The sequence below is a fragment of the Nycticebus coucang genome, chromosome 12 (assembly GCF_027406575.1).
Source record: "Nycticebus coucang isolate mNycCou1 chromosome 12, mNycCou1.pri, whole genome shotgun sequence".
In the NCBI taxonomy this organism is placed as follows: domain Eukaryota; kingdom Metazoa; phylum Chordata; class Mammalia; order Primates; family Lorisidae; genus Nycticebus; species Nycticebus coucang.
The window spans coordinates 14,146,592-14,214,470 of record NC_069791.1 but is presented as its reverse complement, the minus strand read 5'-3'; the positions used below and the strand labels follow the sequence as shown (position 1 = coordinate 14,214,470).

General features: G+C 53.2%; 3 protein-coding genes across 8 annotated transcripts; all 3 read left to right on the top strand.

The window, feature by feature from the left end:
- Positions 1-16,742: 16,742 nt before the first annotated feature.
- NR4A1 (nuclear receptor subfamily 4 group A member 1) lies at positions 16,743-39,586 on the top strand. Of its 3 annotated transcripts, XM_053555809.1 has the most exons (8): positions 16,743-16,983; positions 21,174-21,295; positions 34,443-35,320; positions 36,101-36,230; positions 36,542-36,693; positions 37,077-37,279; positions 37,370-37,548; positions 38,767-39,586. In XM_053555809.1, the coding sequence occupies exons 3-8, from the start codon at positions 34,445-34,447 to the stop codon at positions 39,021-39,023; spliced, it is 1,797 nt and encodes a 598-aa protein (XP_053411784.1). In that variant the 5' UTR covers positions 16,743-16,983; positions 21,174-21,295; positions 34,443-34,444; the 3' UTR covers positions 39,024-39,586. The 3 variants fall into 3 exon arrangements, with proteins under 3 accessions (XP_053411784.1, XP_053411785.1, XP_053411782.1); XM_053555810.1 differs by lacking the exons at positions 16,743-16,983; positions 21,174-21,295 and adding an exon at positions 22,548-23,295; XM_053555807.1 differs by lacking the exons at positions 16,743-16,983; positions 21,174-21,295 and adding an exon at positions 29,521-31,670.
- Positions 39,587-48,370: 8,784 nt separating this feature from the next.
- ATG101 (autophagy related 101) lies at positions 48,371-54,978 on the top strand. Of its 3 annotated transcripts, none has more exons than XM_053557954.1 (4): positions 48,371-48,421; positions 48,719-48,841; positions 51,586-51,913; positions 54,293-54,978. In XM_053557954.1, the coding sequence occupies exons 3-4, from the start codon at positions 51,662-51,664 to the stop codon at positions 54,695-54,697; spliced, it is 657 nt and encodes a 218-aa protein (XP_053413929.1). In that variant the 5' UTR covers positions 48,371-48,421; positions 48,719-48,841; positions 51,586-51,661; the 3' UTR covers positions 54,698-54,978. The 3 variants fall into 3 exon arrangements, with proteins under 3 accessions (XP_053413929.1, XP_053413927.1, XP_053413928.1); XM_053557952.1 differs by lacking the exon at positions 48,371-48,421 and adding an exon at positions 48,428-48,622; XM_053557953.1 differs by lacking the exon at positions 48,371-48,421 and adding an exon at positions 48,498-48,517.
- Positions 54,979-55,666: 688 nt separating this feature from the next.
- On the top strand, positions 55,667-61,240 carry SMIM41 (small integral membrane protein 41). Of its 2 annotated transcripts, XM_053557960.1 has the most exons (3): positions 55,667-57,513; positions 57,610-57,699; positions 60,180-60,201. In XM_053557960.1, exon 1 carries the CDS (start codon positions 57,151-57,153, stop codon positions 57,412-57,414), a length of 264 nt encoding a protein of 87 aa, XP_053413935.1. In that variant the 5' UTR covers positions 55,667-57,150; the 3' UTR covers positions 57,415-57,513; positions 57,610-57,699; positions 60,180-60,201. The 2 variants fall into 2 exon arrangements, 1 of the variants encoding a protein (XP_053413935.1); XR_008373484.1 differs by lacking the exons at positions 55,667-57,513; positions 57,610-57,699 and adding an exon at positions 57,722-58,165 and having other exon boundaries at positions 60,180-61,240.
- The last annotated feature ends 6,639 nt before the right edge of the window (positions 61,241-67,879 follow it).

The following is a 67,879-nucleotide window of genomic DNA, read 5'->3' as shown; positions in this document are numbered from 1 at the left end:
TGACCTCGGGCGTGTGCACTATCTGGGGTCATACAGCAAGCTACTGGGATAGGTGGCCCTGGGATTGAGACTCATGTTCTAGTGCTCTACCTGCATATACTGGGTGGCTTAAGAGAAGTCTAAGTGGACCCTCTCCCAGATATGCCACCTCTCCACCTCCATCCTTCCTGTACAACTGTACTTGCCTCCTGGGTGGATTCCCTATTTCCTCTCTTTCCCCCAGACGATCCCTTTTCTACACAGAAGTCAGAGCAGAGCTTTCAAAAAGAAAAATTGATCACAACCCTCCTCTGCTTAAACTCCTTATGGCTTCTCCTGGGATAAAAGAATAAAGTTCAAACTCTTTACTATGGGCTTGTCCTTAACACATTGTCTCTCGGGGCAGACAAATCACAAAAAGGCATCCCTTTCTCTTGAGTTGATAGCAGACACAAAGGCCCAGCAATTTAGCACCTGGGAGCCTTTGTGCAGTACCTCGCCTCTACAACTATATTGGAATGCCCTCATGAGACCCTCTGGGATCTGGTCCCTGTCTCTCTGCAATCTCAAGTTGTTTCTCTCTCCCTGTCACTTATTATATCTAAACCATACTATTCTTTCTGTTCCTATTAAGCCAAGCCCCTTCCTGCCTCTGGCCTTTGACATGCTCTTCTCTTTGCCTGGAATATTCTTCTCTGCAAGACCGATTACTCCATCATCACAGCTTAAATATCACCTCAGAGAGCTTCCCCTGATCTGATCTGGAGTAGTTCTCTGTCCCCATTATTCTCTACCTAGAGATCACTATTTTTTTCTTTTTGACATCTTCCAATCGATAATTATGCTGGCAACTCTTGATTCTATATCCTGCCTTTGTGAGGACAGGAAACAACCTCCCAACCTTCCTTAAAGCTGCACCTCAGGGCATAATGCGGAGCCTGGCAGCAGGAGGAATACATGCTGAATGAGCGATGCCTCCTTGGGGCCACCCACATAGGAGTAACTGCCACCTTCCACCTCAGCCCCTCCTCTGCTCTGTCTGTAGCCAGCAGCTGTGGGCCCTTCTCACAAAATCCCTCTGGGACTAGGTGGTGGCTCCAGGGCACCTGCACCTGGCTGCCCTGCCCTCCCCAGTCCTGGGAAGGAGGATATTTGATTAAGAAAATGGAGCTTCCCTGAGCTCCCTGTTTGAACAGCTGCTATGCTGCAATGACAAACATCAGCTCCCATGGGCTCAGGTCCGGGGGAGGGGCCCTCACACCGTTGTTCTCAGAGACCTGGGCTACCAGGAGACCAACTACCTGGGCATAGACTACCACCTTACTGGGTGGGGGTGGGGTTTTCCTGAATTTTTCTTCCCAGAATAAATTTCCAAACCTTCTCCCACCAGTCTGCCCCACATGCTGCCATGCAGCTAATCTTGGGGGTGATGTCAATGCTTCCTCAATGGGGGCTCCTGGCTGACCTGGTGCACCCAGGGGGAGGGTTACCCAGGGTGGGGCTAGATCCCACCTCTCAGCTGATGAGATGACGGCACCAGCACAGCAGCCTCCTGCCGTGTAGGTGGGTGACAGGGAGTGACTAATGTGCGAGCTGCGATGCTAAAAATTAACCCAGGGATCGTGTTTGGTGGAGGGGGTGGGGGTGGATGGGAAGAGGAGCAGGGACTCAGAATATTGTGTGGTCGGTATTCCCTGTACCCTGCCTCCCCTCCGTTGCCTCCCACCAGCCTGCTGCTCCTCTCAAAGACTCAGGGGACTTTGAGGGGTTCCTTCCTCCAGCCCAGGACAGAAGGGGTCCCCAACAATTCCAGGGGAGGAGAATAGACTCCACTCCAGGTCTTGTGCATAGTGAGATAAGAACATGGCCCCACACAGGGGGTTCTGGTCTGAGGTCCCCATAGACCCGAGGAAAGAGGAATGGGTGTGAGGACAAGGTCAAAGAGTTGGAGAGGAATCCATTGAGTCTGCGAGGCTGCGGGACTCACCTGTGGGAGAAGAGGTGGGAGTGTGGGGAGGGGGGTTATGTGAAAGAGCAGCATCAGAGTTCTGCCAGAGAGCAAAGTGAGGAGGGGGTGATGCAGAGAGATCAGAGTTCAGTGTGTGTGGGTGCTGTCCTGGAGTGCAGCGAGAACATCCCTCAGAGTGGGGGAAAGGGGAAGGCTCGTGGGATTTGGTTTGGGCCATAGTAGAGGCTTGGTCTTAGAGAGCTTTACTGGCACATGTGAGAAAACCTGTTTGAAGGAGTGAACCCATGGACACTCCCATATACCCTAGAGACCAAACCAGAGAGCTGGAGCTGCTGGCAGAAGAAAAAGAGGTGAGGCAGCAGGCGGCACTTTCTACCCTCCAGCCAGACACCCACAAAGCTGGGGAAATGAGGGAGGCTGTGGGATTCCCCAGGTCAAGAGAGACGTCAGGTTGTCTGGTTGGGATGTTTCCTGGTTCTGCATTGACGGATGAAATGACCTTAAGGAGGGGGGCGATAGGCTCAGGGACGTGATAGAGAAAGGAACACGAGGCTGCAGCCAGGGCAGAGACCACGGAGGGCTCCTGGGTGGAGTACAATAACCCAGAGACGTAGCTCTGCGGAGTAGGGCCGTGCGCTGACCCCTGGTGGTGACCACGAGCACTGCACCTCTCTGAACCTCGAGAAGAGAGGGCAGGAGCGGGGTTCTCCCATCAGCCAATCTGTGAATGTCTTCCCCTCCTGCCCTCCTTACAGCCACTTCAGCCCTTTCTTAGCCCTGCTCCACACTCTTACAAAGTGGAGCCTCCTCTAAACGCCACAACCCTTTCTGTGAAGTGTTCTGACACCCTTCCATCCTATCTGCTCCCCATTGCCTCTGCTCATCCCCCACGGTGGGCTCCGGAAGGCATGAGCCCTATCCCATTCGCTTCTGTGTCCTGACCTGTGGTTGGCACTGAGTGGGTGGGTATTCGGGCAGCATGGATTTCACGAAGACCCGCATGTATGAAGGAATGAATAACAGAGTTCGGAACATCCAACTTAACTGATTTCAACCAACACATCTCCTCTGCCCTGTTGTCTGAAAGCTAGAGGAGGGGCAGGAGGAAGCAAACTTGCTAAACTGCAAGGCACAGAATTTATTTATTTATTTACTTATTTATTTAAGAGGTGGGGTTTTGAGTGTTGTCAATACGGTGACCTCCCAGGAGCAGGGAGACCACCAGGTTGCCTAGCAGAAGAATTTTTGTGTAAAGGAGATCTCTTAAACCTTGGTAATTTCCCTTTCTGGAGTTTGGCCTTTCAGAAGAAAACGCACAAATTTATGCAAAAAGTAAAAACCATGCAAATACTGCCCCTTTGTCTCTTTCCCCACGGCCAGTCTACAACATTATTTAACAGCCTTCCTCACATCTGGTCTGGTCTGTTCAGCAGCCCCCAGAGTGACAGACTGTCCAGGCCCCCGGACATGTAGCACGGTCTTTAGGAGCCCTCCAAATCTCACTGGATCGAAAGTGGGGATCTAGCTGTGCTCTCTCTGAGGAGGGTGGTCTCTGGCAGAACATAGGCAAGACGATTGTTTTCCAACTGCAGCAGCGAATCTCCCCGTGGAAGTTTAACACCGAGTAGGGACCAAGCCCCACCCTCAAGATTTTGATCCAATAGTTCTGGGGTGGGCAGGGCCATTGGTATTATCAAAAGCACCTGAGTTGCTCCAAAAGGGTTTATTGAAAGGAAGTTGAATGATGATTCTAGAGACCTCAGCTCCCTCCCACACAAAACCTTGGAACTGAAAATACTGACAGAATTTGGCCTCCCACCTCCTGAGGTGGTTTCTCCTGGGGGAGCTGAGGACCTGTGCCTCCTTCTAGTCCAGAACCACTTTCTGCTTCAAGGCATAAGCTTTGGTATGGATGATGCCCATCTTCCCTATAAACCAGGAGCTACTGTAGAACGACCCAGCAGGTGGATGCATGGGTGTCTCCACTTTGGTTGGGGGAGGGGGGAGGGGCGGGACCCTACACAGGATCCCCGACCTGGGGCTGACCTGGGGCTAGTCGGTGCAGGGGCTGAGGGGAGGGCAGAGGGGCTGAATTACACGGTCAGGGCTTAAGGACTCGGATCGAGACCAGTAGTTGTGGGTCAGCATAGAGATCAGACTGGTGGTGGTGCTGGCGAATGGAGCTCCACGCGTGGCCGAAAAGGCTGCATGGCTGACCTTCAAGTTGTGGACTTGGTTGAAGTGGTATGGGGGTAAGAAGTGTCACGCTAGTGCAGTCAGCTGGGCACCATCCTCTCCACCACCCTGAGGTTGAGGGGCTGAGGGCTGAACGGCAGAGGCAGGCTCCAGCCTGGGAACGCAGCCGCCATGAGCTGAGCGGGAGCGGAGATGAGGACTTGGGTTGTGTTTTCCTGGGAGCTGGGAGGGAAGCAGGTGGCAGTGCCAGAGTGAGTAACCGCCTCCAAGCAGCAAATCCCGCCGCCTCAGAAAGTCCCAGACACGCTGTGCACCGCGCCCCCAGCACACGCCGGGACCTTCTCGCACACGCCCACCTCGCTCTGTTCCTCCGGCTCGCGCGCCCGGCCGCAGACGCGCGGCGCCCCCGCACTCCTGACCCGGTCCCAGACGCCAACACCTTCCTCTGTGGCTCCCCGCTTCTTTTCTGGGCCCGGCCCTCCACTTTCCCCTGTCCCCCGCCTCTCAAACCGCAGCCTCGCGGCTCTGCTCCCTACTCCCTGAGTCTCCCCACTCCCCCGCTGGGAGGGTCCCGGCAGGGGGCGTGGCCCAGGCAGGCTTGCGGACTTGCGGAGTGGCGTCGCCCTCTGGCGGGCAGACTAGCGAACTGCCACACCTCGCCGCCCCGGCCCCGGGCCTCCTGGTCTCACACCTCCCTTGATCTCTCAGCTATCCCCTTCCCTTCCTTGAGGTGAGGACACGGAATATGTCGATGTTGGTCCTGGCTCCAGCTATACAAAGGCTTGAAGTTCTGCACAGTCGTGAAGAAATGAAACGCAGGGCGTTCTCTCCTGCCTAGGGGCAGGGTGGGAGAAGGGTTCATCTTTCTCCCCTCCCAGGCTCCACAGTGAAAGGAGACAAGCATAATTCACCCCCTAGAGACCACTAGGAGTGGTGTATTAGGCTTTTTCCTGAATATACATACATTTCTAATACAATCGTGGCTATCTTTTACGTGTGGCTTTGGGTCCTGCTTTTATTATTTTTTTTCTCCCCAAGTGCATAGCTTATAGTTAAAATCCTGGATTCTAGAGTCAGAGAAATCTGAATTCAAGTCTCTATACTGTAACTTTATATTTCTGTTCTTGAGCAAACCACATACTCTCTATCTTCCTCTGCCTCAGTCTCCTTAACTGCAAAATGGTGGTAACCAGGAGCGCCTGCTTCAAAGGCTGTGGGAGAGCCTGCACAGTACTCTGCCTTCTCCATGAGCCATAGTGGTCAGAAAGGAGTGGGAGGACACGGTCTCTTTGGCCTCACTCTCTGCCCAGCGCTGCTCGGGAGGCCTCTGCCTCTCTGGTCTTGCTCTCTGTCCAGCGCCGCTGGGGACCACGGGGGCCTCAGTGGCCTCCAGTGCACCCAGAATCTCCCCATCTCAGCACTTTCCCACTCTTCCTGGGTCTTAATGGCCTTTCCTCATGTAAAGGTCTTTCTTTCACATCCCTCGTGTCCCGGCTACATTGCCGCTACCTCCTAGAAGCCTTCCCCTGACTGTCTTTGTCACTAGCACCTCAGTCATTCCCCAGGCACCTGCCCTGCTATTTTTCTTCATAGCTCTTCTCATTGTGTAACATTATCCATATTTTTACCTATATCCCTTCTCTAGAATGTACCTCATTGGAGATAGGAACTTTTTGAGTGTCTCCTTCACTCCGTGGTTTCTAGGCGGGTGCTTGGTCCATAGTAGGCCCTGGATAGATTTTTGTGTATATATAGAGTCTCCCATCCCCCTTTCTCTTTTATAAGAGGCTGCAATGCCGATTATATCCAGTAGAGGACACCACCGCACAAAACTTTGGGCGCTCCTGTGGCTGATGCTAGGATGTAAGGTCTTTATAAAGTCCACAGGACTCTCTCCTCCCATTCTATGGGCACTCCAACGGCTAGGACCGGAAGCAGGAGGGCCCCCTGCGCTAATCCGCCCATGGCAGTGCAGAGTTAGCATGCCCTGGCTGCATCATCCGGCGTGCTCTGGTGCCCAAGGTTGGAATACCCTAACTGGTGGCTTGGACACAACCCTTAGCAGCTGATGCTTCTGAACAGGTCACACCCTGTGCCGGGCTCTCAAAATGAGGGCAATGACATGAACTGCACTGCTTACTCACGAGTTCGATGTGAAGTCCAGACAGAAGTGCATGGGAAATGTTTTGTGAATATAAACATAGGACAAATATAATTTATATACAACATTATTGGTAGTGGCAGCAGATTGGCAACGAAAGAGGAGAGATTAGAGGATACTTAAAGGGAATTACAAGGCTAAATGAAGATGGGTTTATAAAGGAGATTAAGATTGTGAAGGAGAAGGAAGAAGTTAAAAATAACAACTATCTTTCATCAACAGCTTATTAGAAGCCAAGGCTGAGGAAAGTGATCTCCAAACATTGTCTAATTATAGCCAACATTTACATGGCGCTGACCTTGTGCCAGGAACTGTTTAAATGTTTTATGCATGAAACCTGACTGGGTCCTCATACCCACCCAGGGAGGCAGGTGGTATCACTGTCCTCATTCTATACATGTGGAAACTGAGGCACAGAGCGCTTGAGTAACTGGCTCAAGGCCATACAGACGGCTGGGATTCATACCTGAGCCATTTACCTCCTGGAGTGTGTTCTTAAGCCCTCATGGTTACAATGACACCACAAAAGAGATATTCTCATTCCATTTCCCAGACGGGAAACTGAGACTCAGCAAACTTCCAAAGCACGCCTAAACCCACTCTGTGAATAAGTGTACTTGAGCCCAGCCTAACTATCCACCAAGTTATCCTTCCCAGTGCTGGCAAGAGTGGGTAAGAGGCTGCCGAGAGGGGCACCGTGTTCCATGAAGGGGGCAGCAGCAGGCACATTTACTTCTTCTTCCAAGGGTGGAGGGGAGGGAGAGAGCACAGAGGCTGGGCAAGGCTGAGGGGGTGAGGGAGAGGATGCTAAGAGGCCTCAGCTTAATGGAAGGATGGGGACCAGGCCATCTTCTGGGCCAGGAAGTGAAAAGTGTGCTGACAGGCACTGGTGCTGTCCACAGTGATCCCACCCAGGACTCAGGGCTCTCCCCAGGTCTCCATGGGTACAGCAGGGGCTCTGAGGGGCTGACCTGACAGTGGGAAGCAGAAGCTCCATCTCTGCCACAGATGCCCTCAGCCGAGCCCTGGCCTCTAGCCTGTTACATAAGCTGCTCCATACCCAGGACTGGAAATAGCCGTGGCTGTGTCTGGCTGGGCTGGAGGCATGATGGATGATCACAGAGCATCAGCTGATCACCCTGTGCTCCTGAAGTGACCTGAGGGCCTGCCAGCAACTCAGGTTACCCAGCTCTCCCTGGGAGGTGGCCCTGGCTGGCCTGTAGAGGACAGTTCCAAAGTGATTCTGTATCTGGACATTTATGGTGTGAGCGCCTGCGGGATGGTCCCTCTCACAAGCCTCACAGCCACATTGGGCCACTGGCAGCCTCTGGAGGCTGGGAGCCGGGTTCTTGCCCAGAGCAAGCACTGAGATCTCTGCAGCCAGCTGGGAGCCCCACTCCCCTGGGTTCTCTGCTAAGGGCTCCCAAGCAGAGAAGAGGACCTGAGAATTTAGGGGTGGGAGACAGGCACCCTTATTCTAGAGCTGTATTCCACTTACATCCCGTTACCTCCCATTATCATCAGCCCACTCTTTACTCTGTCACTTCTCTTGTGGCCCTGGGACACGAGGCACCCCAACACCCTGTTGCCCGCTGGACACAGCAGACCACATGCCCCCTCCAGGGGCCAGGCACACACACCTCTACTCCTGAGAGAGCACCTTGGCTAGCCTGCTACAGACTACGTAGGTGTGGGAGGTGTTCTCCTAGTATGTGGCAATTGTGTACTAAGAATTACAATTCTGCCTGCTCCAATTCTGTGCCTTTAAGATACCTACGCCTCAAAAAATCAAAAAACCTCTTTATAAAAATATTAATGTTTTAAATTAAATAACCTAAATATTCTTCCCCAAATCCTTTAGTGGAATAGGCACTCCTAAGGATTTGGGACCTGTTTACTCTGTGATTTCAGGACCCTCTAACAGGTAGGAAGTCCCCACCTGGAGAAGTGTGGGCCATTTTCTAACAGAGCAATGGAAGGTGTGTGAGTTGCCCCACTTTCCTGACCACAGATCCTCTTCCCTGCCCAGTGATGGCATGGATGCATGCACACACTTCATCGCTCTCCTTGGTGCTCAGGTGTGGGGCAGGGCTCCCCTCCAAACTCCTCAGCAGCACACTCTGGAAGACTCTTCCTGTGTCCAGGTCCTGCCCAGGCCCCTGAACTCTCCTGTGTGCCTGCGGGTTCTGAAGTTCTGAGCCCCTGGCAAAGGCTGTGAAATGCATGTGTCCACCCCCTGCCTGGGAAGGGCTTGGCCTCCTCCAGTGCCCTCCTGCCTGCCTCATGTCTCTCCAGGCGCTCTCCTCCAGGGGTTGTCACTGGTAACCAGAGCTGGCTGTGCTGGTGAGAGCAGGAGCAGTGTCGCCTGGCAACAGGGACAGCACACAAGATCCAGCTAATCCAGGCTGTCCCAGTGGGCCAAGCCTCCCACAGCCTCCCCGGCAGCTGCCTGATGGCCAGCAGCACCCCCCAGAGATGGTGCTTGACAACTTCTACCTGTTTCCACCCCCAGTGAACCCTAAGCTAGATTCTAGGCAAGAAGGACCCTTTCCTTTCCTACCCTCCTGGTCCCTCTCCCCTTTCTTGAGCCCTGACTCCCTTCACAGTACAGTGACATGTGCAGAGTGAAAATCTGCAGACCTCTCTGTGGGTCCCAGCTCTGTGGCAAGCCATGAAATGCAGGGAAAATCACTTTACCTCTCTGAACCTCTGGTTCCTCTCTAAGAGACATGAGAGACTCTGAGGCCACACTGGTCTGGATATAAATCCCTGCTCTGCTACTTCTCAGCTGTGTGACACTGGGCATGTTAATTAACCTTTTGGAAACTGGATACTAAAATAGTGCACATCTTAGAGGGTGTTGAAAGAAGAAAGTAGAAACAAAGTGAGGAAAGTAGTCAGCACAGTGCCTGTCTAGAGGCCATGCATAACTGGGTTGGGGAGTTTCCCCTTTGTCATTGGGCTTCAGGCACCTGCCTCTTGGTGCTGCTCTAATGAGCCAGGCTCTTCCCTACTTCTGGGCCTTCCCACATACTGTTTCCCCTCCCTGGAACTTGCCCCTTTCCCCCACTCTCCACCTGATTAATTCCCTTCAGTCTAAAAACCACTTTCTTGAAGAAACATTCTCTTATCCACTTCCCACCTAAATCACAGTTACCCCTTAAATATCTCATTGACATTCTGCATTTCATTTTCTCTTTATAGTTGTGATGGTTAATTTTATGTGTCAATTTGACTGGGTTAAGGGATGCCTGATGGTTGGCAAAACGTTATCATTTCTATGTGTGTCTGTCAGGGTGTTTCTGGAAGACCTCAGTATTGGAATCAGTAGATTGAATCAGTGTGGGCAGAGAGCAGGGGGTGGCGCCTGTGGGTCCAAGGAGCTGGCCCCATATACTGGAGGTGGCCCCGGGCAAAAAATGCAAAAAAAAAAAACCACAAAGGGCGAATTTGCTCTCTCTATATGAGCTGAGACATTCATCTTTTCCTGCCCTCAAGTATGAATGGTTCTTAAACCTGCAGACGCAGACTGGAACAGCACCTCTGATTTTCCTGAGCCTTCAGCTTTCCAAGATCTGACGATTAAATTCTTGAACTCATCCTAGAAAAAGTGCTGCATTTCACTGCATTCACCTTGGCCATCTGGTGACTGTAGCGATACTCAACAATGAGGTATGTAGCATTTCTTCTGAGTTCAAGAACTTAATTGTCATACCTATTTAATAAACATACACACAGTATGTATATATACATACATATATATGTGTGTGTATGTGTACATATCTATCTTCTATTGGGTTCTGTCTCCCTGAGAACTCTGACTAATACAATGGCACTTATTACTTATTTTTAAGATTATTTAACATTAATTTATCCTGCTGTGCTGTAAATATGGGTACAGGCTACGTCTCTTTTGTTCTCTACTTGTCCCAAGCAAGAGGGTAGGCCTAGGTGTTCTCTGAAGTACGTTCCAGTTTTCTGTATTTCTTTATTTCTTATTTCTTCCTTCCCCTGATTTCCAAGTTGACCTAAGTAGTTTTTGCAGCCCTTCTTAGGATCACAGAGTCTCCAAGCAACGGGGTTTAACTGAAAGACAACTCAAGAATTAAGGACTGTTCGCCCCTAATTACACTCCACTCTCCTTAGGACTGGCTAAAACTGATTTGATATTGTAATCCCCCAAACTAGCACTCTACATATTTCGGGTCCCCCCTTACCCCTCTCATCTCCCGGCATCCACCCTCCTCGCAATGACGTCTATTTGCATACACCAGACCACAGGAAGCTTTGGCTCAATGGCTTATTTGCCTACTCTCGTGCTATTGGTTGGAGGGGAAGCACGCTAGCCAATGGTTTGCAGCGGTGTTTTCGGAGCCGGGGCTCCGCTGAGAGCCGCCGGGTGATGTAATGGAATCCTGGCTGGACCCGGCGCGGCTCCCTGTGGACGGCCTCCTGACGTACCGGCTTCCCCCGGCCCCACCCGGGGCAGCCAGGCCTGGCGCGGGGCAGCGCGGCCGCCCCCGGGAGCGCGGTGTGGGGCTCGGCCGAGGCCACCGCGGGGCTGCGGTGGGGCCCGGCCCTGTTCCTTCCGGCCCGGCGTTCCCGTCGCAGGCCTCTCAGGGAGGGCCTGCTGGGCCAGATCCGATCTCTGGCGAAGTTGAGAGAAATCTGGAGGCAGAAGCCAGAGGATTACCAAACTCTGGTTCCTCTGGGAGTGGCGCGGGCTTCTCACTCAGTAAATCATGCGGTTCTGTAACGTCTGCATTTGTTTACAACGAGCAAGTTTGATGTTGTAATTTAAAAAATAGGCTTACAGAGGATTTGTATTTGTTTTTTTATGGGAACTCTTGAATTAATTCCAGTTCTACCATTTCCAGTCTGGTGACCTTGGCCCCTTTTTCCTGTTGGCCCTGCTGGCCTCCCATGCTAAGCAGAGAATGTCAGTGAGCTTCGAAAAGCACCAAGCAGGGTCTCCTCAACCTTACGTAATTTGGAGCATGAAACCCTACTGGGTGATATCCCTAGAGGCCCCCGATCTTTGGGGCAGCCCCGGGAAGGCCTTGTCTTTGTGTCCCCGTTTTTTTGTCCTTGAATTGCTTTAAAACCTGGAGGGGGGATACTCCAGCCAGGTAGTCCCTGAACCTCAAGATGAGGAGGGAAACCTAAAGGGAATCCCCTGCACAGTCCCTCTCCTTACTCATGGACAGAGCCTGAGCAGGGAAGCCCCTGCTGGGCCCCAGTGGGCTAGGGAACTCCCTTGACATCCTTTACCCCTCCCCCTAGTGCTCTAAGGAAAAAGGTGGAATGGAATCGAGGGTCTCTGCTAGTTTTTCTTTTCTTTTCTTTTTTTTGAGACAGAGTCTCACTTCATGACCCTCCGTAGAGTGCTGTGGCGTCACAGCTCACAGCAAACTCCAACTCTTGGGCTTAAGCAATTCTCTTGCCTCAGCCTCCCAAGTAGCTGGGACTACAGGCACCTGCCACCACGCCCGGCTATTTTTTTTTTTTTTTTGTAGAGACAGAGTTTCACTTTATGGCCCTCGGTAGAGTGCTGTGGCATCACCCAGCTCACAGCAACCTCCAACTCCTGGGCTTAAGCAATTCTCTTGCCTCAGCCTCGCGAGTAGCTGGGACTACAGGCGCCCACCACAACGCCTGGCTATTTTTTGGTTGCAGTTTGGCCGGGGCCGGGTTTGAACCCGCCACCCTCGGTATATGGGGCCGGCACCCTATTTTTTTTTTTTTTTAATAGTTGTCATTGTCGTTTGACAGGCCTGGGCTGGATTCAAACCTGCAGCTCCAGTGTATGTGGCTGGTACCCCAGCCGCTGAGCTACAGGTGCCAATCTCTGCTTATTTGGGATGGTGGGGAAGACTACCAAGAAGAGTCTGTCTGAGCATCCAGGATCCTTTGGCTCGCCTTGCTTACTGCTGTCTACCCTCAGCACCTCAGCTGGTCCCTGCCATACCTATGAGCTCTCCTCCATAGGCCACACTCCCTTCTCTGTACCTGCCTGGTCCTGTCTCTCACACTGGACCCCACGTTCTCTTCCTCCAGGGAGACCTCTGAGATTAGCCTTCTAGATTCTACTCCACTGCCAAATCCATGCCTCTTGGATCTTCTAACAATTTTCATACCTATTCTTGTGTCATGCCTCCCCATCAGGCTAGGAATCAGCTTTCTACTGCAGGACCATGTCCTCTATGGAATTTTACAAAATGTGGGACAGCACTGGCCAGGGTACCAATTTTCCCTCTACTCCTAGCCCCTGAGCCACGCAAGTAGCTCTCTTTCTTGCTCCTCTGCAATAGGGGCTGTGAAGTAGTTCCTGGGATTTGTATCGAAAGAGGAAGGGCTGGGTATGAAGGAGTAAGATTGTGGGTAGAAAGAGCACTGGTCTGGCAGTCAGAAGACCAGGGCTGTGGTTCTGGCTTGGCCACTGACTAGCTGAGTGACCTGGCGAAGAGAGCAATAGGGCTGAGATTTACTAAACATTTGTAATAGCACTAAGAGGTGACATTGCCCATATGTGTGTAGCACCCCCAGCCCGCCAAATAAACATACCAGCTGGACAAAGCTAGAGTAAACATCTTAGACGTGCAGCTTGAAGACAAAGTCCTAGACCTGGCTCTCCCACAAGTCCCCCGATAGGGCAAAGGCAGATCTGACACTATGTGCCACACTCCTTGCTTACTGCTTTGTCTCTACTATCAAAGATGCGGGGTTTTTTTGAGACAGAATCTTACTTTGTCACCCTCAGTAGAGTGCTATGGCATCACAGCTCACAGCAACCTCAAACTCTTGGGCTTAAGAGATTCTTTTGCCTCAGCCTCTCAAGTAGCTGGAACTACAGGTGCCCACCACAACGTCTAGGCTACTTTTTTGGGGGACAAGGTGTCGCTCTGGTTCAGGCTGGTCTCGAACTCCTGAGCTCAGGCAATCCACCCGCCTCAGTGTCCCAGAGTGCTAACATTACAGGTGTGAGCCACCGTATCCATGCCAGATCATGCAAGATGCACTCTTTTTTCTTTTGTTCTTTTTTTTTTTGGAGACAGAGTCTCACTTTGTCACCCTTGGTACAGTCCCGTGGTGTCACAGCTCATGGCAACCTCAAACTCTTGGGCTTAAGCAATTCTCTTGCCTCAGCCTCCTAAGTAGCTGGGACTACAGGCACTTGCCACAATACCTATTTTTGTCATTACTGTTGTAGTTGTCATTGTTGTTGGGCAGGCCCGGCCAGGTTCGAACCGGACAGCTTCGTGTATGCATTTGACACCCTAACCACTGAGATACAGGTGCTGTGCCAGATGCACTCTTTTTAAAAAATTTTTTTCACTCTGGGAGGCTGAGGTAGGTGGATTACTTGAGCTCAGGAATTTGAGACCAGCCTGAGCAAGAGCAACGCCCATCTCTAAACAACAGGCAGGGTTTGTGCCTGTAGTTCCAGTTACTCAGGAGGCTGAGGCAAGAAGATCCCCTGAGCCCAGGAGTTTGAGGTTGCTGTGAGCAGCACACTATGTGAGCCATCACACTATGGCATTCTAGGTTGGGGCAACAAAGAGAGACTGTGTCTCAAAAAATAAAAATAAACCCTTTAAAAAAAATTAGGTGTACGGTGGCGCCTGTGGCTCAAAGGGGTAGGGCGCCGGCCCCATATGCCGGAGGTGGTGGGTTCAAACCCAGCCCCGGCCAAAAACTGAAAAAAAAAAAAATTAGGTGTACAGAGTGGACAAAAAGTTTGTGTGTAATTTAAAATGTTTTAACATAGTAAATTGCACACGAACTTTGTGTCCACCCTGTATATACATTTCACTTTGTTGCCCAGGGCAGAGGGCCATGGGGTGAGTCTAGCTCACAGCAACCTCAAACTCCTGGGCTCAAGCAATCCTTTTGCCTCAGCTTCATAAGTAGCTGGGACTTCAGGTGTGTGCCACACACTTGGCTAGTGTTTTTTTTTTGTATAATTTTAGTAATTTTTCTTTGTATAATTTTTTTTTGTATAAGTTTAGTAAAGGTGGGTCTCTGACTCCTGGGCTCAAGGGATCCTCCTGTCTCCATCTGTGAGTGTTATGATTACAGGCATAAGCCACTGCACCCAGCCCACTGCACTTTCAATGTGGTAGGTATATTATCGTCTTCATGTTTCAAATGAAGAAATTAAGCCCAGAGAGGGCAAATAACTTTTCTGAAGTCACACAGCTGGTAAGAGTTGGAATCTTTTGTGGATTGGAGAAGTCAGACTCCTAGAGGAAAGCAAGGAGGAAAACTACCTCTGAGTGCCTGCTGTGTAAAAGGCACCTCCACAGTCCTCTCCTCCCTACAACCACCATCAAACCCAGGCCTCTTGAGGCCGTGTTTCTCCCACCATGTCCTGCTGCCCCCACAAGCCACCCAAAGTGTGTGTGTTTTAGAATAATACATTTAAATATATATTTTATTTGATTCTAAACAGGAGAGTGTATAATATAAAGACAAGTTGTGCTAAAAGTATTTATGGAAAGGAGAGACCTCTGTGGGCTGGAAGCCTTCATGGAAAAACTGGTAACTGAGCCTTTTTTTCCCTTCCTGTCTAAATAAATGTATTTCTCCTACACAGGCAAATATTTTAAAATGTATTTCAAAAGTTAGACTTATGGAACAAGAAAGAAAAAGAGGAGGTGGGGTAGTTGCTTCTTTAAGAAGCCCATTCGAAAGGAGCTGCTGGGGTAGAGAGGAGGGAGGTAGTGGGGAAAGAGAAGAAAAGCTGGTCCCTTACCCTCAACCCCACACCCTGCCATTTTTGAAGCCTCAGTTTCTTTATCTGTAAATTGACCTAATACTTGAATCTGGGAGAGAAATGTGCAAGTTCTGAGAAGGTGATTTTGAGGGAAAAAAGGAGGTTGGGATCATTATGAAGAAGGAGAGAAAGGCAGTTCTTAGTTGCACCAGAAATTTAGGATAGGTCCAGAAAAGGATTTCTGAGGGTGGGCAGGGGAGTGGGGAGAGGAATTTGGCCCCTGGAATGAGGGCTCAGTGGGGGTGTGGGGACTCTTTTGGAGAATTTTGAATGCAGGAGATTCTTTGCTGCGTGGGGCCTGGCCTGGGTGCTGGGGATTGTATAGCATGCTCAAAATTTAAGGTGGCTCCAAAACTAAGTAGACACTAGTGACTGGTGCAGCAGGGCACAGGACTGGATCCTGCCTAATGGTGTTCCCCACTGGCCTTGTCTGGGAGGGCAGGAACAGATATGATAGCCCCCAACCCCACCCAGCCAGACTCCAGCTCCATTGCTCCAACCTTGGCCTGGCCTTACTGAATAGTGGCTTCCTGACCAGTCACTCCTGAGTGGGCAGCCTTTGGGGGAGCAGGATTTGCTCAGGACAAGATGGTTCTCTCATTTCCAAAGAGGGCTCCAGTCACATGGGAAGGAGAAATTTTCCAAGTACCCCTAGTCCCAGGAAAGGTCTCATTGGGGAGGCCTGTGCTTAGAGAGTCTGGTCAGAGGATGGTGGGCCTCCCGGGGCTTCCTGGTCTCTGTGGTGAGCCTCTAAGTATTTCCTGCACTGGGCACTCCTTTGGAGTCAGAATCCTAGGAGAAAGCAAGGAAGAGCACTAACTCTGAGTGACTACTATGTACAAGGCACCTTCACAGCTGTTCCATTGCCCTGATCGCCAGAAAAGGTGGATGGTATTACCATCCTCATTTTGTAGGTGAGGAAACGGAGCCTCAGAGAGGTTAAGTGACTTGTCCTAGGTCACACAGTAGTATGGGAGCAGCCAGATCAGTGAATCCATCACCTGGACTTTGCCTCTGCCTGCACCCCTGGCTCTGGGAGTGCTTCTCTTCAGGAGAAATTTCACCCTCTAGAGAAGTTCTCTTTCTCTGTAAACTGCCTTCTTGTGTGGAAGCTGGCTTGCTCTGCTACCTGGATCCCTTGCCTTTAGGGTGGCATGCAGGCCAAGCAATGCTGAAGGAGGCGGAGAAGCACGGTGACCACAGGCTCAGAGGCCCGGGACTCTGTCCTCATTAGCGGCATAATCGCTGTGTGACTTTGGGCCCGGCGTCGAGCCTCTCCGGGCCTCACTCTTTCCACTTCTTGCTCAGGGGAAGCCCCGGGTAAATTTATAACGGAGTTCTGGTTTGCTGCCTCCGGGAGGTGTTAGCGAGGCCTCGGAACTCTCACCTGAAAACTAGCTCCTCCTGCCTGGCCGCAGCGGGGCGGGTTATGTAACAGGGTGCGCAGCGGGTGCGCCGGGCGTTGGGAGGGGGGACGCGGGGCGGGGCGCTCCCGGCTATTCCCGGCGCCGCTATTTTTAGCCCCATTGATGAGGCTGCGTCGGCCGCCGCCGCCGGGATTCCGGAGACGTCAATGGGCGCGCGTCACGGACCCCGCCCGCCCGCCGGGGGAGGCGCGCCCGGGCCGCGACGGCGCGCGGGCGGCCGCGGGGGCGGGGGGCGCGGCCGCGGCCGGAACCGCGGGCCTGGGGGTTCCCGGGGTCGGGGGGCGCCGAGCCGTGGCGGCGCGGCTGCAGGATAGCGAGGTGGCGGCGGCGGCGGGATTGGTTGGCCCCCCGCGCGGCGCCCGTGACCCCTGGCCTCCCGGCATGGGCGCCCCTGCTGCGTGGAGCGGCTCCGGGCCGGCTGGTGCGGGGCCCCGGAAAGCGTGGGTGGAGAGGCGAGCCGAGCCGGCCGGGCCAGGTGAGGGGGCTGTCGGGGGAGGGCGTGAGGGGGTCCCCCGGAGAGGCCGGGGAGTCGCAGTGGATCCCTTGGGACGGGCGTGGGGCCACGCGGGAATCCTGCTTGGAAACTGGGGAGCTGGGGGAGGGACTGGATTTCCAGCGGAACCCGCTGGCTGCGAGTCAGCCCCCGAGTGCGACGGCCAACGCTGTCTCTCCCCAGCCCGCCAAGGGTGGGGTTTGGCCCGCGAGGGGCGCTGGAGGTGGCCAGGCCAGAGAAATTCCTTCCATTTCCCCGCCGGCTGTGAGGAACAGGTTCCAGGACCTCCTTAGGCTCAGCTGCCAGGAGACTCAGCCGGAAGGGTTAGGCATTGCGCGACGCATCCCCTTCATGGAACTGAGTCGATAAACCGAAGCTGAAGAGGGTCTCAGCGTGGAGCTGGGATTCGGACTCGAGTCCTGGTCTCCCAGGCGTGTTTGCAGCCGCAGCGTCTTCTGTCTTGATAGTGGCCTTGTCTTCGGGGGAGAGCGGAGGGCATAGTTCTTGACATTGGGACATCTCCTTTTTACGTCTCCATTTTGGATAGGTGACGTGGGGGACCAGCGAAAGGCTGCAGAGGTGGTTCAGAGACAATCATTAATTTGGGTTTGGGGCTAGTACGCTGAGAAAACGCAGGCTGCAAGGAGGTAGGTACGTTCACAACAGTTACACCCGAAGTGTTGATGGATTAGGAGCTGCTGTGGCCTGGCCTTGGGCCCCTTGTAGTGGTGGCTACAAGGGTTGATCCTAGACATTAGTCTAAGTGAACATTTAGATCAGCTACTTGGACGAAGACTGGAAAGGAAAGCCAGCTGACCCTTTGTAGTGATCCAGCACTGAGAGGAATGACAAGTGTACAAAATGATACAATCAAGATTCTAAAAGAAGACAACAGTGCAGAAGGATGGGCCAAGACTAACAAGATGAACATGACTGATGATAAATACCAAGGCCTGTGCTGCAGTGAAGATCAGCTCCAGAGTTAGACCCTGTGACTGGCTCAAACACCCAGCAATCCAGACCACCAGCTTCTCACCTTGCTCCCTGGGTGGGGGCAGTCAGACTCCTCTGTGCAATCGGAGGCCTCTATCCACTACATAGTTCCAAGGAGGTTTGGGGAGGATGCCTGGTCCTGGGCTCTCTGGTTGAGCTCCCTGGGTTCTGATCCCAGCTTTGCCAATTCCTAGCTGTGTGACCTTGGACAGATTGCTTAACATTTCTGGGCCTTAGTTTCCTCATTGGTAAAATATGCATAATAATAATTACTTCTCATAGCATTGTGAGGCTGAGATGAGAAAATGCATGTAAAATGATTAGTATTGTATCTAGCACATGTTCAACAAATATTAGCTGCTGTTGGTATTGCTAATAATAGTAACATGCCCATTTCTTGGTGGAGACATTGGCCAATGTAGAGTTTGTGTCCAGGAAGCCACCAGGGTTGCAGAGAGTCTGTCAGCCATGTCCTGTTGCAAGAAGTTTGGTTACAAGAAGACTCAATACTTGATAGGAAGGAATAGAAGGAGGTTTCTGGTGGGCCAATGAAGGGGACAGCTGGAGTCAGGATTGTGAATCACCGTAAGGAAAAACCTCTGACTCTTCAGTGCCCCCAAATGGAAGGGATAGTCCCTCAGCTGGAATGCTCTCTCCACCTAGCTGACCCTCCTCTCAGCCCAGCCCCAATGCAGGCATGTGTGGGTCCCCCTGCCCCACATTCTACACACAGTTACTGAGCACCTGCTTGTGCTGAGCAGGGTTGGAGACTGAAGACTGAAGGGATTGAGACAGACATGTTCTAGTTGGGTAGACAGGTGATAAACAAGTGAACACGTGAGTAGCATTAGGCCTATGGAGAGGATTAACATGAGCTAATGTGGTGTGCGGGTGCAGGTTGTTTGAGGAAATGACATTGGAATCACAATCTGATTGCTGAGGAGGAGCCAGCCATCCAGAGGTAGGGCAGTGACGTTCCAGGTAGAGGAACAGCCAGTGCAAAGGCTGTGAGTGGGGAATGAAGGCCTGTGAGGCTGGAGCACTATGAGTGGGGGAGTGAGGTGAGGAGGGGAACAGGAGCAGGGTCTTGTTGTCTGGCCTGATGCTCCATCCCATTGGGGAAAGTGGGGGACCACTTTCTCCTCCTCCAAGTCTACTTAGCCCTCAGTTTGCCCTCTGTGCTGTGCTGACTGTAGTAGCTGATTGTGGGCCATTTTCCCACCATGAGAGCTCCTGCGGCCTTGGGACCTTGGTGGGCTCATTCTTTGCTCTCCCTGTTCATGGGACACTGCCCAGCCCCTGGAGGGTCTTTAGTAAGTGCTTGTAGTGTGACTGTTGAGGGGGTAATTTTGATCTGGGACAAGAGAGGGTATCGTATCCTTATTCTAAGATGTTAGGGATCATTTTGTGGCACCATGCCGGAGCCAGACACAGATGGGGAGGTCTGGGTACTCAGGTTGGCCTGACTGTGGCAGGTAGAATTTGGCCCTCTCTTCTCTTCCTCCTCATCTGTGGGCTGGTAGGGAGAAAAGGGAAGGCTGGGTGTACCTATAGACCCATTTCCGGGACTTGAGAGGATGGCACTGTCATTCCAAGAAGCAGGTGTAGTCTGTGGGCTGGGGCAGGTCGTTTTGCTTTCCTTTTGGAGTTGGAAGTGCTCCAGATGTTCCAATCTGCCCTTCTTCCCTCCTTTTCTCCTGTGGCCTTCACTTCCTGCTCCCCGTGATAGCCACAGGAACATGAGAGGTGCTGAGAGAATCTGGGTACCATGGGTCAGAGGAGCTCCTATTGGTCTTTCTCTGGAGCAGAGGTCGAGAGGATGAGAAGGTGAGGCTGCCCATTGCCCACCCTCTCGGGCCCTGCTTCTTGCCCCCAGCTCCCAACATGGAAACATCCGCTTCTTTCCCAGACCTCATCTCAGCACGAGGCAGTCCAGTAAACAGTGAGGGCCAAGGCTTGGCTGGTCCTGCCCTCCCTCTGAGTGCAGTTGAGAGAAGAGCACTGGATGAGGTGGGAAAAGAGAAGGGGAGATGTGGGTCCGGGTGCCCTGGCTGAAGGTGGCATTGGCCCCAGTGGGGCAGGGAGAGCTGAAGAGGCTGAGGGTGGAGTGGACACACAATTGGCTTCCATCCAGGAGAGGCTTGGTGCCCAGAAGTGGTTTAGATGAGCAAGGACAGTTTGGGGTTAGCTTTTGTGTGTCCTCATATAATTTCTCCTAATAATGGGTCGGTAGCAGGTAGGTATATCCAGCACTATTCTAAGTCCTTTATACTTTAAATCGTTTTAAGCCTGATGATAACCCGATGATTGTTTTGTTTTATTTTTTTCTTTCTTTCTTTCTTTTTCTCGTTTGAGACAGGGTCTGACTTTGTTGTTCCCCAGACTGAAGTGCAGTGGTGTTATCATAGCTCACTGTAACCTTGAACTCCTGGTCTCAAGCGTTCCTCCTGCCTCAGCCTTCTAAGTACCTGGGACTACAGGCGTGAGCCACCATACCTGGCCCCCTGTAATTGTTAAGTTTAGAGATTACATCATTTGTACAGACAAGGAATGTGAGACACAACGAGATTATGTTATTTGCTCAAGGTGATAATTGAGGGAGCCAGGATGTGAACCCAGACAGTTCGAGCTCCTGACTGCTCTATTCTTAAGTTGGGCCTTCCCATTTAGGGACTGGAGTTCACCACAGAGATTTCTGAGAGTCCCCTGTGCTCTTGTTAGAAGGCTGGACTGCCTGAGACAGGGCATGGAGCCCCTGCCCTTTCAGGGCCTCTGAGAAAGACTTCAGGGGCTGAGCAGGAGCCCCTTAACAAGAGAGGGATGTTCTGCTCTGTGCTCACAGTAGCTCCCTTTTCTCTGCCTGCAAAATGCTCTTTTGTGTACATCAAGGGCTGAGAGCTGGGAGGGGAATGAAGCAGAGGGGCCAGGGGCTGGTATTTGTCTCTGGGGCTCTGGGATGCCCAGATGCTGCCTGCAGCTCCTGACCACACCCACCACCCTCAGAGCTGATTGCCTGAGGCATGGGCCCCAGGCTCAGACTCCCAGCCTAGAGAGGTCCCTGGACTGGCTTGTCCCCCTCTTGAGGCCTAGGCCCTGCTCCTGCTGTGTTTCCTGGCTGTACTGACTCCAGGGAATGTCTCTGCTGGCTGGTTTCTCTCACACTGACTCTCCCTCTGTAGGCCTCCACCATGGACAGAGGCCAGTTCCTGCCCCTCCCTGGTATCCTGGCTTCTTCTGCCGGGCCCTGAACGCTGAGGGGTAGTGTGAGTGCTGACCAAGGCCTGTTGGCCCATCCAGAGAGGTAAGTGCTTTGCTGTCGTCCTTTGAACACCCCTGAGGCCTCTGAACAGGTGGGGTTTGGGACAGATGTGGGTGTGGAGCTGCATGAAGCGGATGTGGTTTGGGGGATGGAGGGGGAAGCCCTGCAGAGGTGGCAGGCACAGTTCTGCTCAGCATGGGAAGATCTGATTTCTTCAGAGGTGGGAGTAATGTGGAGGGGGGTATGGGGGAAGCCTCATTTTTTGAGCAGGATGAGCTAGAGGTCTCTGGGCCCGGATGACAAGGGCTAGTGGGGGGAAAGAAGATGACAATTGTTCCCAAGGCAGCATGTGCCTGGTTCCAGGAAGCCGGTGACATGGTGTAAGGTCACTGGGGGGCTGGGCAAGGAATATAGTGGGACAGACATGGCAAGGGGCAGCTGGCCTGGGTCCAGATGTAAACACTGCATAGCAGAGTGCACAAAGGGAAGGCTTGGGCCAGCCCTCCCTCTCTGAAAGGGTGGTGGCCATCCCTCCTCATCATGACAAGGCTGTAGGTTCTATGGGGTCTGTGGTATGGCGGGGAGCCCTCTATGAATGGAAAGACAGAGACAGACTTCCATTGTCCATCTAACATCCTTGAGATGGAACCTGACTTGTGACCACAGGGACTGTTGGTCATCTAGCATATCTCCACCTCTTACAATGAGGAAATGGAGCTACAGAGGGGAGAAGTGACTTTTCAAGGATCCTGCAACGAGCCTAGGATCCAGGTCTCCTGGGCTCTGACCAGCCCAGAAGCCTGGTCTCAGGGTGGAGGACATGCCTTCCTTGTCTGAGGGTGCGTCTAGAAAAGGCACAAGTGGATCTGTGGTGCGGGGTAGAGGGTAGGAATGGCGTTTCTGTCTGGCCTTCCCCAGGGCACCTGTCATATTGGGATGGGGCTAAGGACACTGTAGTCCTGGTTACCATGCCTGAGGAGGGAGAGCTCATACTGGCACACGGAGAGGGGCCGTGTGATTCCCTTCCTCCTTCACCACAACAGCAGGCCATCTCTGAGCAACAGCCCCCTCAGGCCTTGAGAGATCCCGGAGGAAACAGGACCTGGCTCAGTGTCTCCACTCTGGGCTCATGTAGGGTTAGTGCTCAGGGCTCAGAGAGTCCTAGAGGACTGGGACAGGAAGGACGAGTTTCCATTCCATGCCTACATGGAAGGGGAAGCTCTTGGAAGCAGGGCCTCCTGTTCTGGGGATTGGGCTGTGTGTGCACCTGGCCTCCTGCTGGCTCTGTGCCACCAGCCTTAGGCTGGGGACAGGGAGAGGAATTACTGTAAGTGGGCGAAGCAGGTGTTCTCTAGTCAGCCGGAAATCTGGACTTGGGAAGCACGTGAGTGAAGATGACAGCTGTGGCCAGGTGTCCTTCCCTTTGCTCAGCCTTTACCACTACCTGCAGCCCAGTCCCAGCTTCTGTGTGCCCCAGCTTTCCCTCTGTGTACAGAGCAGCCATGGTGGGCAGAATTCCTCATGTTTATCCCGTTGTCTGGGTGATGGTGGTGATTGGGTGGAACTCCTATGCCAGATACACTGCCAAGGCCACCCTGAGGGCCTGCCAGCCGAGCCCCATGAGTGCTAGGGCTGCTGGTCTTGTGACGTGGGCACCTGTCTGCCAGGCCTGGGCATGGGCCCAGGGTCACGCTCATGCCGGGGCTCCCGTCAGCTGACTATTTTGGGTTCTTGCTGACCTGGGCCAAAGTCAGGACCAGCCAAGAAGGCCTGAAGCAGCTTCCCCCATCCCCAGAGGCCAGCTCTGGTTTCTGCTATATAAACAGAGGAGGACACGCTGCCTTGGAGGCAGCTCAATATCCGGAGCCTGCTCAGCTGGTGCACAGCCTCAGCCTCAAGGATAGGCTGACGAGTCCATCACGTCGTACCCCACAGGGCTCCCTGAAACCGCCAGGAAGAGCCCCTGACCAACCCTGGGGTTCTCCCTTCATGAGGTTGTACAGGATCCCTGAGGGTCAAAGCAGATTGTGAGGCGGAAGCTGGTGAGTTTTGGGGTGAGGACACGGAGGCACGGGACTGGGCTGTTTGGATTTTTCCCTACTGTGACCATCATACCACACCGTATGACCTCAAGGAGGAGGGGGAAAGGAGGAAGCAAGTGTGGCTGACCATCCTGAGGAATGAGAGTATAGCCTGACTACAGTGGGTGATGGGAGTTGAACTTGGGAATACTGTGATTGAGAGCTGCAGAGGCAGAAACAGACAGGTGATGCCGTCTCAGTCCTTCCTCAGAGGTTTCCTATAGGCTCTTGATCTTCCTGTCCAGTCAGGCTGGCCTGGATGAGGCACTGGTCTGTTCAGGCAGGAGAGGGATGCTGCAGTAAGCAGTGACTTTGGTGTCCATCAGGGTCCCTAAGGATTGGCCTCTGAATGGGGTCTCTAACCCCTTCACTGGTTGGGACTAGGTGGCTTGCCAGAGCTTTGGTGTCCTGCTGAGCCCTCAGTCCTTTGCCTGCTCTCTGTGCCAGGCCTCCTAGCTGTTTTTGGTGCCTAAGGAGCAGGACTGGAGTGAGGTCTGGCAAGTCTGCCAGCGAGCTTGCCACAAACACGCTCCCAGGATCTGGGCCAGGGGCTTTGGCCCGGCATGGAATAAGTGGCAGCTCCTTATGTGGGAGGCTCTTGTGCTCTCCTTCCCAGTTCTCAAAAAAATTTTTTTCCCTTTCTGAACGTGAGTCTCTAAATGAATCCAGAGCCTGTGCTAAAAATACCATAACAATAGGAAAGTGCATCAGTCTTTCCGGCTGGGGCTTGTTATCAGACGTTTTTATTTTGGAATTTGAAATTTGGCTTGTGGTAGCTGGGTGGAGACCTTGGGCAGGGACAGGGGCAGGGGGGAATTTGGTGGGTGTTAGTGTTCTGCAAGGTGGTGAGACCGTCCAGGGTGGGAGGAGAGAGGAGCTGGCCAGGAGCTCAACAGACCAAGGGGGGCCGGAGAGAGATTTGAGGTGTGGGCTGACCTTTCCCAGAGAACTCCATCACCTTGTCTGTGTTTTCCAGCCCTGTCTGGCTGTTCTTCCTGAAGAAGTGATTTTTTTTTTTTTTTTTTGAGATAGGGTCTCTCCCACTCTGTTGCTCAGGCTGTAGTGTAGTGGCACCATCATAGTTCTCTGCACCCTCAAACTTCTGGGTTCAATCAATCCTCCTGCCTCAGCCTCTCAAGTAGCTGAGACTATAGGCATACACCATTTATAATTAGCCTGGCTGGCGGTGCCTGTACTCAGTGGGTAGGGCACTGGCCACATACACTGAGGCTGGCGGGTTTGAACCCAGCCAGGGCCAACTAAAACAACAATGGCAACAACAACAAAAAACAGTGGGGCATTGTGATGGGCGCCTGGAGGCTGAGGCAAGAGAATCGCTTAAGCCCAAGAGTTTGAGGTTGCTGTGAGCTGTGAAGCCATGGCACTCTACCCAGGGCCACAGCTTAAGACTCTGTCTCAAAAAAAAAAAAAAAAAAAAAAAAGATGATAACTAGCCTGGCTAATTGTTTTTTTTTTTTTTGTAGAGACAGGGGTCTTGCTATATTGCTCAGGTTGGTCTCAGACTCCTGGCCTCAAATTATCCTCCCACCTCAGCCTCCTAAAGTGTTAGGATTACAGGCATGAGCCACTGCACCTGGCCTGGAATCAGATCTTATTCCTTAATACTGTAATTTCTTCTGGTCTGAGAGGCGGATGGGTGTAGAGAAATCACTGGACTAAAGATGGCATCTGTGACCACAGTATGACCTCCTTAATTAATAGCTTTCTCCAGAGTATTAATTGAGCACTTGGTGCACACATAGACAGGGGACTTTCCTGGCTTTGGAAAGAGCCACATTTCTGGGCATATGCTTATTCCTCTCACTCACCCCTGGAGCGGGGAGAGGTACAGATGGGGTTACTGTTTATTTCTAGTTCTTGGAGAAGGAGGACTATTGGCTCCCTAGTCTAGCTGAGGACCCTGGTGTCTGCCATCCCTGCCTGCTGCCCTACCCCCAGCCCCAGGATCCCGCTGTAGGCCCCTAGAGTCTGGGTACCGGTGCTGAGTTTCAATGTTGAGCCTTTCCCTTCATTGTGAATTTGATTCTTCTGGCACCAGGACTTGTGACTTCGTATGCATTGGGCAGATGAGTGAACAGTTTTACAGAGGGCAAGGGACTAGGCCACATATCAGGCTTGCTGGCTCCTGGTTAAAGATGCCCTGATAGCTCTTCCACCTTTTGCCCCTGCTGAGGAGTTAGGGGAGAGAAGAGGGGCATGGCTACCTGCCTGTGTCCTTGGAAGCCTGTTTTCGGGGAGGTAATGTTACATGTGGTCATATCTCAGGGCTAGGAAAGGGCCAGGAGATCAGAGCCAGAAACCTGGACCTGACCCTTCACCTCTGAGTCCCAGAGCTGTCCTGGGAAGCTCCGGGCACAGTGGGCAGTGCTTCCCTGCCCATAGCACAAATCCCCCTGCCCACTGTCAGGGCAGGAAGAGGAAGTGACCAGGTTAGGGTTGGCGAAAGGCTCTGGGGTTCAGGAGGGGAAGCTCCCTGGGCCACTTCCCAGCTGGAAGGCAGAGCTCACACCTCTACCCACCCCAGGGGAAGGGTGTGGAAGCCTTGTGGGCGGGGATGGTCTCAGTGAAAGTAGGGCAAGTTCCTGCCCTCTGCTTAGGCCCAGCCCATGGTGTGTGGGGGGGGGCAGCGTGGGAAAGGGGCTGTGTAATTCCACTTCCTCTGTTTCCTATTACCCAACTCCACACTCACCATCTTGACTGAGGGATGATGGTGGACATTGACTGCCCATTTTGGGCCTGCCCTGGGCTACTTGAGGATGTACAAAGGGTCCTCCTTCCAAGATGTGGGAGACAGTGCCCATGCCCTCATCGTGTTCTCATGCTGTTGGGGAAGGGGTGGGTCACCGCACATGATAAGTCCTTGGGCCTCACAAGGTTTGATGAGGAGGGATAAGGGCCTGGCGAACAGTACATTCAGAAAACATTGTGTTGTCGGGCGGTGCCTATGGCTCAGTGGGGAGGGTGCCGGCCCCATGTACCGAGGGTGGTGGGTTCAAACCCAGCCCCGGCCAAACTGCAACAGAAAAATAGCCAAGCATTGAGGCGGACGCCTGTAGTCCCAGCTACTTGGGAGGCTGAGGCAAGAGAATCACCTAAGCCCAAGAACTGGAGGTTGCTGTGAGCTGTGATGCCACAGCACTCTACTGAGGGCAGTAAAATATGAGACTCTGTCTCTAAAAAAGAAAAAAACAATAAAACATATTGTGTTGCAGTATGAGGACCTCTTGCTAATATCAGATACTGCAGCCTCTCCTAACTGTACTCATACTCTTTCAACTGAATGAATTTATTCTCTGTAAATCCTAGCTGCATGCGCACCCACTGGAGTACATATCTCTTTCCCATTTAGGCATGGCTATTTTTTAAATAAACTTTTTTTGGGGCAAAGCATAACATATATACAGAAAAGTGTGCAAATCATAGGTGTATAATCTTTTTTTTTTTTTTTTTTTTTGTAGAGACAGAGTTTCGCTTTATTGCCCTTGGTAGAGTGCTGTGGCGTCACACAGCTCACAGCAACCTCCAACTCCTGGGCTTAGGCGATTCTTTTGCCTCAGCCTCCTGAGTAGTTGGGACTAGAGGCACCTGCCACAACGTCTGGCTATTTTTTGGTTGCAGTTTGTCCGGGGCTGGGTTTGAACCCGCCACCCTGGGTATATGGGGCCGGTGCCCTGCTCTCTGAGCCACAGGCGCCGCCCCCTATAGGTGTATAATCTTAAGAGTATAATCCGATGACTTCCAGGGTGAGCACACTTGCATGACTATCATCAGATGGAGAATGAGAATGCTCCCAGTCCCACCAAAGACCCCCTCAAGACACCTTTATTTTCAATTTTTGTGGTTTTGGGGTGTACTTGCAGGAATCAAGGCTGATGGGCCAGAAGCCACAGCCTTGGGAGTTCAGAGTCAGGGCAGTTAGTGTAGCACAGAACAGGGAGTTAGGGGACCTTAATTAGGGGAACTTAGAGTGCTGCCTCTGAACCTCTGTTTCCTTGTTTATAAAATGCAGATTGTAATTCCAAACCAGAAGGGTAGGGGAGAGTGGTATTTCTGTTTGTTTTTGAGACAGAGTCTCACTTTGTTGTGCCTGGTAGAACGTCGCGGTGTCATAGTGTACAGCAATCTCAAACTCTTGTGTTCCAGTGATCCTCTTACCTTAGCCTCCCGAGTAGCTAGGACTGCAGGTACCTGCTACAATGCCACGCTTTTTTTTTTTTTTTTTTTTTTAGAGACAGGGTCCCCACTCTTGCTCAGGCTGGTCTTGAACTCCTGAGGTCAAGCAATCTACCCCTCTCAGTCTCCCAGAGTGTTTAGATTACAGGGGTGAGCCACCGTACCCAGCCTAGGGAGAGTGTTAAATCAGAGAATCCATGTGAAGTGCCGGGGCCAAGGTCTGACCCACCCCCAGTGAGAAAGTGCTTATTATCAAGAGTTAGGTGGCATATGAGCTCACGTCTTAGAGGATGAGCAGGAATCGACTAGAAGAGAGGATGAGAAGAAATGTGCCCAGTGGGTCAAACAGTATATGCAAAAGTGGGTGATGAGGTTTAGTTCAAAGTCCTTATGCAGGGCAGTAGGAAGCTGGGCATGGGGGCCTCAGTGGAGCTGTCTCATCTCCAGCATGACATCCTCTCACCCTGCCCTTCCTGCGTTATCACAGCCTGGCCTTACCTTCAGGTCCTTGTCTCTAGTTTTAGATGCCTTTCCCATTATTACCTGTTCCTTCCCACCTCCCCCTCCCCAAGGAGCTGTCTTGTCTGAGACCAGCTTTTGCTCTAGCCTCCCACAGTCTTCATCAGTCACGCCTTTCTCCAGAGTCCTACCTTATCTGGACTCTGCTCCTGCAGAGCTCCAGGCCACCATCTCTAGAGGGCTTTTGAAGCCTGGGATTGTCAAGCCCCTTTACTCTCTCCGCTCTGCCTGGGGCTAGGTGCTCCACATGGGTACGCAAATGAGTGTCCCACAGAGCAACTTTGCCTTTTTCTCCTTATTTCCTGATCTTCAGAGTGTGATATTTTCAGACCTCCACATGCACGGCCAGGTGGCAGCTACAGTTCCTCACCCTCCTGGTTTCAGGGCAGTGGGACTGCAGCCTTCACTACTGGGAGGTGAGGCCCGGGCTGAGGCCCAGATCTGGAGGCTAGATGCTAAGAAGGTCCATACAGACCAGGGACCTGGATGGCTCCTTACCACATTTGCATTTCCTGGCTGGGGCTGATGGGTAGGCCCCCATAGGATGGTCTGAGCCATTTTTTTTTTTGCAGTTTTTGGCCACGGCCAGGTTTGAACCCACCACCTCCAGTATATGGGGCCAGCATTCTACTCCTTTGAGCCACAGGCACTGCCCGGTCTGTGCTACTTTTTACAAGTGTCAAGTAGTAGGAAGCAGAGGAGAGTGCCAGGGCTCTAGGCTGGCTCAATTCTCAAAGAGCTGAGGTAAGTCTGGTTTTGAGCACAGACTGGTTAAGCCACACATGGTGCACCTATTCTTGGTGGTTGGTGGAAGGAGCATCGACTTGGCTGGTCATCTTTTGCCATATATTAAGTTGGTTTTATTTTCTGAGGAGGACCCTATGGGGTGGAGAGAGGCATCCCCAGGCAAGACGGATGACACATGACACGGCCTGGGCCAGTTCTACCCAGCACAGACTTGCTGTGTTGCTCCTAGGCAAGGTGCAGTTCCTCTTGGAACCCTTGCAAACCTTTGGTTCTAATCTGCAAAATGGGAGGACTTGAATCCTATTAGTGTTTTCAAACCCTTTTTTAGCTGTAGAATCATTTTCTGCATTTTCTGCAGTCCCCCAAATCCAAGTGAAATCCTATGCAAAATTCCAAGAGAAAGAAAAACACAACTTTGGCTGAGATCCGGTGGGGTTCCTGGAGGGGTCCAATTGGTACCATCCTGCACCTGCTTCTCTGCCTGCTGGCCTTGATGGTCTTTGGAAGATGGTTTGGGACAACCCAGAGCTCTCTGTAGGCTCATTCACATTGAGATTGTATACTGGGGTGAAGAGCTCTGGCAGGTTCTGACCAGATTATTGACTGAGATTGGTATTACGGTTGTTCCTCTGAATGTGAAGGGGAATGGTTCCAGGACTCCTGCAAATACCAAAATCTGCACATATTCAAGTCCTGCAGTTGGCCCCATGGAACCTGCATATACAGGAAAAGTTGGCCCTCCATATCCACAGACTTCGCATCCTACCCATGTGTTTGGTTAAAAACAATCCACTTAAAAGTGGACCCTTGCAGTTCAAACCAGTATTGTTCAAGGATCAACTGTATATGAACACTGCTCCATCCATGGTGGACTGTGAGAATTTAGAAAGAGGACACAGACTAGTTAAGGGGTAGTTTTCTAAAAAGCAGTGGGTGAGGAGGAGAGGTCAAGAGCATATCCAGTTGGTCTGCTGGAAACAGTAAGGGCTGTGACTGGCAGTAGGAAGGGGGCCAAAAGTGTCCAAGAGGTGTTCCATAAAAAAGAATTTCAGGAAAAAATGAAAAGTTGCAAATGGGACATGAGAAGAGATGAGGTGGCAGGCAGGGGTGCAGAGATGACAAGCTCTATCTGGAACAGATGAAGTTTGATATGGACCTTTGTGCAGAAGCAGGGGGCTGGAGACCAAGGTGTAGGAATCCTGTGATGGTGGCCAGAGTGGGAGTAAGGAGCAGGCCGTGCCTCAGAGCGGAGAGAAGTGCTAAGGGGTGAGCAGAAGAGGTGAGAGCAGGGTTGGTGGGTGTAGGCACAGTGAGGAAGAACTCTCGTGGATGCTGACTTAAATGGAAGAAGGGGAATGGGCGAGGGGGCACTCGGGGCTCTCTTCTTCTTCTCAATATGGGTATTAGCCCTTCTTCCTTCTCTCTTGCCCACGAGGGCTCCCCAGCTTCTGGTAGATGGAGGTGGCGAGGTGACAGCCAGACCAAGGAAGGATCCGAGTGGCTGCAACCTAGTCTGTGCTGATGATACAGCCCAGGCAAGCTGTTTCCAGCTCCATTGTGCAGGTGATAACTGGTCACAGCTGCTCTCTCCAGGGGCCCTGGAGGCGGGGTAGGAGGGCAAGTGCTCTCTGATGGTGGGCAGGGGGAAAAGAATGGTGGGAGGTCATGAAAAGATACCCTAGAAATGCAGTCTGTGGCCCTGGGTTCCACCCCAGTGTGCCACCACCTTGCTGTGAGACCTTGAGCAAGTGCCATTATTTCTCTGAGCCTGTTTATTTATAAAATGGGGAAGAGTTGGCACAAGTTTGAAAATATTTCTCAGGCTCCACCCGGTTCTGAAATTCGGTGATTTCCCAACTAGGGTGCACTCACCATGTACGAGGCTGGGGAGAGACTGGTGAGAAACCCAATTTAGCATGTGAAGCAGGGCCCATTGGCTGAGCTTGGGCACGGCAAACCCCTACCCTCGGGAAGGTACTTTGCAGCGGAGATTGCCAGGGGAGACTAAGCGGGGCCTCTCACTGTCTCTGGGGCAAGCTCTCAGCTGAGACCCTGCTAGGGGCGACGAGTCAAGTGCCTAAGCTGCACCTTGAGCAGACTCATGAGCACCAGCTCCCTAGGGTGTGTCCCTAAGGTGCCCGCCCCAGCCCTCGGCCAGCTCAGGCCGCCCCGCAGCGGCAGGGGCGAACCCCAGGCCTCGTGGGAGGACTTAGGAGGTTGCAAAGGCGGGGCCGGGTACCGAGGGAGCTGGAGGGACCGGCACGGTCGGCTCCCTGGAGCAGCCGGAGGGTGAGGAAATCCTCGTCCGGGGAAGACCTGCGGCCGCAGCTCTAGAGCGCCCTCTTCTCTGGCTCCGGCCCTCCAGCCCGTTAATTTAGGACTTGGGGGTCCCCGACTGCGACCCAGGTGGTGAGGGGGTAGCCTAGCCAGTCCGGGAGCTGCTATTTTTAGGCTGCGCGGCGGGCGCGAGGAGTCTATTTATAGATCAAACAATCCGCGCTCCCTGCGTCAATGGAACCCCGCGTGCGTCACGCGCGCAGACATTCCAGGCCCCCCTCCTTGCCCCGCCCCCTCCTCGCCCCGCCCCCTCGGGCTCCCCTTCCCCGCGCCTCCCCCTGGCCGCCTCCCGCCGGAACCGCACCGCCCCCCGCGCCCTTGTATGGCCAAAGCTCGCCGGGCCGCGTGCGTCAGTGGCGCCCCCGCCCCTCCCCGTGCGTCACGGAGCGCTTAAGAGGAGGGTCCGGCTCGCCGGGGAGCCCCAGTGGCGGAGGCTGCGAAAGTTGGGGGAGTGAGCTGGCGGAGCTGCTGGAGCACACAAGGGACCAGGCTGCGACTCGGGGCGCTGGTCCCAGGCCGGGGGAGCAGGAGCCGGCCGGGTAGGTGCCTCTCGGGAGACGTGCATCTTTTGTAGGGGTGGTGCACGAAGGAGGTGGCTCTACGCGCCGCGCGGGCAGAAAGGATGTTGTAGAGCCGGCGTGCGGGAGGATGGGTCGTAGAGTACAGCTCTGGCGTTGAGGGGTAGCGGTTGGTGGATGAGGATCCAGATCAGACTGGAATCTACTGGGGGAACGGGGGTGGGAGAGTGTCGGCAAGGTGGAAGCTGCCGGGGGTTGGGGTTGGCGCCAGGAGTTGGGGACTTGTCCAGCAGGCAGCTGGCTTTAGTTCAGTCTCGCAGAGTGCCCAAGTGAGCACAGGTGCTCTGGACTTGAGTGTCGTTGGGGGTCTCAGTATAGCGGAGGAAAAGATAGCAGAACTTTGGCGCTGCTGGGATCCATCCGATTCCAACCAGGATTGGATTTCCAATCCTGAGTCTCTGTCTTTCCAGCCTGTCAGCCCCCTCACCTTGCCCCAGTTGTTTTCTTAACACTTCACTTAGCTTAGTTTGCAGGGTCTCCCCGCCTTGAACTTTCTGCCTGAACTAAATAAGGAGGCCTCTGGATTACTGAAGGAAATGGCTCAGTTGGTGGGTGATCCGCAGAGGGCTGCTTGCTGTGTGCTGGAATAAAGGAGGCTGCTTCTGGTCAGGGCAGGGGCTCCAGAGGCTCAGGGAGGATTGTTTTAACTGGGACTTGGATCCCGTGTTTTGTGTGTGTGTGTGTGTGTGTGTGTGTGTGTGTGTGAGTGAGAGAGAGAGAGAGAGAGAGAGGAGGAAAGAGGAGAGGAGAAAAATGGAAACCCCTGTCCTTGGGGATCCAGGATAGTAGTTGCTAATGTTGTAGTCTTGGGTAGAGCTACCTGGAGGATACACCCCTACCCATTCCAGCTCCACCTGCCGATCAGTTTGTGCCCCTTCCTCTATAGGCTCTGTCGGATCTTATAGGTAGGGTGCAGCCTGAGGCTTGTTTAGCAGAACAGGTGCAAACCACATTGTTGCCAGGACCTGCCTGAAGCCGGATTCTCCCCCACTCCCTTCTTCAGCCCCGCCTCTTCCTTCTCCTTGTGGGACTGCCCCCCTCCGTGAGGCTAGATACAGGTCCATATTTTCTGTTAAGTACCTGCATGAAGAGGGGAGGGGCAGAGTGAGGGGGGGGTTGATCCGGATGTGGGACGTCCAAGTGGAGAAACAGGATTTGAATACGGCTGGAATGAATGCCCAGTTCTGTGTGGCTGCCGTCTTTTCCTCCTCCACCCTCAACCCATCCCTGCGCAGGCTGTCCTAGTGCAAGCAGATGTGGCCACCCTTACCTCTGGCAAGTGCTGTATGTCTGTGGATGGGATCTGAGCTTCAAGGGGCTCTGTTGTCTGGGTCGCTTGTCTTGTCAGTTCAGGGATGGAGGTGCCCACTTCAGAGACTAGGAAGAGAGGACTTGCTGGGCTTTTGGCCAGAAGGTGGTGACAGACAGCCTTTGCACCCACTGCTCTACACCCTGTGTGCTTCTCTCTATTCCACCTTGATTTCTTACTGAGCTTTCCTTCCTGACTGGTGAAGCCAGTTATGCAGACCTCAGACATGGAACTGCCTCTTCGTTATTCTGTGAATTTGGGGATCTCCCCTGAATGATGCTATCTCTATTCCTTATGAGGATTAGGGGTGTGTAACTCCCTTTGCCTGAGCCTCTGGGTTCTTCAGGGCACAGACAGAGCTTTAGTGGAGGAATCTGGACAGGGGCAAGATGTCTTCACCAGCTACCAGCTGGCTCCTCCTTCCTGCATGGAACAGGGGGCTGGATGCCTTCCCTATGGTTCCCAGGCCTTACTTCCTAAGTCTTCTGCTGCACTCTGAGAGTTCTCCTATAAAAATTACAGGGAGCAGTAGAGACATTCCTCTGAGGGACTGTTCATTCTCCTGAAAGTCCAGAGAACTGTGTTCTCCTCTCTCCACCCAATACCTCCCTCCAGCAAATGGCCTTTAAAGGTCTGGAGACAGGTTACCCATGAGGAAGCCTTGGTTCCTTTCCTCTTTGCTTCTGGGAGCTTCCCAGACAGGACAGAGTTCGTTCCCAGTCCCAATGGCAGGACAGGGGTGTGCATGGGATCTGCTCCTCTTGCCCAGCGTGCAAGGTGGGGGCAAGGAATGGGGACGGGCTGGGGGTGGCTGCATTGCTGCTTAGGCCAGTTTCTTAAACAGCTGGGCCTTCATTCCAGGTTCCTCTTCCATGTGCAGGATCTCTCCTTCCCAGGCACTGTGGGGGTAGGAGAAGAAGGTTTTCCAGAGGCTGGGGTGTGCTGGGAATATTCCCAGGAGGTGCCTGGTTGGAGAAATAACATGTCTGCTCCTTGGAGTGAGGCTGAGGCTTTGCTGGGCTGCCTCTCCTACCTACCCTTCTCCCAGCCCCCACCCACGCCTTCCCCAGTGGGGGAGGGGAAGGGGGCTGGAGGAACACAGCTTCCCCCTGTTCCAGCAGAGAAATGCTGGCTGGATGCCTTCCCTAGGGTTCCCAGGCCAACTGGGGTGTGGCTGGCCTTCTGACTGAGCCCACTCTTGCTGGCCACTGCCCAGGGGTTTTGTGGCACGTAGGTTGGGATGGTATTCCGGCCAGGGGTCGGGATTCTTGGGTTCTGTGGTGAGCATGGCCTTGATGCTTCAGTGTCCCAACTCTGGGCTGGGATTCCCTCTACCTGGCTGCTCTGGGTCCTATATGCTTTGAGACCAGATTCAAACTCTTCTTACTGACCCTTCCCCTCTCCTTCCTGGAATTTCCTTCCAGAAATGCCCTGTATCCAGGCCCAGTATGGGACGCCAGCACCAAGCCCAGGACCCCGTGACCATCTGGCAAGTGATCCCCTGACTCCTGAGTTCAGCAAGCCCGCCATGGACCTGGCCAGCCCTGAGGTGGCCCCTACTGTCCCCACTACCCTGCCCAGCTTCAGCACCTTCATGGATGGCTACACAGGAGAGTTTGACACTTTCCTTTATCAGCTGCCAGGAACAGCCCAGCCATGCTCCTCGACCTCCTCCTCAGCTTCCTCTACATCCTCATCCTCAGCCACTTCCCCCGCCTCTGCCTCCTTCAAGTTTGAGGACTTCCAGGTGTACGGCTGCTACCCCGGTCCCCTGAGCGGTCCCTTAGATGAGACCCTGTCCTCCAGTGGCTCTGACTACTATGGCAGCCCCTGCTCAGCCCCGTCGCCATCCACGCCCAGCTTCCAGCCTCCCCAGCTCTCTCCCTGGGATGGCTCATTTGGCCACTTCTCACCCAACCAGACTTATGAAGGCCTGCGAGCATGGACAGAGCAGCTGCCCAAGGCTTCTGGGCCCCCGCAGCCTCCGGCCTTCTTCTCCTTCAGTCCCCCTACTGGTCCCAGCCCCAGCCTGGCCCAGAGCTCCCTGAAGTTGTTTCCCTCCCAGGCGGCCCACCAGCTGGTGGAGGGAGAGAGCTATTCCATGCCCACAGCTTTCCCAGGCCTGTCACCCATGTCCCCACACCTTGATGGCTCAGGGATACTGGATGCGCCTATGACCTCAGCCAAGGCCCGGAGTGGGGCCCCAGGTGGAAGCGAGGGCCGCTGTGCTGTGTGTGGAGACAGCGCTTCGTGCCAGCATTATGGTGTCCGCACCTGTGAAGGCTGCAAGGGCTTCTTCAAGGTATTGTGCCACCCTGGACGGGGCTTTTTGTTATCTGTTGGGGTCTGTGGGAGCCTCCCTAGGGTTCTCCTGGCTGGTTGTGTCCTACAGAAGGGGGATGTCCTGTCGGGTAGGCCACATTCCTAGGGACCTTTAGATGCAGGGGCTAAAACTTATTATTTAACAAGACATGCTGGGGCCTGTGAGGTCTATAGGGAGCTTGAGGAAGGGGTGAGATATGGGCTGCAGGAGTGCCCAGGAGGGAAGCTCTAGCAGCCAGACTCTGCCCCTCCTCCCCCAACTCAAGGTCCTGTGGGAAGGGGCACCCCAGGCTCTCATGTTCCTGGCATGAGATGAAAGGATCTGAGCAGAGGGTTTGGTTCTTGAGGGCTGGGGGTGGACTTGGGAACAGGCTGTGTGTTTGTCCCAGTGCTGGGTGCCTGCTTAGCTTCCTGTTCCCACCCCCAGCCCCTCGGCCCTCTCCTGTCTGCCCCAGGGAAGGGGCAGTGGACATAAGCACGTTAGAAAGTGCAGGTGCATGGACTGCTGGTGGGCCGCTAGCCCCTAATCTGTGTCCTGGGGTCCTCCTGAGGCAGAAACCTTCCCCAGTATCTCTAAGACTTTTCTCTTCCCCTCACACTCCCTCCCATGTCTCCCTCCCCTGCCACCCCAAATGTTAGAAAAATAGCTGTGAACAGAGAGCACTTTTGTCTGCAAAGGCAGCAGGATCTGAACGGTCCCCTCCCCTGGGCTCCCCCCCACCCCTCTGACAGCCTGTTCCGTGTTGCCCCCCCCACTCAGCGCACAGTACAGAAAAACGCCAAGTACATCTGCCTGGCTAACAAGGACTGCCCTGTGGACAAGAGGCGGCGGAACCGCTGCCAGTTCTGCCGCTTCCAGAAGTGCTTGGCTGTGGGCATGGTAAAAGAAGGTGTGTGGCTGGAATGGGACCCGGGGGGCAGAGGTGGGCCTGGGCCTGGTGGGCAGGCAGAGTCCCCAGGCTTCTGCCCTGGAGCATGTCTGGACCTTTCTTCCCCACCCTGCCTCCAGACCCCTGGGTCTGAGAGTGGGAGGCAGCTTCTACCTGCCTGGGTTGTGAGGTCCCTGTAGGGTACCCGGGTTTCAGGGACTATGGGGACTTGGGGGCCGGGTTCATCTCACTGGTGGTGTGCATAGCTTGGGCTGAGAGGTACTTCCTTGGGTCACTTCCTTCCCTCCTCACCCCTGCCCATTTCTCTGCAGTTGTCCGAACAGACAGCTTGAAGGGGCGGCGGGGCCGACTACCTTCAAAACCCAAGCAGCCCCCGGATGCCTCCCCTGCCAATCTCCTCACCTCCCTGGTCCGGGCGCACCTGGACTCTGGGCCCAGCACTGCCAAACTGGACTACTCCAAGGTGAGCACCCCCGGCCCCCTCTGCTGCTCCTGGAAAGCCTTGTAAGCACACACAGTGCTTTTATGCATGTTAGAAAAAGCCACTCTCCAGTTTGAAAAGCCACTCTCCTCTTGAAAAAGAGGAGCTCCATCTGGGCTGACAAGATGGGAAGATGCACCCCACCCCCACCGTCCAGGCAGGTGGCCAGTTAGAGAAATGTGTTCCTTCTGGCACCTGCAGCCCTGGGTTAATCTGTGTGTGAGTCAGGGCGAGTCAGCGCATTGGCTGACTCCCTGGTACACTTTCAGTCCCAGGATGTGGCCTCCAAGCATTGGACACAGCCATCTGTGGCAGTGCTGTAGGGCCCTGTCTGAGATGCTGACCCCACTGGGCCACCCTCTTAGTTCCAGGAGCTGGTGCTGCCCCGCTTTGGGAAGGAGGATGCTGGGGATGTGCAGCAGTTCTATGACCTGCTCTCCAGTTCCCTGGAGGTTATCCGCAAGTGGGCCGAGAAGATCCCTGGCTTTGCAGAGCTGTCACCCAGTGACCAGGAGCTTCTGTTGGAATCAGCCTTCCTGGAGCTCTTTATCCTCCGCCTGGCCTACCGGTGAGCTTCCTGCTGTGTGCCTGGCCTTTTCTCCTGCTGTCCCTACCCTTGAGCCACCCTGACCACTTCCCTTGTTTCCCTGCCCATCAGGTCCAAGCCGGGCGAGGGGAAGCTCATCTTCTGCTCAGGCCTGGTGCTCCACCGGCTACAGTGTGCCCGTGGCTTTGGCGACTGGATAGATAGCATCCTGGCCTTCTCGAGGTCCCTGCACAGCTTGGCTGTCGATGTCCCTGCCTTTTCCTGCCTGTCTGCTCTTGTTCTCATTACTGGTAAGTGGCTAGCACCATGCTGGCTCCAAGGGGTAGGTGTCAGGGAGTTGACTGGTTCTCAGGCAGGCACTGTCCCAGGGCGTTGGGTGGGCTGGCACTTCCTGGGCCCCTGCACTGCCCCATCCTCATACCTACCTATAAAATGGAGATGACAGGAATTGGAGAGGGGCTCTGCTGCATCTGACTCTAAGGCCCAAGCCAGCCTCTGAATGACCTCAGACTCCTGAGAGAGAGACATATATGTGGCCTAGGGTTTTGGTTTGTTTTTAAAACTTCCCTGTCAATTACATTACATACAGAAAAGTACACAAATGATAAATTTTCATAAGCCACATTTGCATAACCAGCACATTTGTCATGCTGTTAATGCCCCCCAGCACCTTTCCTTGTGACCCCTTATAGGCCCTGTCCTCTCAGAGGTAACCACTACTCTGACTTCTGCCAGCACAAATGAGCTGTGCCTGTTTGGGACTTTGTGTAATAGAGTTATATAGAATACACTTAGGGTTCGGCACCTGTAGCATAGTGGTTATGGCGCCAGTCACATACACTGAAGTTGGCGGGTGTGAACCCAGCCCGGTCCAGCTAAACCAACAATGACAATTGCAACAAAAAATAGCTGGGCATTGTGGCAGGTGCCTATACTCCCAGCTACTGGGGAGGCTGAGGCAAGAGAATCGCTTAAGCCCAAGAGTTTGAGGTTGCTGTGAACTGTGATGCCATGGGACTCTGTCTCAAAAAAAAAAAAAAAAGAACACACTTTGGTGTTGAGTGTACAGGGTTTTGGATCTCTTTTTTTTTAAAAGCACCAGAATCTGCCCCTACGCATTTTTCACTTAAACCAACCATCTAAAACACAGTCAGAAGTGCTCTGGGTGCAGAGGGAGTGGTGAGTTCTGAAGCTGGCTCTCCTTGGAGGCAGCCCTGAAAACACTGCTCAGGACTCCACTCCAGGGCTTCTCAGGACAGTTTAGATGAAAAACTGTAGGCCTAGCCTGGGTTAGGGTTTTACTTTTTGTTCATGACCTTGGGCCTCAGTTTCTCACTTGGAATGCGGTGCTGCAAGTGTTGCCGCCTTCTCAGACTCATGATGAGCAATGGCTGGTGCTTTAGTGAGGGCCAGAGGAGCGTGAGGTGTGGTCAGTGGCAGTGGTTTTACAGGCTCCAGTGGAGGCCAGGTCTTTGGGGTGTGTGGGTAATCTTGTGTCCTTCTTGCAGACCGGCACGGGCTGCAGGAACCCAGGAGGGTGGAGGAGCTGCAGAACCGCATTGCCAGCTGCCTAAAGGAGCACGTATCCGCCATGGCCGGCGAGCCCCAGCCGGCTGGCTGCCTGTCTCGCCTGCTGGGCAAACTGCCTGAGCTGCGGACCTTGTGCACCCAGGGCCTGCAGCGCATCTTCTACCTCAAGCTGGAGGACCTGGTGCCCCCTCCACCCATCATTGACAAGATTTTTATGGACACACTGCCCTTCTGACCCCAGCCTGGGAACACGAGAGCACACTCGTGTGTGCTTCTCTAATTCGCCACCCCATGTGCCTTTAGCCCACGGGCCCCCAGAGCACCCCAAGCCTAGGCCTGAGCCGCAGACCAGCCCACCTTCTCAACTGTTCCAGGAGGTTAGCAGGGAGCTCAAGCCCCAGGGGAGGCGGTGCATTCCTGGGGGTGACCCCACTCTTTGTCTTACCTTCCAGCCCAGCCCTGGCCTTCATGTTTTTTGTAAGTAAACCGTTTTTAACACACACTGCTATGCTGTAAATAAGCTGGATGCTGCTGTAAATACGGGAAGGAAGAGGTTGAAGTGGGAGTGGGGAGTCAGGAGTCAGGAATGGGCCCTACCAGCCTGGGCAAGCCTCTCCAGCCTCCTCCTGCTGGCTCTCTCTTCCTGCCCTCCTTCCACATGTACATAAACTGTCACTCTAGGAGGAAGACAAATGACAGATTCTGACATTTATATTTGTGTATTTTCCTGGATTTATAGTATGTGACTTTTCTGATTAATATATTTAATATATTGAATAAAAAATAGACATGTAGCTGAAATTGAGATCCAGTCTCTCTCTGACACCCTCCCCCTTACCCCCTCCCCCCACAATTACATGGGGGATGGTGTGGCTCTGGATCAATCCTGGATGTTACCTGAGCTAACGGGCCTCAGTGTACTCACTTGTATGGATAAGAATGACAACTGCTTCCTGGGTTACTGTTTGTAAACATGGGGGGAGCCTCTGATAAACTGGCCTGGCTGGTTGATAGCGCCTTCACTGGAAGCGACTAGCCTGGGGATTATAGCACCGCAATAGACCTGGCCGCAGGTCTTAGGGTTGCTTGTAGTTTCCAACCTGGACAAATTATTCTCTGATTCTTGGTTTCCACATCTGTAAAACAGGAAAAGGACTAGACCCAGCTTCACAGAGCTTTTAGGATTAGAGGAGTGTGTGTGCGGATAGTGGGTGGAAGTAAGCCCAAAATGGTAGCGGCCGTTGGTATTCAGTTAAAGTTTTTCCCATCCTCATTCTCAACCTTCTCCCCCCGCACCCTTGCAATCCCAGGAACAGGATCCAGGGAGCTGGCAGTACATGCCTTCTTGGTAAGAAGATTGTATTGAGGTCCTACCTGTGCCCCCACATAGGTTCTCTAACCCCCACCCTGCCCTGGCCATCAGTTCTTTAGTCAGCTGGCTTAAAATGTAGATTCTTCTGAGAATGGAAGGGGCTTAATGAGGGGGAAAAAAGGAAGTAGATTTCTAGGCTCTATGCTAGAGAGTCAGCCTTGGTAAGGGGTGGGGCCCATATCTGTGCTTGTAGCAAGTGGCCATGGGCTTGTGATGCAGGTGGTCTGCGGGCTACCGTTTTGAGGCCCATTAACCTACATGGACCCAACCTGGGGCCTGAGGTAGCTGGCCACCAGGCAGAGCCCAGCACCTTTCACTGGGCCCGTTTTACCTCACTGTTTCCTTCTCTGGGACCTGTTAGGAGCCCTGAAGGCTGTACCCTCACATCTATTGCTTGGCCCTGAGTCTCCACCTCCATTTCCCTAGGAACTAGCTAGATGAGGGGCAGCTGGATGTGGGTCAGAAGAAACAGGGCTCCACCCTGGATGGGAGAAGCAGTGGCCTTCGGGGTGCTCTAGCAGACTCCCCAATGAGCCCCTGACCAGTGCTTTCACTTAGGTTTTGGGAGCCTCAGGCCTTCTGAAGGGTCCTTATAGGACTAGCAGTGCTGTGGACTTCCAGCATGCATCCCTGGCACCCTGACAGGTCCCCTGAGTGGGCCTCTGGAAGGAAATGACTTTCCCAAGGTCATATGGCTTATAGTAAGAGCCAGGCTTCTGTTCAGAGCCATGCCTCCACCTCCATGCTGCCCTCTGAGAAGCCCTTCTTCCTCACTGAGCCTCGGTGACCCTGTCTGTCCACTGAGGAGGTGAGTCTGGTGCTAGTACTCTGGTTAGGAACAGACAGAGCTTGCTGCGAAATATCCCACAAGCTGTCTTTCTCCTTTGGGTCGCCCTCCTCCAGATCCCTGCCTCTAGCACAGACATAAGTGGGGCAGGGCAGGCCCCTGGCAAAGGCAAAAGGATTTTAGATGCTTCAGAACAGGCTGGGCAGAGGGAGAGCCTTGGTCCCCCCGTAGATCTCTAAGTCCCACCATGATGATAGTAGTTAGTGGACATTATGGTCTACCGGCAGCTAGATTCTTTTTTTTTTTTTTTTTGTAGAGACAGTCTCACTTTATCACCCTCGATAGAGTGCTGTGGCGTCACATAGCTCACAGTAACCTCCAACTCCTGGGCTTAGGTGATTCTCTTGCCTCAGCCTCCCGAGTACCTGGGACTACAGGCGCCCACCACAACGCCTAGCTATTTTTTGTTGCAGTTTGGCCGGGGCTGGGTTTGAACCCGCCACCCTTGGTATATGGGCCCTGTGTCCTACTCACTGAGCCACAGGCACTGCCCCGGCAGCTAGATTCTTTACATGTAATAGTTGTTATTTCTAGCCCTTGCTACCATCCAACGAGGAAAGCATGATTACTGCCCCCCTCACAGGTGGACAACATGGTGGGTTTAAGTCCTGGTGCCATCTCTTAGGAGCTGTGTTATTTTGGGCAAGTTACTTAACCTTTCTGGACCTCAGTGTTTTCAGCTATAAATGAGGAAAACAATTGTTCTAAAAAAAAAAAAAGTTGCTATAGGTATTACAGAAGAGAATAGATACGAAGAGTTTCCAGGATCATCTGGCATATAGTAAATACCCTAGAAATATTAGCTATTGTTTTTGCAAAAGAGACATTTCAGAGAAAGGAAATGACTTTTCCAAGGTCACTTGGCTTGTAGTAAGTAGCTGAGCGGGATGTGTCTGGCTACTTAACCACTAAGTCTCCCTGCCCAGGGCCTTGAAAATAAAAGAAGCTCCATTGATGGCCATTCCTTTCCAAGACTCTGGCAATTGGGGTACAGAGTTAGTGAGGGCCAGTCCTTCAGCCCCACCCTGCCCCTCCCTGCCCCGCCCAAGGCTGGAGCCTGGAGGCAGACCCTTTCTTTCCACTAAGCAACTGGAAGAACTGGCCTCCAAGTCTTGCTAGGGGCCGGGAGGGCAAACAAGGGGGCATTGAGCCTGGTGGGGCCTCACAATGGCTGCTCTGTCCCATCTGGCCGGGGGCTGGGCCCATTTCCGTCAGGGACAATAGTCAAAAGGCAGTGACGCCGGCAGGGCCTGGAACCCCAGGCAGGATTTTCCAAGGCCTCAAAGCTTGCTGTTTGTCCTTAGCAGAGACCCAGGAAGCCTGCCTCCCTGTCTCCCCCACTCCACCCACGCTGGGCCCCACACCCAAAGACCTGGCCCCCTCCCTAGCCCCGAGGTGCCACTGTGCCTCAATGGATGAAGGGGAGCTCTGCACCCTGGGGGTCTGTGCCCTTCCTGGGTGAAGGAAGCTGCCCCACACCTGGGCTCTGGCCACCAGGTCTTGGTGATGGAGGGAGGTGGGGAGCTTCTGAAGGTCACAAGCAACTGTGATGTGGTGTAGCTGTGCTGTCCCCACGGTGTGCTCTGAATGCCAGCATACTCAGCTGTGTGGCTGCAGAGGGAGGCCTGAGAAGGTGAGAGGGAGCTCATTGGGGTTAGTGGCTGCTGTGTGGTAATTGGACAGCAGTGACATCCTTTTGCAGCCACAAGACAGTTGTGCCAGGCATGTCATGGCTTGGCAAGGGCAGCGCTGGGTCGCCCTCGTGTGACAACTGGGCCCGATCCTTGGGAAGTTTGAGCTTAGAAATTTGGATGAGCCTGTAAGCTGGGACTGAGCAGAGACTCCATGGGTGCCGGGCCTCCTCAGAGGATGAGGATAAAGGGGTGAGCCTCTGTCCACTCAGCATCCAGTCTTGTCTGGACCTGGCCCTGCAGCCCCACAGCTCAGCTGGCAGCTACTCTATCCTCCCCTGGGCAGCCAGGCCCCAAACTTCTGCCTCTATCTCTGCTTCAGACTCAGGCTATCCTACCTCTGCCCAGGCCCTTCCTTGGCCCCACACTGGGGAGCTGTTTGGTTAGAGCCTAGGTGGCCCTCTGTGCTGGTATAGAAAAGAGCCAGTGAGAGACAGAGGAAAGCTTCCTTACTCCCCAGTGCTCCTTCTCACATGAGCCAGAGACTTCTGAGGGCATGCAGCACATTCCAGGGTCCTCAGCTGGATCAGCGGGCCTGAGGCCCATGGGCCTCTGGAGGCTCTGGCCTTGGCTTCTGTTTCCTGTTACCACTCCTATGCCCTTGTTCTGCTCATCCTTCCCACCACCCTGGCTCCCCCATGCCTCTTGCTGGGCCCTGACCCTGCTAGGCCAAGGGTGCCACTTGAGGTCTTCTCAAGGTCTAATGCAGGCTCTGGCATACTTCAGCCCCATCTCAGGAACATAAATCAGGCCTAGTATGGCCGTGGGAGCTGGAGGTGGCAGCTGGGACAGGGAGGGGCGTGGTGGAGGGGGGCTGTCCTGGGACATGCTGTGTTAGCAGGGAGCAGTGCCCAGATGTGAGCCAGGCGGGTGAGTGCTGACTGTTGTGCTCTCCTGGCCTGGGAACATCAGAGGGAAAAGGTCCCCACCTAGTGAGCCCAGCCTTGAGGGAGCTAAGCAGGAAACCTGGACCTCATCCTAGGGCCCTAGGTAGCTAGGATGCCATAAGGGTAGAAATAGAGATGTCCCCTTCCCAACAAGAAACCAGGGACAGAAAAACAGCCCCCTAGAGGTAGATATAGAGACTTTCTTACCAGGGGTAGACAAACAGCCCTCTCCTTCTGCAAGCTCCCCAATGAATGACAGACACACAGGTCTTACAGGAAGGGGAGATAGTCCTTCATCCTCAAGGGATGGATGCACTGAAATAAGGCCCCATGCCCACTCAAGTAGCCAAACACATACACAGACCTTTCCGGAGAAAAAGACACACAAGCCTTCCCCAACATGGAAGGACGGATCACCACATTGTCAGGAGGACAGATAGAAGACATGCCACCCTTGGCCTGGTCCAGGTCTCAAGGCTGCCTGATGAGGCTGGAAGGTTGGGACTGGGTGGTGCCTCTTTCTCACACTCTCCACTCCTCTCTCATCCACCCTGCCATTTCCTTGGCCACTGCCTCAGAGGGTGGGGGCTGGGAGTGACATCACCAAAAGGGTGGGAGGTGGGAGGAGCCCCTGCCCAGGATCCCAGAGGGCAGACGTCAGAAGAAGACGACAGCTGGTCCTTCTTGCCCCCGCAGCCTGGCCTAGGCTGGAGGGTCAGCAGACAGGGTGCTGGCTATCCAGCCAGGCTGGCCACTGTCCAGAGCCCCCTGCCTGACGTCAGTCCCTCTCATTGTTGTTGCTGGGACTTGAGTCACTCCCTGTGACGCCACTGGGGTCAGCTCTGGAGCAGCTGGGGTGGCCTACAGGGTCATTGTTGGGGCTCAGCTCTCCCCTGGCCACATGTAAGGATGAAGTGGGGCCATCTGAGGCCACACTCACCAGGAATGCCTGCTGACTCCTCCAAGGTCTTGGGTTGGCCTTCAAGGTCCCTCCACAGGCCTTTGCTGCAGGCGTGATGCACAATGCCTCAGCCAGTCGCCTGCCAGCCTGGCTGGCCATGGCTCTGGGCCTTGGCTGAGAAGTCTGATCCCTCTGTCCTTGCTTCTCTAGCCTTAGAACCTTCAGTCTTTATCAAATCTTCTCTTCCCAGCTTTTTGCTTCCCTCCTCTCCAGGAAGCCTTCCCAGATACTTCCCTGTAGCCAACTTCTGCCTGGAATCACCTCCCCTCCCTGCTAGCTCCTCAAGTTGCTGTCCTGACCTCTCTGCAGCCTCCCTGGTTTCTTCTGATGCCCAGTCACTTCTCAGCTTGCTGAGACCAGGGCTTGGGACTCCTCTTCACTCTGAATGTGTCACTTTCTATTTTGGGCCACCAGCCATCTCTCTGGAATGACAGCAGCAGCCTCCGTCCTGGCTCCTACAGACCCTGCTGCCATTTCTGTCAGACCATGTGTTGGGTTTTCTTGCTTGGGTGTATGTCCTGGTGCATCTCTCTGACCTCCCAGAGGGCTAGAATTGTGACTTATCCCCCTTGGTATTACAAGGTGTTACCTGGGCCTGGCATGTTGACTGTTACAAATGTGTGGCATGAATGAATAAATGAAGTTACATCTCGATCATGGGGTAGGGGCACAGGATTGGGAAAATTTACTCCACATAGTCCCACTTTTTTGGCCAAGACACTCCCCTCACCATGGGACTACTCAGATGGGGGTAGGACCCAAAGTCTAAGCTGCAACGTGAATTGGCCTGTAAGAAGTCAGGGAAGTATGAGGAGGCAGGGATTGGCCAGCACGTTAGATAAAAGAGGTGAGAGGTCTCAGCCTCACCCTCAGGCAGGAAAGGCCCCATGGAGAGGGTGGGTTTGGAGTAGGGCCTAGAGCAGGTAAGAGGACTGTGGGAACAGGAGTTGTGTGGCCTTGGCAAGTGTGATAGGCTTCTCGAGAGAACCAGAGCAGTACACACAGACACACATGTGGAGAGAGAGAGAAATTTATTGTAAGGCATTGACTCACATGATTATGTAGGCTGATGAGTCCCCAGATATGAAGTTAGCAAGCTAGAGACCCAGGATAGCTGGGTGCAGTTTTAGTATGAATGCTGCCAGCAGGCTTGAGACCCTAGAAAAGCAGATATCTGAAGGCAGTTTGAGTCTGAAGGCAGGAAAAAAACTGATGTCTCAGCTCTAAGGCAGTCAGGCAGGAGGAGTACCAATCTTTTTGTTCTATCAGGCCTTCAACAGATCGGATGAAGCCCGTTCACACTGGGAAGAACAATCTTTACTACTTTACTCAGTCTACTAATTCAAATTTTAATCTCATCAGAAACACTCACAGACAGACAATAATATTTGATCAAGTATTTGGGCACCCTGTGTCCCAGTTGAGTTGACACAATTGTCATAGCAAGTCACTTCATAGCATGAGCCTCAGTTATAGTATTTGTAAATAGTGTGTGTGTAGGTATCTACCTTGAAAAATAGTTGGAAAAACTGGCATAATGGTGCCTGTGAAGTACTGGTATGGTATCTGGTAAGGCTCAATGACAATGATGATGATGAAGGTGGATGAGTGGCAGCAAAGGGTCCTGAGATGCAGTGTGTTGGGGGTAGAGAGAGGTCAGTCACTCTCATTCAAGGGCAGGCTCTGGTTCCTCCCTTATCCAGGGGTAGTTCCAGCCTGCCTGGACCACCCCCTCCTTTGACTCCTTATAGACCCTTTTCCCTCAATATTTTCTCCTGAGCACCTCCTTGTTTTGTGCAGGCTCCAGAGGAGGTTGCTGGTCTGTAGGGCAGGTTTTCCTTTTTCCCCAGGCCCTGGGGGTATTTGAAGAGAGGCACCTACAACTAAGACAGAGATAAGGGCTGAATAAGGGCAGAACTATGGGGAAGAAGGAGAGAGTATAAGGAACAGATGAAGAGGAGGAAGTCTAGCCAGAGGAGGGGATCATGCAGCTGGGTTTGGAAGAATTGGGTGGGAGGGTGAGCCTAAAGTGTGCAGCCAGCTGGTACTGGCACTCAAGAGCCAATTGTACTCCTGATGATCAAGATGTAATCATTCATTCATTCTAGACTCTGCCTCCAGTGATATCCTGTAGCTTGAAATCAGCCAAGGTAGGGAGGGTGATTGGTGGGATTACACCTGTGGTGCATCTTACAAGGGTACAAGTGAAACTTAGTAAATGTAGAATATAAATGTCTTAACACAATAACTAAGAAAATGCCAGGAAGGCTATGTTAACCAGTGTGATGAAATGTGTCAAATGGTCTATAAAACTAGGGTATGGTGCCCCATGATCGCATTAATGTACACAGCTATGATTTAATAATAAAAAAAAAGGAAAAGAAAAAAATGAAAAAAAAAAAAACCCACAAAGAGCACAAATTGTTTCACAAAGAACTGACAATGAAAAAAAAAAAAAAAAAGAACTCAGCCAAGGTAGAAAATTGGCAAATCAAGGCATTTCTCTCCAGAGAGCAGCAAGTGTTAGACGACCCGCACTGCGCTAGTGGGTGGGGTGTGCTAGAGAGCGGTAGCGCAGGGAAAAGGTGGGCTGAAGAAGCCAGAAAGGGAGCTTCTGTATTTATTGGTCAAGAGTCTTGGATTTGAATCCCAGGTTCTGCTATTTCCTAAGTGACTTTGGCAAGTTACTGAAACCCTCCTAGTGTCAATTTCTTATCTATCTCATAGGATTGATTGGAATTTAGTTTAAATTTTTACATGTATATGGCACTTAGAATTATGCCCTTTCCTCTCCACTCAATAAATTATCGTTTTGGAAGATAACGTGTGTGGAGGGAAATGAGCATTTTAACCCCTAAGTAATTAAACTCAGGAGTGTCTCCTGTTGGAGGTGGGTGCACGTCAGGCTCTACCCGCATTAGCAGAGCAACTGACAAACTCCTGTCTACTCTGAGCTTACAATCTACATGGAGAACAAAACACGACTCTGGGAAGTTATATAGAACTAAAAATGCACTCATATTCATATTACACTTTGCCGGTCTCAATGGTGTTTCCTGTGATTATCTCTGGAGGAGTGAAATCAGAAAGAATGAGAGATGTCAAGGGTCACATAGAGAAGCTATGGCAGAATTACAAGCCTCATGAAGATAACACTTAGAGATTCTTTTTTTTTTATTAAATCATAACTGTATACATTGATATGATCATGGGGCATCATACACTCACACTTAGAGATTCTTATTAAGCCCCTTCTCCAGCTTTTACATGGGTCGAAGGCCAGGGATCCAGTCTACTATGCACACTGGACAAGCTCACATTTAGCCATCCACTCAGCGTCCTGCAGTACAACGGCGTGGGATCATATCCAGGAACTCTATCCAAATGGCCTGCCTGTCCTTCATCTTCTGGGGATCGGTGCCCTTTCCAAGCCCCTCAGCCTGGAGCGGAGAGCACTTCTGGGTCCCAGGAGTTGGCTCCCGGCCTAGGGAGGCGGCGCAGGATCTGTGGGCCCCTCCTTCCCTCCCGACTCTATGGCGGAAGTGCGTCGTCCCCGCCGAAACACGACAGCATTCTCGGTGGTGGGAGCGAATGGACTCGTCCAAACGAGGGGAATACTTCCCGCCATCAAATCTTAAAATCCGAAAGATAAACAAGAAAAAACTATCGCCCAAATTATATGTCAATATGTGACTGCACTAGTGAGCTGATGTGAGCATACACACGATCCACGCCGGGGGATTCGTGTCGGGGCTCGGCCGAGCTGGGCACGCCCCCCGCAGAAGGCTGTGGGAAGGGGAAGCCCAGTCGGCCGGGGCGGCGGGAGGACTTCCGGTCTGGGCGCCGCCTCCTGCCGGAGTGGTCCGGCGTCTGCGGTGAGAGCAGTGGCGTGCTGGGAGGGTCTCGAGCTGGGGTCAGTCTAGCCGTCCGTCCTCTGCTGTGCAAGTGCGGGCGCTCCCGGGGCTCTGGAAGTGAGGGCGCGCCTGGAACGCCCCAGTCCGGCCAGGCTTGGCACGGGGCGCCGCCCCCGAGACCTCCGAGGAGTCAGCTCCTCTGTGGTTCCCGAGACCCTGGAGGTTTGCCCGTAGTGGCGGTGGGAGAAAGGGGACTCGGGCGGGAGGTCCTTTCTGCGTCCCACTCGAGGCTCCTGATGCTTTTGTTTTTGCTTTTAGTTCGTCTCTCGCGGCTCAGTGCCCTCACGGAGGTTGGAGTGTACTTGCAGAGGTCGTTATCTGCGGAGGTCGAATCTGCTCGTGGGGAGGAGGAGGGGCGTGCCCGTGTTCCAGCTTTTGCGCGTAAGCTGGGAATAGGGGTGCATTAGGTTCCAGCTCGGCTCTGAGAAGGCGTCTGTTAACCTCTGCCACTTGTCGGGGGGACCAGAGGAACGACACTTTCCAGCCCCTACTCTGGGTAGTTACCTGTTCACCGTAGGAGGGTGTGTGTGTGTGTGTGTGTGTGTATGTGTGTATGTGTGTGTGTACACAACAAGCTTTATCACAGACCAGGTGTGGCTGCCGTGCAGGACAGATTTCCTGGAGGAGGGATCCTACAATTATAGCACTGAGTATGAGGGAAAAACCTGGGCTTCGCCCAAAAGGGAGGAAATGTATGTATGGCCTGAAGGAAAGATTGTGGGGAGACACAAGAGGGAGAAGATGGGGAAGAAAAAGCTCAGAGTCTTTAGGAGTTTAAAGGAGTTTAACTAGAAGGCAGAAATGAGCAAGAGAGAGCCCTTCTCATCCTTGATCCAAGAGTGTAGGAGAAATAATTCAGCAACCCTTGGAAGGACCCGGAATTCTTTTCAAGGGTTAGGATGAATTGAGCATTGACTTTGTTCTAGGTACTAGGAATTGAGTTTATAGTGATGAACAGAATGTAGTCCCTTCCCTCAAAGAACTGTCTGCCTGGTCACAGAGACAGAAGTAAAACCTGATAGTACAGGTAGACCTGAGCTGCTTGTCAGGTGAGAGGCAGAGCCAGCCTGATTTCTGAGCAGTGGCAGCCTGCTGCTCTATGTCTCGTGCTGAGCAGGAGGGTTCAAAAGGGGTAGAGACTAACTGAAATATAATTAAAGGAGGACCTTGAGGAGGTAAGATGTAATGTGAAGCAGGCATGGGAACCTTTACTTTGTGGTAGTGAGGAGTGACAAGCTGCGTCTAAAAGCTCTCCCATGGAAAAAGTGTGAAATTTTTGTTTGTTTGTTTTGTTTTTTGACAACAGAGTCTCACTCTGTCATCCTTGGTAGAGTGCTGTGGTGTCATTGTAGCTCACAGCAACTTCAAACTCTTGGGCTCAAGCGATCCTCTTAGCCTCCCAGGTAGTGGGGACTACAGGTACCTGCCACCATGCCCAGCTAATTTTCTCTTTTTAATAGAGACGGTGTCTCTCTCTTGCTCAGGCTGGTCTCTAACTCTTGAGCTGAAGGGATCCTCCTGTCTTGGCTTCCCAGAGTGCTAGGATTACAGGCATGAGCCACCATTACTAGTGTGAAACTTAGTCCGTATGGCTTGATCTCAGAACTAAAACCAGGGGTTTGAAGTGCTAAGAGGCTGATTGCTTCAGTTGAAGGAATAACTGAACAAAACTGTTCCCACATGAAATGGTCTCCAGTGAGAGTTAGGGAAGGTTTGCCAGCTGAGGACCCTCTGCTAGGAAACTAGACTGTTCCTTCTCTTCTGGGTTCCTATTTCGTTACTCACTGAGTTCTGGTTCTCAGGTCTATTCTCTCTTTTTCCTCTTCCTCCAGCACTGCTGTAGTGCAGCCTGGCATCATCTCTTGACCATAACAGTGTAATAATGAATTATAGCAGCTAATGCTTAGTGAATGTTTACTACTTGCCAGATACCGCTTCAAGAGTTTTATAGGTGCTAACTCATTCAGTCCTTGAGGAAATCCTTCCAACGTAGCAATCATTATCTTTTCTTACATGTGAGGAAACTGAGGCACATTAGGTGTTAGGCAGCTTACCCAGGAGTACACAGGGAGAAAGTGGCAGGACTGGGGCTCTGATCCAGGCTGTCTGGCTTTCATTTCCTTGTTCTTAACCATTATTCTATTATGTTTTACATGTGTCATCTTAATTAATCCTCACAACCCTCTCAATATACAAATGAGAAAACTGAGGTTCAGAGAGGTTGAGTGATTTGCTTAAGGTCACAAAGCAAGCTGTAGGAGAGCTGGAATGTTGAACGTGAAAACCCCCACACTGGGCACTTCACTCCCCCATACCTGATTATGGTGCTTCTGTAACAGTTACAGACATTAAGAGTAGTGCCCATGACTGGTTTCCCTGCCTGGCCTTTCTGCCTTAAATCCACAAGTTTTACCATGGAGTCTGGATGGCCCTGGAAGTACATGAGAATGTGTGTGTATGTGTGTGTGCCAGTTAGGTTAAAGCCCAGGCTTCCTAGCTACTTTGTGCCACTGTGGTCATGTTCACTTGTCTGTTTCTCTTTTATCTCATCGTTTTCTCAAGGGCAGGGGCCATCCTTGCCTTTTTTTATTTTTATTTATTTTTTGTTTATTTTTATTTTTATTTATTTTGAGACAGAGTCTCAAGCTGTCATACTGGGTAGAGTGCCATGGTATCGTCATAGCTCCCAACCACCTCCAGCTTTTGGGCTCAAGCGATCCTCTTGCCTCAGTTTTTCTATTTTTAGTAGAGACGGGGTCTCACTTTTGCTCAGGCTGGTCTTGAACTCCTGAGTTCCCGCAATCCACCCATCTCGGCCTCCCAGAGTGTTAGGACTATAGGCGTGAGCCACTGTGCTTGGCCTATCCTTGCCTTTGGCCAGTGCCTGATAGGTGTGGCATAGCAGATGCTGCAGTGAATGTCATAAATGGATTCCAGGCGTGTGGCTGGTTGTTTGGATCGGTAACTTTGATGCTGAGAGTTTGTGCTTCTCCGATGTATGTGTTGCCAAAATGTAGAGAGGAAGGGCCAGTAGAGGCAGGAGCTGAGCTGCCCCTAGAAGGAAGCAAACAGGTAACATGCATTGTCCAGAAGGTCCAGCATTTTGACCTGGGCTCCTCTTGCAGGGTGGCCCCTGGGTGGGGTGAAGCTCCCCAGTCTTTATTATCGTCCCCCGCCCCAGTGTGGGCCGCTGGCTGCAGGATGAACTGTCGCTCGGAGGTGCTGGAGGTGTCGGTGGAGGGGCGGCAGGTAGAGGAGGCCATGCTGGCTGTGCTGCACACGGTGCTCCTGCACCGGAGCACAGGCAAGTTCCACTACAAGAAGGAGGGCACCTACTCTATCGGCACTGTGGGCACCCAGGACGTGGACTGTGACTTCATCGACTTCACCTACGTGCGTGTCTCTTCTGAGGAACTAGACCGTGCCCTGCGCAAAGTTGTAGGGGAATTCAAGGTAGGGGTGTGGCACAGCAGATGGCGGGTGGGCCTCCGATGCCCCTCCATTCTGGCTCACTCTCCCTGAGAGTGTGGATCAGGTTCTTGGATGCTCCAAGGAGCCAACATGTTGAGAGCTCCTCTTGAGGAGGTGGGCTTGTATGTCTGTGTGGGGACTGTGGGGTCACTTATCGAACTATCTGGGGAAGAAGGAGCGCAGAAAACCCAGGCAGCATTGGCGGTCAGGTGTCCTTGGGAGGTCACTGCTCCTTGGTCTTGAACACAGCTCTGGCTCCACAGCCCACTCTCTGACACCTCTCAGCCTCTGCTTCCACTTTTTTTTCCTCACCACTTGGCCTTTCCTCCATGAAATTCCCTCGGAGGGAGGATTGCTTGGCTCAGGCAGCCTCATCCCAGATGGGATGTCCCTTTAGGCAATGTGGCATGTGTGTGGGCTTGGAAGAACGTGACGGGAACACCTCAGTCTGCTGATGATGGTCACTTAAGGTAGTGGGAATGGCAGTGTGGTTTTAATATCATCTTCATTCAGAGTCACAGCGTTTTAATGCATGGGCATTCTTAAATTTTAAAGTAACAAAAGGAGTTTCTTTTTTGCAGTTTTTGGCCAGGTCTGGGTTTGAACCCGCCACCTTCGGCATATGGGGCTGGCGCCCTACTCCTTTGAGCCACAGGCGACGCCCGGGAGTTTCTTTTTTTAAGGCACCTGCTCAGGTCAGGGAAGGAGGGCTGTGTGTCTGACTTTGACCCTACACATGTTTGCAGAGCTCCTATTGTACTGGGGGCGGTGTGCTCATTGCAAGGAGGCCTAGTGTCAGGCAGAGCCCTTTCCTAGGCCACAGCACTCAGAAAGCTACCCTCCACCATTCCTCCAAGCCCAGAAAGGGCAAGTCCCTAAGAGGTGTTTCCTAGTCACCCTTCAGGAAAAGCAGTGGCATTCAGCTTTATTTCCTCCAGGTGTCTATGGGAGGGAGGTAGGTTAGAGTGGTTAAGAGCGTGGACTCGAGGGCGGCGCCTGTGGCTCAGTCTTTAAGGCACCGGCCCTATGTACTGAGGGTGGCGGGTTCAAACCCGGCCCCGGCCAAACTGCAACAAGAAATAGCTGGCTGTTGTGGTGGGCGCCTGCAGTCCCAGCTTACTTGGGAGGTGGAGGAAAGAGAATCGCCTAAGCCCAGGAGTTGGAGGTTGCTGTGAGCTGTGTGATGCCATGGCACTCTACCGAGGGCAATAAAGTGAGACTCTGTCTCCACTAAAAAAAAAAAGAGCGTGGACTCGAGCTGGGCTCCACCACCTAGCAAATGTGTGACCTTAGGCAAGTGACTTCACTCAATCTGGGCTTCAGTTTCCCTAGAGGTAAAATTGATTCCAATTTTACCTTGTAGGGTGTGTGTACTTCAAGGACTAAATAAGTTACATGTGCCCAGTGTTTGGAACACAGCCTGGCACACAGTAAGCACTACGGAAGTTTTGGTTATTTGAGGTCATGTGACCTTGATTTGTCCACAAAGGAGAGCCTGTTTCCTGATGGACAGGATTTGAGAGAGCATCCTTGCCCTCGGGTTGGCACTAACTCAGTAACTCAGATGGAGAGGTGTTTCCGGGTCCTAGCTGCCCCGAGGAGTACGGCCCATGGGGTGAGAAGGGCAGAATCGCTGGACTAGATGGTCCTATTTGCTTCTCAGAGGAGAAGAGGGAGCAGCAGCCAGGTCTGGTCTGTTCTTTGACCACCCTGTTCTGTTTGCATTCCCTCTTTCTAAGCAGGGGTCATTGGGCTTTACAGTCTCTTCCTCTTGTTCTTTTAAAAGATACTTTGAATTTGGGTTGCCATAAAGTGAACGAAGTAGGACTGTGTTTAATTGGCAGTGGGGAAGGCAACTAGGGTTTGCCCAGAAGTAGGAGATATTGGCAAGGGGCTGATTTTGGAGAACATGTTGAAGGATGTGGGGGCAGGGTGTGTCGTGGAATGAGAAGGCCTTTGGTGTAAAGGTGAAAAGCAAGGACTTTGAAATCAGACAATCTGGATTTAAACCCTGGTGCAGCTGGCATGGGCTTGTTGAGAGAGCTGGTGGGATTGTGTGTAATATTCCTGGCACAGAATAAGTGCCCACAGGTGAGTAGTTATTCCTGTGGTATCAGTTTTTAACAAAGCTGGAGGAGTTGGGCTTGAGGACAGATTTTGTTGGTTTGCATGAACTGCTTCATTTCAGGGTGGCTGTGTAACTTCTCACAAGCCCTTTACTCTCTCTGGCTGTCATTGCCTGTCTTCCCTAGAAGACTAACAGAGCTGAGCGAGCATAATCACCAGGTATAGGAAGCAGGCCCTCATGGGGCGTGAACTCTTCGGAGGAATCGGCTTGCTCATCTCCTCCTTGTTCTCCAGGATGCACTGCGCAACTCTGGTGGTGATGGGCTAGGCCAGATGTCCTTGGAGTTCTACCAGAAGAAGAAGTCTCGCTGGCCCTTTTCAGACGAGTGCATCCCGTGGGAAGTGTGGACAGTGAAGGTGCACGTGGTAGCCCTGGCCACGGAGCAGGAGCGGCAGATCTGCCGGGAGAAGGTGGGTGAGAAACTCTGTGAGAAGATCATCAACATTGTGGAGGTGATGAACCGACATGAGTACCTGCCCAAGATGCCCACGCAGTCAGAGGTGGACAACGTGTTTGACACGGGCTTACGGGACGTACAGCCCTACCTCTACAAGATCTCCTTTCAAATCACTGATGCCCTGGGCACCTCCGTCACCACCACCATGCGCAGGCTCATCAAAGATACTCTTGCCCTCTAGGCCTCTCTGGAGCATGGGAGCTCTTTGATGGCCCCAGACCTTGGCTTCTGGGGATTGTACTGTTAGGCCCTTGGGGCTCTGGAGTTAGTTCTTGGTGAGACTTGGAAGGGACAGCCCCTGGCTTCCTTGTTTTGTGGTTGCCAGCCTGGTCATCCCTTTAACCTTTACTGACATTCGTGTTGTGCCTACACTGTCTCTCCACACCCCTAGTGGGGTTCCCCTTCCTTCTCCACTGTACAGAAGAGCCACCAGTAGGATGGTGAATAAAGTTGAGAGTATGAGTTTGCGTTGAGCCATCTCTCTTGGCTTGTGTTCTGCCCTGAAGTGTTCACATGTGCTGGAAATCCCCATGAACATACAGGTGTGTGTTATGGGTATTGTTTGAAGGTGAGGGACTGGGTGGATGGGATTTAAGATCAAAGCTGGTAGATTTTGCTCTTTGTTGGACATACACATAAGCAGGTGTTACCCATACAGGTATGACCAGGGGCAGTCCATGAATGAGAGACAGGGAAATTGAGGGCCTGTTGCTTTTGGATGTGACATAGTTATTTCTCTTCCCTTCCTAAGGAAGCCGTGACATCCCTGGCCTTTATATTATCAGGATGTGCTTCATGATGACACCGAAGAATACCTTCTCTGTCTTCATAGAACGTGCTCAGGTCCCCACATGCACCACAAAGGTCATCTGATGTGGGATGTCTGTCTGGGGAGAGATTGGCTAGCTCAAGACTGGCATCTGGTGACATCTGGTTTGGCTGGTCTTCACTGGTTGTTAGGACATTGCTTTGGTAGCTCATACTCCTTTTTATACAGGCATACACAAATGTTAGTTGTGTGCTATGTTTTCGATGTTTTTTCCCCCATATTTTATAGTGTTTTTGGCTATATCTGGGGAAGTTTAATGAGACTAAATGGTGTGTAGGGAGGGGTGCTAAGGGAGAAATGGGGTGGGGGCAGGGTCTTGCCCAGGGTCCTGGAGCAGGGTGGGTAGCTAGAATGGCTAGGAAGTGTTTGCATGGTTTTTCCATTCCAAGTCACCCATGACTGGTTTTGTGATGTCTCACGCAATCTCTGGGGCATCAGAGAGCTGGAGGACTTGGGGTGGGGGGAAGGCCCCTTCTGAGCAGGTCCTTGATAACATGTGACTGCCCCACCTGGGGGAGTTTTCTGTTTTCCTCCCAGCTGGCCATCAGCTAATCTCATACCTTCTAAGGGTTAGGTATGGTACAGGTGTTGGTTGCCAGTGACTTTATTTCTAAAAAGAAGACTCAAGGTTTGCTAAAGAATTTTTTTGGCTACCTGGGCAAGAGGGTCTTGCTTCTATGTCATCTTTTCCAGACTTTATTTTTCTTCAGACTCTGCCCTGCTCTCCTACCCTGGCTTGGCCATAGGACACCCAGTTGGCAGCCAGCTGGCCTTGGTGGACAGGACAGTAACACCCCCAGCCCAGTCCCTTTGGCATTGTGATTTCCCTGAGGTGGGATTTACTAAGGGTCAGGATGGGAGCCTGGTAGAAAGCTCAGCTCAAATCTGAGCTCCCTGGCTTTGCGCTTGTAGCTCAGCAGCTAGGGTGCCAGCCACATACTGGCGGGTTCGAATCCAGCCTGGGCCTGCCAAACGACGACAACTACAACCAAAAAATAGTCCGGTGTTATGGTGGGTCCCTGGAGTCCCAGCTTCTTGGGAGGCTGAGGCAAGAGAATCGCTTAAGCCCAAGAGTTGGAGGTTGCTGTGAGCTGTGATGCCACTGCACTTTACCGAGGGTGACATAGTGAGACTGTCTCAAAAAAAAAAAAAAAAGTCTGAGCTCTCCCATTGGTCTGTAAGTATGACGTTCCTCAGCCTGTGGGACCTTGGAATCTCCATACAGTGCCCTGCCCTCTCCTTGCTATGGGTTCTGAAGGAGGCACTGGCCTGGTTGTCAAGCCCCAGAAGGCTTCCAAAGGGCCATGGAAGAGGAAGGTTATGAGTCGGATCCCTCAGGCTGCCATTTGCCTCTGGTCCCAGCACCATCTAGGCCACCTAGTGGTATAGGACACAAATCTAAGAATGAGGGTGACCCTGTTTGTTTTGTGTTCAGCTCAGAGCCAGCACCCACTGACTGACTAGGTGCTACCGCTCAGCCTTATTGGCCAAGTGAGAGGGAGAGTCTTGGAGACACAGCTCCTGGGTTTGTCTGGCTAAATTCTCATGGGTGAGTTTGTGGGCCTTGGGCACAAGAAATATGAAGGCCCAGGAATCCGGTACTGTTGAGAAGGGGCCATAGTCCACCCTGGAGGAGCCCTTTCTGTCTTGGAAAGGCCTGAGCATTCGCGGCGCAAGGGGTGGTAGCCTAGGGCGCCTGGGATCCGCCCCTTGCTTCCTTCCCCACACAACCTCCGCCCGCCTGCCAGCCCGGGCTCCCGCACATCTGGCGGACCCACGCACATCTGGGCAGTCGGCGCTTCAGCATGAACAGCTCTCAGGCGGGTTCCGCGGCTGGGGCCGCCTGGCTTAGCTCCTGCTGCAACCAGTCGGCGGCGCCGCCGCAGCCCCCTGAGGAGCTGCGCGCGGTGCAGGCGGTGGTGCTGGGCGTGCTGTCGCTGCTGGTGCTCTGCGGAGTCCTGTTTCTGGGCGGCGGCCTCCTCCTCCGCGCCCAGGGCCTGACAGCGCTGCTGGCCCGGGAGCAGCGCGCGTCCCTCGAGGCTGAGCCCGGCGACGACTCCGACTCCTAGGCGCCGGGCTGCGCTCTGGGGTCGTGGTCTCCAGGCGGCCTCGAGTTCCTCATTGTCCCCCAGAGCGTGCTCACTTACCCTGATGCGCGCCCCGCACAGGTGAGAGCTTGGAGTGCAGCAGGAGTGACTGGGGGCGCGCACAGGGTCGGGTCGACGGCGCTAACCTCTTTACTGAGGGGGCTTCCCTGGGCCCAGCTGGGGCAACTGTCTTTGCAGAGCCACCTGTCCAGCGACTCTAGTTCCCAGCTCTGTAACTCCACAGAAGTGAGGCTGCAGCTACCCCAGGTGTGCGGGATCAGAGGAAGGAGGCCAGCTCTCACAGCTTCCCGGATGTCTTTCCTGCAGGGCCCAGCCCCTCGCATCTTAAGGGTGCTCCTTATGGCCTTTTTCTAGGAACTGATGGTCATTGTAACTGTGGGAGAGGGATGGCGAATCAAAAAGGAGAGAGTCTGCAGGCCGGTGGGAGGGCCATGGTGTACTTGGGAGCCCTTCTGCCCACACCTGCTCTCTGAACTTTGGGTGTCTGCTCAGTGGTGCCCACACTACGCATTCCTCAGGAGGCTGGGGAGACATGTGGCCATAAGTATGCAGATGACCCTAGCCTTTGGCTTCCGCTTCCTCTCTTTCCTCTTTTCTCTGGAAGGGGGCTTGAGAAAGATCCTCATTGTTGCCTCCCTCTTGGGGCAGGTTTGGGAGTGCATTGCCCTTGAGAGTAAAGACAGGGATCTGCCTGGCCCCAGGGAATGGAGAGGTTTGCCCCTGCTTGGGTTGAGGGGACAGATGTGGCTTAGAGCGAGGAGCTGCGTGTATGGGGAGGGATGTGGACTGCAAGGTTCCTGACAGCTGGGGCCTCAGGAGCTTGTTGCCCTGGGAGTGGAGCTGAGGATTCCCAGCTGTGGGGTGCTGTCTGGGTCTCCTGCTTCTGTCTCTCCAAGGACAGGAACCATCTGGAGGGAAGGGCCTGGGTGGCCCCAAGGGCAAGGTAACTCCAGGCCAAGGCCACCTGGGCAGAGCCACAGGGCTGGGTTGGGGAGGTGGGGAGAAGTCTCCACTGTTCCTCTATTCAGCTTTATACCTAGGAGCTCTTGGGGGCTTCTGGGGGTGGGGGTGGCTGTTATTGAGAGTGACTCTGATCACTCTTGACTGTCCCACTCTGGAGCCCAGGGTGTGTGCAGGGTACCCGTTTCCTTGGGAGAGGGGGTCAGGCAGGGTGTGTGTGAGGAGGGGCTGGGGAGGGGCAGGTGCCCAGAAACAGCTGTGAAGCTGACTACGACCTGTGATCCCTGCTGAGTGGTCCGGGATTTGGCGCTAATCCTGGGCGGCTGTGCCACGCAGGCCTTGCTGAGCTTCGGACTTCTCACCTCAGGGGCACTGCCCCAACCCCCTTTGGAGAGCTGTCCAGGGGAACGCGTGGGTGTGTGGTTACTGCTCCTGGCACAGGGCAGTGAGCGGGGACCAGGGGCATTCCCCCTCTTACTTTGCTGTGTTCTGGGGGTTGAAGGAGACCCCCCCAGGTTTTCCCAGCCCTCTCACCGGATACTTTCTGCACCTGTGCTCTCTTCTTCCTCAAATGGTATAGGTTCTCTGTATCACTGTGAACCCCTCATTTCACAAATGTGGGAGCTCAGAGAACTTTTTAGAAGAGCTCTGAAGCTCAGAGAAAAGTAAGCAATACGTTCAAGTGAGTGGCTGGATGGGCCCCGGGGCTCCTGATTCCAAGTCTGCTGTCTTGCTCCATCCACCCTCCCTTCCCCTGCCTTCCCATCACTCTTGAGATGCTGTTGCCAAATACGGCCTCTCTTTGCACATTTGGCATGCAGGTTACAGTTCAAGGCAGGGATTTGAACCCCATGCCTTATGCTGCTGTTCCCTCTTGCCCCTACTTCCCCAGCAATCTTCTTGTGCTGGGAATAGTCTTCCTGATGCCGGGCAGTAGTTGTCTGGCCAGCTGGGCTCAGCTTTCCTGGCCTCGCCCAGAGTGGGGAGGGGTGCAGAGGGTCAGCTGGAATAAGCATCTGTGGAAAAAATGCAAGCAGAGCCGAGGGATCAGACATGAAGGGGGGATGATGACCTTTGGTTTGAACTTTGAGCTCCAAGTTCTGGTGGTATTAGGGGTGTAGAGTAGTTTGGTGGAGGGAGGGGCTGTGTCCCCAGCATCACTGAGTCTGCTCACACCCGGGGCAGGGCTGGGGGCAGGGGATAGAGGGATAGGCAAAGTCTTTCTTCGTCCAACTTCCTGCCTTTGCTGTCTCTTCTGCCGTGTGCCTGGAGAGCAGCATGTGGGGTGTTCTGAGGCCCTCAGTGTTCCTTGGGGAAGACACTGAGATGTTTGCTTTGGAACTCTGACCCTGGTCAAGGCTGTCAGACTGAGTAGGAAGGAAAGAATTTGGAAAATTGGAAAAGTGGGTGATACTGTCACTTCACCTCTCAGGCTCAGCTGGGAGTGAGAGGTGGGGGTGGGTGGGTGCAGATATGGATACTTGAAGTTAATATCACCAGCATATTTAATAACAAGCCACAGAAAGTGATGGTGCATTGCTGGATTGCTGGGGAAGCCAGGCAGCGGAACTCCCCATGCGCTCTGTTAGCCCACACTGTCCCTGGGGGTGCTGGGGCTGCTGATGGGTTGAAGTCTTGCCTTAACCTTGTAGCCCCTGGATTTTACCCTGAGCTGGAAAAGGCTGTTGGGGGCTTATGCAATCTGTTCTTGGCCTCTACATAGTGCAACTCCCTCTCTAGCAAAGATGGGTTGCTCTCTCTTACAGATTTCTGAGCCTTGCATCGTCTGCCTGCCAGAGAGCTCTCTCTCCAGCTGTTGCACCAGGGAACCCCTGCCACCTTCAGCCCCCTTCTTGGTGCAGATGACAGACTGAGAGACACCTGGATTGTGTGAGACCTCACCCTGGATCCTGGCACCCAGCTCTTGCCTCTGAACTGCTCCATGAAACCCTGGAGTACCCCTGTTGGGTGGGGAGGGGGACACTTGGAAGGTCCACATTGCCAGCAGGAATGAGCCCATGTGGTGACTGCTGTGTGTCCTGGGCACCATGCAGCCTGGATGCTTGGGCAGGGGTGTAGGGAGAGATGCTGGCTGTGTCCTCTGCCTGCTGTGCCTCCTGTCTGGTGTGGGGCACAAGGGTCTGACAAGCCAGTAACCTGATGAGGCTCTGTGGGTCAGTGTCACCCATTTGGAGGCCTAGGGGGCCCCAGCAATCCAGCAATGCACCATCACTTTCTGTGGCTTGTTATTAAATATGCTGGTGATATTAACTTCAAGTATCCAGTCTGTGTTTCCAGCCTTTGACCCTTGGAATTAGTGGTTTGTTCCTCCACTCCCTTCTGGTTTGACCTGCTTCTAGCAGACACTGAAAGAGCACCCCTAGCTATTCCCTGGTGTCTCTCTTTGGTGGTGGCCATTCCTTTTCCATCCACAGGTGGGAATCTTCCCCAGCCAGAGTAGATCCAAAAGTGGCTGTCATGCTGGCGCTCGGCTGCCCCCCTGTGGCTGATGTGGGCAAGTGCCAGGCACGCGATATGGGGGGGTCTTTCAGGGTGCCACCCTGGCCTTCAGAGGAACATGTACACTGAATCCTACCTTTGGGAAGAACCTTCCTAAACCTCAGTTTTTCCATCCTTAAAATGGAGATAATAATGTTGGTTCGTCATTGATAAAATAGGGAATGTTGTCCATTGATAAAAGGCTTTCTGCACTATAATTGTATTATAATTATAATAATTAGCATGTGACATATTTTTCCTGAATTGACTGCTTAGTTCCAGGAATATCCTGGGAAGTGGGGATGAGGAGGTAAATGAGACCGAGCCCCTGCCCTCGAAGAGCTCACAGTCTAGTGAAGAGTGAAACTGGAGTTAAGCTAGATGACTTGGGCTCGGGTCGAAAGAGCCAAGGGCAGAGAGTGAGAAGTCCTCTGGGGAGGTGGTATAACCAATTCACCTGGTGAGGAGGGAGCAAGAATGTTCCAGCAGAGGTTTGGAATGGCCGGGAGCAGGGAGCTTTGGAAGTAGGGTGGCAGGCAGGGCCAGCCTGGGCAGGAGATGAAGCTTACCCTGGGGGTAGCATTGGTGTCGGGGGGGTTTCAAGCAGGGAGTGACATGGTCAGATCTGGGTCTTAGAGAACTGGGAGTAAGTGTGGGTGGGAACAGACCGGAAGTAAAGAGGCAGCAAGGTGGCTGTTGTCAAAACCCAGCGATAATGATGGCCACTTGAACCAGGGGCACGGAAAGGGGCCAGAGCAGGGATACAGGCTTTGGTCACTTGCTGGATGTGTGGGAGAAGGGATAGGGAGTGTGGAGAGTGATGTCCTGCTTTCTGTCCTGAGTAACTGGTAATAATGCCACCCACTGACAGGATGTGTTATCAGGACTTCTTTGATCTGAACTGCAGAAAACCCCAACTATATTTGGTTTAGACAGAAGGAAATTTATTGGCCCATGTAACTGACAAGCCTACGGGTCGCTCTGGCTGCAGGCCTGGCATGATGAGAGCAGGCCTCAGTTCCTCCTCCTCCCTTGGCTTTGTTCTGCTGGTCACTATGTCAGCTTCTGGCCAAGACCAAGGGTTCTGGGATCACACTGGATGCATTTGAACTCTGCCATTATAGCTATTAGCTCTGTGACCCGAGCAAGTTCCTTCCCTTCTATGGGGCCCAGTTCCCTCAGCTTTAGAGTGGGGGAGAAAAGGACATAGCTTGTGCTATTCTTTGTCAGGATGAGCTGAGATTCATACATGTGGGGTGCTCAGCACAGCTGCTGGCACAGAGCAAACGCACTATTGGTGTTGTCGGTTCTCAAACTCCACATGAGGTGGGACATTGGCTTGAGGGTTTCTCGGGTTCAAATCTATTGGCAAAGAGAGTGGTGACTGCCTCAGGTCACGTGGGCCAAAACAAACTTCAACATCCTCTTTGCTTTCCGTGTGACTCTGTGCTATCCTTGAAGTAGTATTATCCTGACTGTGGAATATTCTACGTCTTGCTCACATGCTCTACTTGGGTTGAGGGTGGAGGTGGGGGGCTACCCAAAGCACAGGGCCCAAAGCAGGAGCTGTTTAGTCCTGGGTGGCCAGAGGCCAAGCTGTGGCTGTTGTAGATGGGGCCCCAGGCAGAGGCATGTCCGGGAGCCCAGTTCTGGTGCGCTAAGTGTGAGGGGAGTTGTCAAGGGGACAGTTCGTGTAGAGGCTGGGGCTCTGCAGGGATGGTGTTCTGAGCCACGATGTTGCAAGAGACATAACAGTGAAGCCATGGGACTAGAAGGTAGGAACCTGAGGGTGCAGCCCGGGTAGACCTCCACCACCTAAGGCAGGGAAGCCGAGGAGTGTCTCTGTAGGGAGTCAGGGAAGAGGGATTTTGAAAACTGAGAATCCATGTCCCTGGCAGCTCCAGGGTGCAGGAAGCTGAGCTTCCCCCACTCCCCCTCAACCCCAGAAAGACGAAGCCCCCTTGCAGAAGGTGGTAACAGGTCCCTCTGGGCCTGTGGGCCTGAGGGAGGAAGAAGGGTTTGTTTCCCTAGTGCACCCTTCGTACAGTGCGAGTGCTTGACTGTGCACACATCTCACCCAGGCACAGGACAATAAAAAGTAAAACAAACAGGCAAAAGGAATTTCATCCTGCTCCACGCCTGGCAGGGTTCCCTTCCGGGCCGCAGCCCGTGAGGCTTCTGTGAGCAATGCCAGGAGGCCCAGCCTTTAGCCACCAAAATTGCTTTATTGACATGGTGCCATGGTGCCCCATCTTCCAGTCCCAGCTCAGAACCTCTGACCCTGAGAGCCCCAGGGCCACACCTTCCTTGCTTTTAGCTCCCTCACTCAGGCAATTTCTTTTTCTTTTTTTTTTTTTTGAGACAGAGCCTCAAGCTGTCACCCTGGGTAGAGTGCTGTGGCATCACAGCTCACAGCAACCTTCAACTCCTGGGCTCAAGCGATTCTCTTGCCTCAGCCTCCCAAGTAGCTGGGTCTACAGGCGCCAGGCCCGGGCTGGATTCGAACTTGCCAGCTCTGGTGTCTGTGGCTGGTGCCTCAGCTGCTTGACCTGCAGGCATCAAGCCACTCAGACAGTTTCACTATGGTCCTTCCTCTCCCTCGCTGTCCCAAGACCCTTCCCACTTGGCTTCCTTCCTCTTCCATTTAGGTTGCGGGCCCATAGCCGCAGTTGCTTTCCTGCCCTTCCTCCGACTCCTTCCCCAGAGCCACCCCGGTATAGCTCAGCCCTGGATGACAGCACCTCTCTGTTCTCTGAGCTCATACCTGGGCTGCTAATGGCACCAGAAGTGGTCACCAGGCTCCGGTGGACCCTTACCACTCCCTGCCCAGCACTCCAGCCAGCTTTCTCTCCTCCTGCTGTGCTACTGCAAGCCTTCTCCACTCTCTCAAACCCGGAACCTCCGCCTCCCCACCTCTATGCAGGTGCCCTGGCCATCTCCTCCTCACAGCAGAGAGAGGCTGGAGGGGAAGCCTGCGCCACACCCAGAGCCCCTGCCACTCTCATTGGTGCTCAGCTCAGCTTCTTCAACTGCTCCTCTGCTGCCTCTCTCATTGAAGCATGCTCAGGTTTCTGCCTCCCTAAAATAGCCCTCTTTTGCACCCACAGCCTCCTCCAGTTACTATCCTATGCTCGCTTGTCCTTATAGCCAAACTGTTCAGAAGAGTTACCCACGCTTGCTGTCTCTACTGCCTTGACTCCTAGTTATGCCTCAGTCCTCTCCAGCCTGGTGTCCACCTGCTCCAGCCCCTGGGGCAGTGGCACCAAAGACTGCCCTTCTGCTGGCCACGTCCACTGTCAGTGACCCCTCTTCCTCATAACTCTCTCCTATCCCACTTCTGTACAGCTTCTGAATGAGCTTGGTGATGTGGGCAGGAAAGGCTGAGACCGTGGGCTCCAGGACCATGCTATCTGGGGCCCAGCCCTCGGTCTGCCCATGGCTGTGTACTCTAAATCCTCTCCCTCATTAGGAAAATGGGGTCATGATAACACCCAGTGGGTGACATTCAGATGATGTGCATTTTAGCGTCTGTGCCCTTGGGCAGCCTTGGTCTGCTTCTTGCCTGTCTCCTGTCTTTCCTTGAGAGTCCTATGTCAGCATCTCCTCTCTCTTCTCCCAAAACTTGTATACCAAGTCCTCAGGGGTTCTGTCCTAGACCTTCACCTGGTGCTTCCCTCTTCTCCTAGAGTGGAAATTGCCACCTTGATGTCCATGGCTCTGAAATCAGCTGCCCCAACCTAACCTAGCTCCTGAGGGCTACGTTAATTTGTTTATCCATTTGACAAAGATTTATTGAGCAGCTACCCTGGGCAGCCGCTGTTCCAGGCACTGGAGAACATGTTGTGCATGAGGCAGAGAGGTCCCTGCCCCAAGAGCCTATAGCCATTCTGTTGGGAAGGCATGTGTGAAGGACCTATAAAGAAACGCTGTGGCGGCTGGGCATGGTGGCTCATGCCTGTAATCCTAGCATTCTGGGAGGCTGAGGCAGGAGGATCTCTTAAGCTCAGGAGCTTGAGACCAACCTAAGCAAGATTGAGACCCTGTCTCTACTAAAAATAGAAAAATTAACGGGGCATTGTAGTGGGTACCTGTAATCCTAGCCTTTCGGGAGGCTGAGGCAGGAGGATCACTAGAGCCCAGGAGTTTGAGGTTGCTGTGAGCTAGGCTGACACCACTGTGCTTTAGCCTGGGCCACAGAGTGTGCTGCTCCGACACAGGCTTCCGCACCCAAGATAGCCAGGTCCTGGGTCCAGCTCTAGTGCTGATGCCAGAGTTCAAGGGGGCGAGGTTGAGCAGAGTGGAAGGTGGCTGGAGTAGCACTGAAGCACGGTGTGTTATTGGGGTGGGGGGTGTCAATTATCCTTCCACAGCCTTTTCTTTGTCTCAGAAAAGTCCCCAAACACTGGGTGATTGCAGACAGTGATCATGCCATGAAGAAATAAAACAGGATACCGGGGCTGAAGACTTGTGAGTGACTTTTGTAACGCCAGGGAAAGCTTCTCCAAGGAGGTGACATTTGATCCTCTGAGGAGGATCCAGCCAGGGAGGAGCTGGGCCACGGTGTTCCTGCTAAGGGACAAGAAGGTCCCATGGTGGGAATGAGCCTGGTGTGTGTGAGGGACCACCCAGAGGCTAGTGTGGCGGGGCCCGCTGCGTAGGAGGAGAGTCCATGGGCTGTGGTCAGGGCACAGGTGGCAGAGCACGCCCACGGCTGGTGTGGCTTTGGCTCCAGCCACATCTTCTTTTGCACATCCTTACTCTCGGTGAGTGGTGCCACCTCCTCCCCAGCCTGGATTCCCCTCCATGCCAGCCCATCACCAAATGTGGTCCATTCTGTCCTTAGAAGGATTTGTTCTGCCTCTCCGGCCACCACCCTCACCTCTCACCCGGTCCCCATGTCTGCTGTTGCTTCTCAGCCCATCCATTCTCCATGCTGTTGTCAGAGTCATCTTTACAGAGGGAATATCCTGTCAAGCCACTTCCTTTGACACTGCCCCACACAGCTTCCCATTGCTCACAGGATGGAGCCCGAGGTGTGTGATGTTCCCCAAGCTGTTGCCCTCTTGGGTCTTGTTCTTTGACGTCTCTCACTACCTTGATGTCCCTTGTGTGCTGTTTCTGCCCCTCTGCCCATTGCCTGCCCGCCCTCTGTCCTGCGCTGGATCTGAGACACCGAGCCTTTTCTGGTGCCCTTCAGACTGACTGGCCCCGTGGGGCCTTCCCACGGCACCCAGGGGAATGGGTGCATGTGTGTGCGTGCGTCCCTGCAGTGTCCGTCCTCTGACGCTGTGCGAGCTCTCTCTGCTCATGCATGGCACTGGACACTTTGCAGGTGCTTGGGAAATATGTGTTGAAGAATGAAGAGTCAATTTCTTCACAGGGCCCTGGGAGGGGAGGATGGAGAGGCATTTCTCTGGCCTGCCCCTGTCCCTGCCTCTGGAAGCTGGCTCACCTGCCGCTATCGTCAGCCCTCTTCCAGTAAGATGAGACCCAGCCCATCAGTTCTCTTCACAGCCCCTGTCCTAAGTCGTCTGGCCTCAACTTCCCTTTACTCAGGGTCCTATCCTGTTCCTATTCTCCAGCTGGCTCTTTGTCTGCCTTTTGGCCCAGGGGTGAATGTGCTGCTCCGACACAGGCTTCCGCACCCAAGATAGCCAGGTCCTGGGTCCAGCTCCAGTGCTAATGCCAGAGTTCAAGGGGGCGAGGTTGAGCCAAGTGGAAGGTGGCTGGAGTAGCACTGAAGCACGGTGTGTTATTGGGGTGGGGGGTGTCAACTATCCTTCCCCAGAGGACCCAGGAGCAGGAGAGAGTGGGAGACTGTCAGCAAGGCCTGTGGAGGTGCGTTGGGCTTCATTCATTCACTCCCTCATTCATTCAGTCCACCACTGATTAGAAAGCCCTTCTCAGCGGCCAGGTGCCGCTCTGCACTGAGAACACAGCAGGGAGCAAGGTGCACAAACCCCTGCCCCTGGGCTGCTTGCTTCTTGTGAAGTGAGACAGATGATAAACCGCATACATAGCTTAAAAAGAGTGTATCAGATGGCATATTAGTGTCTTAAGGCTGCCGTGACAAATACCACACACACCGGGTGGTTTAAACCAAGAGAAGTCCAGGGGTTGGCAGGGCCATGCACCCTTTAAAACTTGAAAGGGGGCCCGTCCTTGGCTTCTCCCACCCCTGAGGGTGGCTGGCAGGCTCTGGTGCCCTCAGCTTGCAGCTGCACCCCCCCACCTCTGTGTCCTCGTCACTTGGCATTTTCCCTGTGTGTCTGCATCTCCAAGTTTCTTCTGGTAAAGACACGAGTCCTTTTGGATTTAGGAGGCCATTCCATTCCAGGTCCAGTATGAACTCATTTGGATTTAACTAATTCCAACTATAGTGACCCTACTTCCAAATAAGGTCACGTTCTGAAGTACTGGGGGTTAGAACTTCAGCGTATCTTTTTTGGGGGAAATACAGTTCAACCTATGGAGAAAAGCAAAACTCGGAGAATGCATGAAGAGAGCTGGGGAAAGGCTGGGATTTCTAAGTGATGTCAGTGGGAAAGTTGTCACCAAGAAGGGCATTTGAGCAAAGGCCTGAACGAGAGGATATGGCAGCGACAGTTTGGGGAGCACTCCAGGGGACAGCATGCTGTGTGTTTAGGAAGCTGAGGGGGACAAGGCAGGGGGCCGCAGGATGTGGAGACCCCCCTGGGGCTCTGGAGAGAGCCTACATTAGAGTCAATCTTTCTTGCAGAGTTAGAAAATTGACCTCTCTCATAGTTTTTCCCAGGAAGCCACTGCAGTGTGCTCTAACCAAACCAGGGGAAACTACAAATGATGGTGGCCTGACATCTCTTCCTGCTCTGGGAGAGAGGAAAGGCTGGGCAGAGGTCTCATGAGCTCTTGAGCCAGAGTGTCTTTTGGCCGGGGGTCTTCACACCCAGGAATCCACAGATGGCCTGTAGGTGGGTACAGGCTGTCC

What these genes read in the sequence shown, in the direction of transcription:
- NR4A1 (XM_053555809.1), top strand. Translation starts at nt 34,445, where the DNA reads ATGCCCTGTATCCAGGCCCAGTATGGGACGCCAGCACCAAGCCCAGGA. An exon ending in GCTGCAAGGGCTTCTTCAAG is followed by an intron (nt 35,321 to 36,100) that starts GTATTGTGCCAC and finishes CCCCCCACTCAG; the next exon opens with CGCACAGTACAGAAAAACGC. An exon ending in TGCTCTTGTTCTCATTACTG is followed by an intron (nt 37,549 to 38,766) that starts GTAAGTGGCTAG and finishes TCCTTCTTGCAG; the next exon opens with ACCGGCACGGGCTGCAGGAA.
- ATG101 (XM_053557954.1), top strand. Translation starts at nt 51,662, where the DNA reads ATGAACTGTCGCTCGGAGGTGCTGGAGGTGTCGGTGGAGGGGCGGCAG. An exon ending in AAGTTGTAGGGGAATTCAAG is followed by an intron (nt 51,914 to 54,292) that starts GTAGGGGTGTGG and finishes CTTGTTCTCCAG; the next exon opens with GATGCACTGCGCAACTCTGG.
- SMIM41 (XM_053557960.1), top strand. Translation starts at nt 57,151, where the DNA reads ATGAACAGCTCTCAGGCGGGTTCCGCGGCTGGGGCCGCCTGGCTTAGC.